Raw genomic sequence first — 72,089 nt, forward strand, 5'->3', positions numbered from 1 at the left:
GTTGACTGATGAATAAAAATTCATCTAAATAAATGTTTGATCTGCAATCTGAAATAAAATTTTGTTCGTCCAGAACTTTTCATTTTAATTTTTTTAAAATAATTTATTATTTCTATAAACTCTTCAGGAGTCCAACGATGTTTAAATCATCAATATAAACTGCAATTATAGCAAATCCAAAATTTATTCTTTTAATGAAAACACATGGACAAATTGAATTGTTAGTATGTCCTTTCTTCAAAAGATATTCACTTAGGCAGTTATACCACATTCGTCCAGATTGTTTTAATCCATACAAAAATTTTTGTAGCTTAAATATATTTCTCGAGGTTTTGAGCTACATTTTTCATGCATTTTTAGTCCTTTATGAACTTTCATAGAAATGTCATTATCAAGTGATCCAGATAAATAAGCTGTAACGACATCCATAAGATGCATATGAAGTCCTTATAAACTGGCCAAGCTAATTTGAAAACCTAAATGTAATTGCATCTACAATTGGAGAATAAGTTTCTTCATAATTAATGACAGGTCTTTGTGAGAACCCTTGTGCTACAAGTTGTGCTTTGTATCTCAGAATTTCATTTTCCTCATTGCGTTTATGCACAAAAATCCATTTATAGCCCACTGGTTTAATATCTTCTGGTATTAAAACAATAGGCCCAAAGACTTAGCATTTTTCTAATGAGTTTAATTCTAACTGAATTGCATCTTTTCATTTTGGCCAATCATTTCTTTATAGATATTCAATGACATACTTAGGTTCAACGTCCTCACTTTCTTTTACAATATCAATTGCCACTGTATATGCAAATACATTATCGATAATAGTTTCACTTCGGTTCTATCTTTTACCTGAAGTGACATAGTTGATTTATATCTCATTATTTTTTATCATCTTCATGCACTTAAACCTCTTTTGGGGTTACTTGTTCATCTATATCTTTTGTTATAGACTCTTCAGTAACATCAATTTTGAGACAGTCACTTGGTTTATTTTGTTTCATTTTCTTTCTTGAATTTTTATCCATTGAACTAAGTGGCCTACCATGCTTCTGGCATGTAATGGACTCATTTGCTAAAATATTAATATATTGTCCTACTAGGACATCAATTCTATCTAGAAAATTTTCAGTTAGTTTAAGAGATTTAGTAACACTTTTTTATCATAGAATGCATCTGGCAATTGGTTTGTCATATTTTGCAAACGAATGATCCTTTGAACTTCTAGTTCACATTGTTTTGAATAAGGATCAAGATGTTTTAATGATAGCTCATTCCAAATAATTTATTTCTCTAATTGCTTGTTCTCTCCTTACAACTTAGGAAACAAAGCCTCATTAAAATGACAATCATTAAATCTCATAGTAAAGACATCCCTTGTAAATGGCTTAAAATATTTAATTATAGATGGAGAATCATATCCAATATACATTCTCAATCTCCTCTAAGGTCTCATTTTTTTGCGATATGGGGGGTCAATTGGGACATAAACACCACATCCAAAAACTCTCAAATGAAAAATATTTGGCTCTTGACCAAAGACCAACTATAATGGTGAAAGTTTATGATAACTAGTTGGCCTAATGCAAATAATAGTTGTTGTATGTAAAATTGCATGTTCCCAAGTAATTATTCGAGAATTTTTTTTTCATAAGTAATAGTCTAGCTATTAATTAGAGACGTTTAATAAAAGATTATGCTAGACCATTTTGAGTATGAATATGAGCTAGTGGATGTTCAACAATTATTCCATAATCATTATAGGCTTTAGATGTAAATTCACATGTTTTATAAAGATAAATTGTCTTAATAACATATTCTGAAAACTGTGCTCTTAATCGAATTATTTGAACAAGTAATCTGGTACATGCTAGATTTCGAGTTGATAATAAACATACATGTGACAATCTTGTTGATGCATCTATAACACCATAAGATATTTAAATGGTCCACATAGTGGATGAATTGATCCACAAATATCACCTTGTATAAGTTCCTGAAATCTAGGTTATTCATTTTGAATTTTGCTCGATGAAGGCCTAATAATCAGTTTTCTTTGAGAGCAAGCTGAACATGAGAATTCATTAGATTAAAGAATCTCCTGGTTCTTCAATGGATGACCATAAGAGCTTTCAATAATTTTTCACATCATTGTTGATCCAAGATGATCTAATAAACAAGAAAAATATTTGGGTCAATAAACTTCGGGTTTACTACCATTTTTGTTTCAATATTATATATATTTATGTAATATAAACCAGAAGAGAAAGCATATAATTTCTCCAATATACATTTTTTTTTCTGTTGTGAGGGTTGTAATATAGAAATATTTTATATTTTCTATTTTTGTAGTTTTAATATGATATACATTTCCCGAGAAATATCTTTAAAGCTCAACAAATTTCTACGAGATTTTGGAAAGAATAATACATTTTTAATAAAGAAATATGTACCTCCAGATAGTAATATATTTGCTTTTTCAGAGCCTTTAATTATCCTTTTACACCATATATTGTATTAACATAAATTTCTCTCATTTTTAAGTGAGAAAAATATTTATATTCTCTTAATATAGTATGTGTGGTAGCACTGTCGCAAAACATAAATCTGCATCATTTATTCTTAATCCTACTAATGATTGAGTAGAATCCATAATATTTTATATTTTTATACAAAAGAAAATAAATAACACGTCAATTAGTATCAATCTTTTAAAAAACAATATATTTAGTTCTTATTGAACATAAAATATTAATTTCTTAATAAATTGGGTTAGTAGATTTCAAGATACTTAGTTCTTTGGAAACTTATGATTAAGATTCTTTAGGAGTTTATACCTTTAATTATTTATTTATTTAGTTCTTCAAGAACGAAAACTAATATTAGTTCTTTAAAAATTAAAATTTATAGTATAAGTTCTTCCGAAACTAAACTTTATGATACAAGTGTTTCAAGAACTAAAATTTATAATATAAGTTCTTAAGGAACTAAAATTTGTAATATAAGTTCTTCAAAAACTATATATAACACTATTCTTCAAGAACAAATATTTATAATACAAGTTTTCAGGAACTAAAATTTATAATACAAGTTTTTCAGGAACTAAATTTTATAATATAAATTCTTTCAGAAACAATAAAAAGTGTTGTAAAATAAAAATCAAGAACAAAGTAAATAAAAGAGAAGAGAGAATAATTTTTCTTGTATTATGTGTATATATATATATGTGTGTGTATGTGTTTATATGTGTCATTCAATGATTATAACACATATTTATGCAAAAAAAATCTATCTATAGACATAACGATAGACATCGAATATAATCTAAACACTTTATGTTTTTCTTTATATAAAAGTTCATTTGTTTTCAAATGAGAACAATGAGTTTTCACTTTATTTATTCCAAGTTTTCTTTTATATTTAAAACATTACTTAAATAGAAAATATATTTTTTATATAATAGCAAATAAACATATATTTTATAAATTTTTAATTTTTTAATAAAATTGACTTATATGTAAAATAAATTCTATTCTTAACAAATTTAGCATATGATAAAAATTCAATTTGTAATTTAACATTAATGATTCATAATATTTTTAAAAAAAATCTTATTTTTGTTAAGATATACTATCTATATATAAAAGTAAATCATTTTCTGCATTTTTATAGATTTTGTTTTACCTTTGATTTTTAGATCTGATTTTCAAAAATCAGTAGAAAAACACTTTAAATTGATATAATGGCATCAATTTATCAAGTTTCACTCCATATTGACAAAATAAATCAAAATTCTGTTGAAATAAAACTCTTTTTCTGTTCAATGAAATATTTTTGAAAGAAATCAAGAAACACCTGTTTGTTTTTTTAACTTTTTTATATATAATGGTTGATTTTATTTGAAAATTAATTGAAAAAGTAATATGAATATGATAAACTACTTTTATCCTATTTTTTGAAAGAAATTATTAAAGAGTTTAAATATAATTTTTGATATAACTTTTGTTTCTACACAGAGCCCAACATAAATGATATTTTAGAAGTTAGATAAAATAGTTTTTAAAGAATTTAAAACATTCAGTAAAAAAATGATATCTTTTATCATTTTATTGGTTATTTTTAAAATTTTCCCTATATTAAAACAAATCCAAGGGGCTAGTTTCAGCTTCCATACACTACAGACAGAATTTCAAGGACTCTCTCATTGCAACAGAAATTAGGCTCTGAACCAGTTTCTTTAATCCAAATTTGTCCTCAAATTCAAGGTCTAATTAAAAAATAAATAACACATTCCTCTGAACTCTGACAGTTCCTTTAATCCAATTAAATTGTCCTCAAAATTCAAGGTCTAGTAGAAAATAATACATTCCACTGAAAGCTCTTAAGATCATTATACCCCACAACACAGATAACTGGAGGTAAAAGAGAAGGGACTCAAAAAAAATGGAGAACAAAATAAAAGACTTGCATCAGAAACAAAAAAGAATAAAAAAAGATTCAGATAAAATGGCAAAAACATTTGAACAAATCCCTATTCTTGAATGGGGGCAGTAATTAATTAAAATCTTAGACATCTCTAGTTCAAGTACTAATCTTCTGTACTTGTTTGAACCACCTAATAAGATGCAAAATTGAATGGATCTTTGAGGTCAAATCAATATGAAAGCAAGAAATGCTGCTGATAGTAGAGATTGAACTTTTGAAGCCTGGAACCTCAAACTTGTACTCCCTCCTTGCGGACTTATAGGTCCGAATGCCACTGGCGGAAAAATTCCCCCGCTTGTGCTCGAGTTTGAACTATTTCAACATATTCACAAGTTTAGAGCCATCAAAATGAATAAAGGAATACAAAAGTAGTCAATCAGATTCAGATGCTCACCTTCCTGTAAAGATGCAGGATCCATAACCTGCAAAAGGGCATCATCAGTGTAAAGATGACATATGAAGAACATTTATTTGAAAATAACAGCCATGGAATTTCCTTTCACTATTTCCCTTCTGGTAAGATAGTGCAGGCAATGGACAAGATGCTAGGTAAAAGTAAATCGAAAGGGAAACAAAATATAAATTACAACTAAAGTGTCGTAATTTGCAGATTTTTGGTGGACTAGCCTTATTCCTTGAGTATACAACTTTGTTCAAGATTTTTGAGCAACATGATTACTAAAAGCAGGAAAACCTGAAGTATACTCATCTGATGTACTGCATTTTCAGATTCATGCCATTTTGGTTCCCTTGCCGCTTAAGAGAGATTTTTTAGGTAACATAATTGTGGGAAACCATTTTATCAAACAACTCTTGGAAAATCCCACTATGCTCCAAGAGTTGTTTTAAAAAATTTTAGATGCTTACATTGTTTCCATAACTAAACATAATCTTGTGAAGTTACTCAGAGAACCAGTACTATCATGTTTTGGAATTAAATGGCACAAGCCACATGAGTTTTCTTTTCATGAAAACTCAGTTGTTTTCGCATGCATTAAGCTGGTCGATACAAAGAGGTCAGACACATTTAAGTACTTTGCTCCGAAAGAGTTGGTTCACAATCAGAGGAAATTGCACACAAGAGTTGCTCAGAAAGAAATGACAAGAAAAGAGTGCAAGAACATACTAGGATCAACTGTAGTCGTTGTGGCACTACCATCAAAGTCGCATGTTCCACCAGCGCTATGCATTTTTTGATAATAATCATTATATGCATAAGAAGCATGATTCTGGATGTTGTTAGGAGCATAACATGGCCGCCCTTCTTGAATAGCGGTGCAGTTAGCCCCACCTTGCCCACAAGCCCAGTTCAGCCCTTCTTGCAACTTTGCGGAATCTGCATTTTGTTTAGCAACACAAAACACAGAAGACGAATTTCCAGTAATTCGATCAGAAGCACTCAAACTAAGACTATAAACTGCAGTGCCATTGGTGAAATATAAACCCCAGTTTCTCTCTGACACAGGCCCTGGCCTCTTGTCTTCATTGAACAACTCATAAATGTATGTGCTAATGGGTATGGTCGGCTGACTAGGCGGGCCTGAATCATTTAGAACACGCCGGATCAAATTGTTATTGAAGGTTTCAGCATTGTTAGCAGTAGCATCAGGTTCATTAGCTCCACCAAGCCAAGGCCAGCCAGTCTCTGTAACAACAATAGGGATCCCAGTACTATTGAAAGCATCTATGGCGTAATAGGTTGCATCCACCATAGCATCAAACATGCTGTTGTAGTGAGAAAGTGTGTTGGGGTCAACAATCTGCTTGACCGAGGGAAGAGGTTGGAAGAGAGCATAATCTAATGGAAAGATGCCATTTCCAGTAGTGTATCCATAATAAGGATATGCATTTAACATGTAATATGAGTTGGTGTTCTTCAAGAATTGAAGGAGCTGGTACATTGTAGAATTCCATGTTGAATTAAAAGTGGCAGTTGACGGGGGGAAAGGTCTGGGGATAACGTCCATGGATTGAGGAGTTGAAACTTTGACCTGAAAATTTAAATTTGAAGCAACTAGGGCTTTATGAAGGTAATTCATGGCAGGAACAAGAACAGGGGCAGCATTTGGGATTGAGGTAAGAACTTCACTCCCAACTGCAATGGCTGTAATGTTGGTTGAAGGTAAGTAAGATGCCACATTTTTATTAATCCATGCTGCAGCTGCTGCTGGAGATTCCCCAATCCCTAGGACTTCCTCATTTGTGAGACCAACCATTACTTCGATTCCACTGTTTGCAAGGGCTTTTAACATGTGAGCGTCAGCATCATAGAGGCGCACATGAGTAATTTGATTGGTTTTAAGGATTGCAACCACATCTGAAGCTGGTGGCATATTAGAAACATCTGTTCCAATGTTTATCCCTATAAATGCACCTACAAGTTCAAGAAAATGATAAGAGGTAAGATAGATAGCATAATCTCTATAAAAATGGTCCCTTTCCTTGCAAATATGCCAATAAAAAGTATTAGATGATAAAGGCCAGTACAGGAACTAAGTCATAAGTCTGGTTTTCTAAGTATCTCCTTCGCTATACAGGAAGATCCTAATGATTATTGCACCATTAGAAGAAAATTATAACCCATTTGTTATATCAGAAGAAGCTTAATGACATTTTGAAAAGAAATTAATAAAATTGGCCAACTTTAGTTTAACTTAATTGTATTAACTAATCATCATCTACCAGTTATGCCTTTCCAATTTGGTCACCAAAAAAGCATGTAGGCTTTTTCTTTTTCCACTGCCAACGATACTCTTCCTTTTTTTGTACGATTACTAATATTCATACTTTCAGATACATTGAGCAAACAGTAATTTTGGCAGTCACATTGCCCTGAAAACGAAAAAGAAGCAGAAACAGAAAGCCAACAGAGAGAACTGAACTGGGAATTGTTTAGAGAATAAATTCTTTTGCATTGATTGCTCTTTTATTACTTTTATTATCCTGACAGTTACAAGAAAAGACTCTAGATGAGGACTCCATGTTTGTAAATTGGTTAATTAGCTAATTTATCATTGACATCAAGTCCTTGAATGAACATAAGAATATAGACAGTGAAGGTAATTATTACTTTTATTATCCTGACAGTTACAAGAAAAGACTCTAGATGAGGACTTCATGTTTGTAAATTGGTTAATTAGTTAATTTATTATTGACATCAAGTCCTTGAATGAACATAAGAATATAGACAGTGAAGGTACCAAAACATAATTTTTAACTCACCTCCTGTGTTGCTGATCATTCCAACTAGAAGTAAAAGAAGACCTCCAAGCCATTTTTTGAGCACCATTCGATCCAACAGACTCTTGCCTTTTCACTCTTGGCTGGAACTGAATTGCCACATATTCAGCAAATACATGCCAAATGGAATAAATAAGGTACCATTTGCCAAAGGCAAAGTCTCGCTGAAGCTGACAATATAAAATAATCTATGTAGAAGTTCCATTTATATATTAAACCCAGAAATTTAAAATCCACAGGCTCCATTACTGGGTTTGAAGTAGCAGACAAATCAGTAGACAACATACAAATCACCAAAGGACTGTCAAGTACAATAGTTAGAACTCAATTAAATGGGTAAATAAATGTGTGCACAGCTCAAATCATCTATACTGGAAAACAGAAAGAGAAAACATTAAAAGGCAAAACAGAATATAAATGAACTGAAGAACCTCTGCAGAAACTCCAGGGAATTCATAAACATATTTTTGTTCATATAATTGCAGTAAAGAATACCTGAAAACATGAAAGCATAAGTCATAACAGTAAGATTGAAAACCAATTTTCATTGTTAAAAAATTGTTATTTCAAAATCACTAGGAAAAACTTGAGTCTTCATTGTTTTTATGTATTCTTTAGAATTTGTAGCATAGAGTTAACAACCCCAGTGTAATGAAATTGCTAAAACTGCAGATCATTCAATAATCAAGCTTATACTGTGTACTGGCTCAAACCTATTTGTGTATATTATGTCAAGTGTTTGTGTCAACAGACTCAATATAACTGCCAATAAGTAGAATGCTAGGACTAATCTCAAGTCTTTCTACAGTCTCAAACTAGTGGTGATTTGTCACACGGATATTCGCTCTTTTGAGCTCTGTTTAATGCCAAAACTTCTAATAGTTGTTGCAACAGCAAATCATTGTTATATTACTTCAAGATATTTGTTGGTGCATACAAAATCCTTGATGTGAACACTAAAGGCCATCATGTAGGGGTCAAGGTTAATAGCTGATTGGTCAGACCCAACAACCAGTAGGGAAACATCTGCTACCAGTATTGGGTAATGTACCCTAAATGCGCCACCACTGACGACAATGATTCACAAATGGACCATTTGAATGGGTAAAGAAGGAATTAACCCAGCTAAGAAAGAATTCAAACATTAGCAATGCTGCTAACACAAACACTGCATGTTCTTTTTTATGATCTTTTGACTAACACCCCCAACAAGAACAACTGCTACAGATGTTGATTCCAGTTCATGCTCTGCTGCTACTGCATCATGCAATGATTCTCACTATGGGAGGTAGCAGCCACAGAGGTTGAGGTCATGGTAACATGGCCCAGGCCAGAAGACTTTCAGCAACTTTACACCCAAGAATAAACAATGGATTAAGGCGCGAAACATGGCAGAGGCAATATCAGGTCCATAATTTTCTTCCTTCTCTCCTACTACTTGAGAGTAGAACCAAACCTACCAAAACATACATTAGCCCATCCTAGGTAAAGTATTCTGACTTGTTCTAAAAGAAAATGGTAAAAATATCCATCAATCTATATATGCGTCACCTTAAGATCCTATGTGGTTCAGTCGTGCATCCTTTCTGAGAATTCATTATTGAGCAGTAATTTGTATTCAAAGGAGGTTATCACTTAAATGTTAAAACTAGTAGAAATAAAAGGTTAGACATGGTCATGGAGTTTTGATGGGCTGCTAAAGTGCAATATGATATTTAATAGAATTATGATGGTGAAAAGCCCTAAGTTGTGACAATTGTCAGCACACCCTCTATTGCCCTATTGATAGACTTAGAAGGCTCTACAGAAATAGACACATTGCATATTTACAACAACTTGTGTAGCTTCTCTTTCTCTCAAATGGCCATGCTTCCCATCTGATTTAATTGTACAAGCAATATCCTCAAAATCCCTCTAACGGATACAGTAGCAGAAAAATCATTGATAATCTCATGACATTCACCAGATGCATTATGCTTCACTTATACTGATATTTGACTCCACCGCCAAACATTTATAATTACTTTATAAAGCCTTCCTTACTTGGGTGACCAGGTCACTTAACATATTCAAATTAGCAACTGTAAACTAGAATGGTAATAGACAAAGGGAAAAAAGAAGCATACCTATGGAATTGTAATCTAAACACAAATATATCCTTCAAATATGTCCTAGCAATAGGCAGTTAAGTAGGCCTATAGAGCCATTTTAAGAAAACATCATGGAAGAGTCATACCCACAGCATTCATCATTTATTTTCGCCTTCAACTTTCAACAGAGGTCAAACCCAGATGACAAGGATGTATTCCGATGACCACAAGGTAATCACCCATCAAAAGAAGCCCAGTTAGTTAAATATGAAAAAGGTGTATAGTAAATTCAAGCAGATAAAACTTCAGCGAGGTGAAACTACAGCTTGCCATCTTAGCGGTTTCACAAATAACCTTAAACACAACAGCAATGTAGCAACTTCCAAATAACCTAACACATTCTAGAGTAAGAAATCAGTATAACAGATCAGCAAACCACTAGACAGATGTACCATGGTGCCTTGTGAAGAAGCCCAATTTTCACAGTGAGGAAAGAACCCAGATAATAAAACTTCAAAAATAAAACCATTAACTATTTATTTGCTTCCATATACAAATTATTTTTTCCCTTGATCATCAGGATCTCGGCAGGCTGATTTGATCTCTAGAATACTTAGAAAAATAGTTAGAGAATCCAGAAATGAGATTCTCCGACTACTTATTTTGATGATTAAATTAATAATTTATGAAATAGTGGTTTAGATATCATGAATGTATAAACTAGTACGTACATGTAGTTATACTAAGAAACGTTATGCTTGTCATTTTGTGACCTAAAAACATTCCCTACAAATTTTCTATGAACTTTCCTTTAATTTGAAGCATGTCAAACTCATGCCTCTAAGTTTTAAACTTGTTTTTATAATTGATTTGAAGCATGGCAAACTTATGCTTCTAACTTTACACTAATATCTATAAATAAATGATCATGTTTACAAGCATCGTCTTCAGAATTAAGTTACTCCATAATTCATCTCTCTCTCTCTCTCTTTCTCTTAAATTCCCTTAGCTCTCTATCTATTTATAGATTGAAAACTTGGCCAACCCAAGATAAAGTTAAGTGGCTTAAAATGGAGAATCAAGGAGAAGTTTGTAATAAGCAAGTCAGAGTTAACATGGATGGCAAGAGTGATGAGAAGAAGAAAACGAGAATGAGAAGAAGGAAGCTGATGATGACTATGGAGGATGATGATATTAATGAAAGAGCAGATGCTTTCATTAAGAACTTCCATAATCAGCTTAGAATTCAGAGAGAGGAGTCCTTTAAACGTTTTCAGGAAATGATCTCTAGAGGTGTTTAAATATTGATTATTCTCTTTACAATTGTAAAATATATTAAAAGTGTAATTTATCATTGGTGATGAATAATATATGTTTTCAATGTTAATATGATTATTCTATTAGCCTTTATTTTTGGATTTAGAAGGACAATTTAAAATATATTTTTACTATTAACTAAGCCGGTAGATACATTTTTCTATATTATTATTATTATTATTATTATTATGATCGTGGATTTATTGTCTGTGAGAAGCATTATTGCTAACTAAAAAATTAAGTTATTAGATTTTGGAGTTTGAAATGCTTGTTCTTTTTTATATTTGAGACCTAACTGAGGTTACAAGAGCAAATGTTCTTATGAGGTGCAGGTCTTGAGTTCAAGTTCTCACCTTTGCACTATGTGAGATTTCGTTTTTATGGTGAATGTAAGAGGATGGCTACTTCCTGTTGTATAGTCCATTGCTCATTCAGTCTTCTATGGATAACAAAACAATACTTGTACTTTTTTGTTTGAACATTGTAAACTCATTAAGGGTATTACTTTTTCAACAAAAAAAATAATGACAGAATTAAAAGTTGTAAGAAATTCATAAAATTTTACTTTTCTTTATATAATTGGAAATTGGAATTAAAATCCATAAGAATTTAAATATGAGAAAGATAAGGTATATAAGAAATATAATTCCTAAAATCTTTTGTCTTAAATTTTTTAAATATTATTCAAAATTCAAAAATAAGATTTAAAATTATATATTTAAATTAAAATTATTAATCTATTCTAATAATAAAACATTCTTATTTAAAAAAATTTTGTTTTTCTATATTAAAATTTTAAATTTTACTCTAGTTGTGATTTTTAAAATTTGATATTTTAAAAATAAAGTTTAATAATTAGAAGGTAAGATAATATTAGTAAGTTTCATAATACTAAAATATGTAAACCATTCTAATTTATTATGAAACTGCTATACAATTTCTACTGTGAAAAAATTTCTTAAATACGAAAAATAGAATTTTTTAAATCTATCTATTAAGAACAATAAATTTTACATTTTTAGAAATCTAAAATTGAAAATCACGAGTCTCATAATTTTAATTCTCAAGAATTTACGTCTCTATGAGAAAAACAAACCCTAATGAAAATTTTCATATAAAAGATTCATGAAGAGAGGATCTGAAAACAAAGAAAACCTTAGCACAAATTACCAAAAAGGGCTTAATGAGCCAATCTATTTTAAATTTTACTCATTTTTATCTATTTTCAAATTAGTAATGATTTTTCATATCAAACTTTGTGGATGGTTAAAGTCTTATTCAATCCTTCGTAAACGTGCCTTTGCTGAATTGTCATTTGGAATTGAAATTATTGACGTGAAAAGATAATTAAATATGTTGTAAAAGCCTTCTAAACTCATCGTTTATTAACATAAAATGCACCATTTTTTTATAAGACAAATCTTTGAGTTTTTCTTGGAGATAGAATATTTTTATAATTTTTTTAAAATGAAAATAGAACACAGATTTTGTGTTTTAAAATTATAATTACACTTTAGAAAACTTGTTTAATGTTGTGAAACAAAGAATAAGAAGAAGAATTTAGAGTGTTGTAAAATAAAAATCAAGAACAAAGTAAATAAAGAGAGAAGGGACAATATTTTGTATATATATATGTATGTGTATTTATGTGTGTTGTTCCATTGATTATAACACTTGTTTATAGGTATAAATGGTTACAGAAATAGAGTTATATTTACACAAGGAAATCTATCCACATACATAATGATAGACATCAAATATAAGTTGACTGATGAATAAAAATTCATCTAAATAAATGTTTGATCTGCAATCTGAAATAAAATTTTGTTCGTCCAGAACTTTTCATTTTAATTTTTTTAAAATAATTTATTATTTCTATAAACTCTTCAGGAGTCCAACGATGTTTAAATCATCAATATAAACTGCAATTATAGCAAATCCAAAATTTATTCTTTTAATGAAAACACATGGACAAATTGAATTGTTAGTATGTCCTTTCTTCAAAAGATATTCACTTAGGCGGTTATACCACATTCGTCCAGGATTGTTTTAATCCATACAAAAATTTTTGTAGCTTAAATATATTTCTCGAGGTTTTGAGCTACATTTTTCATGCATTTTTAGTCCTTTATGAACTTTCATAGAAATGTCATTATCAAGTGATCCAGGATAAATAAGTCAGAACGACATCCATAAGATGCATATGAAGTCCTTATAAACTGGCCAAGCTAATTTGAAAACCTAAATGTAATTGCATCTACAATTGGAGAATAAGTTTCTTCATAATTAATGACAGGTCTTTGTGAGAACCCTTGTGCTACAAGTTGTGCTTTGTATCTCAGAATTTCATTTTCCTCATTGCGTTTATGCACAAAAATCCATTTATAGCCCACTGGTTTAATATCTTCTGGTATTAAAACAATAGGCCCAAAGACTTAGCATTTTTCTAATGAGTTTAATTCTAACTGAATTGCATCTTTTCATTTTGGCCAATCATTTCTTTATAGATATTCAATGACATACTTAGGTTCAACGTCCTCACTTTCTTTTACAATATCAATTGCCACTGTATATGCAAATACATTATCGATAATAGTTTCACTTCGGTTCTATCTTTTACCTGAAGTGACATAGTTGATTTATATCTCATTATTTTTTATCATCTTCATGCACTTAAACCTCTTTTGGGGTTACTTGTTCATCTATATCTTTTGTTATAGACTCTTGATAACATCAATTTTGAGACAGTCACTTGGTTTATTTTGTTTCATTTTCTTTCTTGAATTTTTATCCATTGAACTAAGTGGCCTACCATGCTTCTGGCATGTAATGGACTCATTTGCTAAAATATTAATATATTGTCCTACTAGGACATCAATTCTATCTAGAAAATTTTCAGTTAGTTTAAGAGATTTAGTAACACTTTTTTATCATAGAATGCATCTGGCAATTGGTTTGTCATATTTTGCAAACGAATGATCCTTTGAACTTCTAGTTCACATTGTTTTGAATAAGGATCAAGATGTTTTAATGATAGCTCATTCCAAATAATTTATTTCTCTAATTGCTTGTTCTCTCCTTACAACTTAGGAAACAAAGCCTCATTAAAATGACAATCATTAAATCTCATAGTAAAGACATCCCTTGTAAATGGCTTAAAATATTTAATTATAGATGGAGAATCATATCCAATATACATTCTCAATCTCCTCTAAGGTCTCATTTTTTTGCGATATGGGGGGTCAATTGGGACATAAACACCACATCCAAAAACTCTCAAATGAAAAATATTTGGCTCTTGACCAAAGACCAACTATAATGGTGAAAGTTTATGATAACTAGTTGGCCTAATGCAAATAATAGTTGTTGTATGTAAAATTGCATGTTCCCAAGTAATTATTCGAGAATTTTTTTTTCATAAGTAATAGTCTAGCTATTAATTGAAGACGTTTAATAAAAGATTATGCTAGACCATTTTGAGTATGAATATGAGCTAGTGGATGTTCAACAATTATTCCATAATCATTATAGGCTTTAGATGTAAATTCACATGTTTTATAAAGATAAATTGTCTTAATAACATATTCTGAAAACTGTGCTCTTAATCGAATTATTTGAACAAGTAATCTGGTACATGCTAGATTTCGAGTTGATAATAAACATACATGTGACAATCTTGTTGATGCATCTATAACACCATAAGATATTTAAATGGTCCACATAGTGGATGAATTGATCCACAAATATCACCTTGTATAAGTTCCTGAAATCTAGGTTATTCATTTTGAATTTTGCTCGATGAAGGCCTAATAATCAGTTTTCTTTGAGAGCAAGCTGAACATGAGAATTCATTAGATTAAAGAATCTCCTGGTTCTTCAATGGATGACCATAAGAGCTTTCAATAATTTTTCACATCATTGTTGATCCAAGATGATCTAATAAACAAGAAAAATATTTGGGTCAATAAACTTCGGGTTTACTACCATTTTTGTTTCAATATTATATATATTTATGTAATATAAACCAGAAGAGAAAGCATATAATTTCTCCAATATACATTTTTTTTTCTGTTGTGAGGGTTGTAATATAGAAATATTTTATATTTTCTATTTTTGTAGTTTTAATATGATATACATTTCGAGAAATATCTTTAAAGCTCAACAAATTTCTACGAGATTTTGGAAAGAATAATACATTTTTAATAAAGAAATATGTACCTCCAGATAGTAATATATTTGCTTTTTCAGAGCCTTTAATTATCCTTTTACACCATATATTGTATTAACATAAATTTCTCTCATTTTTAAGTGAGAAAAATATTTATATTCTCTTAATATAGTATGTGTGGTAGCACTGTCTGCAAAACATAAATCTGCATCATTTATTCTTAATCCTACTAATGATTGAGTAGAATCCATAATATTTTATATTTTTATACAAAAGAAAATAAATAACACGTCAATTAGTATCAATCTTTTAAAAAACAATATATTTAGTTCTTATTGAACATAAAATATTAATTTCTTAATAAATTGGGTTAGTAGATTTCAAGATACTTAGTTCTTTGGAAACTTATGATTAAGATTCTTTAGGAGTTTATACCTTTAATTATTTATTTATTTAGTTCTTCAAGAACGAAAACTAATATTAGTTCTTTAAAAATTAAAATTTATAGTATAAGTTCTTCCGAAACTAAACTTTATGATACAAGTGTTTCAAGAACTAAAATTTATAATATAAGTTCTTAAGGAACTAAAATTTGTAATATAAGTTCTTCAAAAACTATATATAACACTATTCTTCAAGAACAAATATTTATAATACAAGTTTTCAGGAACTAAAATTTATAATACAAGTTTTTCAGGAACTAAATTTTATAATATAAATTCTTTCAGAAACAATAAAAAGTGTTGTAAAATAAAAATCAAGAACAAAGTAAATAAAAGAGAAGAGAGAATAATTTTTCTTGTATTATGTGTATATATATATATGTGTGTGTATGTGTTTATATGTGTCATTCAATGATTATAACACATATTTATGCAAAAAAATCTATCTATAGACATAACGATAGACATCGAATATAATCTAAACACTTTATGTTTTTCTTTATATAAAAGTTCATTTGTTTTCAAATGAGAACAATGAGTTTTCACTTTATTTATTCCAAGTTTTCTTTTATATTTAAAACATTACTTAAATAGAAAATATATTTTTTATATAATAGCAAATAAACATATATTTTATAAATTTTTAATTTTTTAATAAAATTGACTTATATGTAAAATAAATTCTATTCTTAACAAATTTAGCATATGATAAAAATTCAATTTGTAATTTAACATTAATGATTCATAATATTTTTAAAAAAAATCTTATTTTTGTTAAGATATACTATCTATATATAAAAGTAAATCATTTTCTGCATTTTTATAGATTTTGTTTTACCTTTGATTTTTAGATCTGATTTTCAAAAATCAGTAGAAAAACACTTTAAATTGATATAATGGCATCAATTTATCAAGTTTCACTCCATATTGACAAAATAAATCAAAATTCTGTTGAAATAAAACTCTTTTTCTGTTCAATGAAATATTTTTGAAAGAAATCAAGAAACACCTGTTTGTTTTTTTAACTTTTTTATATATAATGGTTGATTTTATTTGAAAATTAATTGAAAAAGTAATATGAATATGATAAACTACTTTTATCCTATTTTTTGAAAGAAATTATTAAAGAGTTTAAATATAATTTTTGATATAACTTTTGTTTCTACACAGAGCCCAACATAAATGATATTTTAGAAGTTAGATAAAATAGTTTTTAAAGAATTTAAAACATTCAGTAAAAAAATGATATCTTTTATCATTTTATTGGTTATTTTTAAAATTTTCCCTATATTAAAACAAATCCAAGGGGCTAGTTTCAGCTTCCATACACTACAGACAGAATTTCAAGGACTCTCTCATTGCAACAGAAATTAGGCTCTGAACCAGTTTCTTTAATCCAAATTTGTCCTCAAATTCAAGGTCTAATTAAAAAATAAATAACACATTCCTCTGAACTCTGACAGTTCCTTTAATCCAATTAAATTGTCCTCAAAATTCAAGGTCTAGTAGAAAATAATACATTCCACTGAAAGCTCTTAAGATCATTATACCCCACAACACAGATAACTGGAGGTAAAAGAGAAGGGACTCAAAAAAAATGGAGAACAAAATAAAAGACTTGCATCAGAAACAAAAAGAATAAAAAAGATTCAGATAAAATGGCAAAAACATTTGAACAAATCCCTATTCTTGAATGGGGGCAGTAATTAATTAAAATCTTAGACATCTCTAGTTCAAGTACTAATCTTCTGTACTTGTTTGAACCACCTAATAAGATGCAAAATTGAATGGATCTTTGAGGTCAAATCAATATGAAAGCAAGAAATGCTGCTGATAGTAGAGATTGAACTTTTGAAGCCTGGAACCTCAAACTTGTACTCCCTCCTTGCGGACTTATAGGTCCGAATGCCACTGGCGGAAAAATTCCCCCGCTTGTGCTCGAGTTTGAACTATTTCAACATATTCACAAGTTTAGAGCCATCAAAATGAATAAAGGAATACAAAAGTAGTCAATCAGATTCAGATGCTCACCTTCCTGTAAAGATGCAGGATCCATAACCTGCAAAAGGGCATCATCAGTGTAAAGATGACATATGAAGAACATTTATTTGAAAATAACAGCCATGGAATTTCCTTTCACTATTTCCCTTCTGGTAAGATAGTGCAGGCAATGGACAAGATGCTAGGTAAAAGTAAATCGAAGGGAAATAAAATATAAATTACAACTAAAGTGTCGTGAATTTGCAGATTTTTGGTGGACTAGCCTTATTCCTTGAGTATACAACTTTGTTCAAGATTTTTGAGCAACATGATTACTAAAAGCAGGAAAACCTGAAGTATACTCATCTGATGTACTGCATTTTCAGATTCATGCCATTTTGGTTCCCTTGCCGCTTAAGAGAGATTTTTTAGGTAACATAATTGTGGGAAACCATTTTATCAAACAACTCTTGGAAAATCCCACTATGCTCCAAGAGTTGTTTTAAAAAATTTTAGATGCTTACATTGTTTCCATAACTAAACATAATCTTGTGAAGTTACTCAGAGAACCAGTACTATCATGTTTTGGAATTAAATGGCACAAGCCACATGAGTTTTCTTTTCATGAAAACTCAGTTGTTTTCGCATGCATTAAGCTGGTCGATACAAAGAGGTCAGACACATTTAAGTACTTTGCTCCGAAAGAGTTGGTTCACAATCAGAGGAAATTGCACACAAGAGTTGCTCAGAAAGAAATGACAAGAAAAGAGTGCAAGAACATACTAGGATCAACTGTAGTCGTTGTGGCACTACCATCAAAGTCGCATGTTCCACCAGCGCTATGCATTTTTTGATAATAATCATTATATGCATAAGAAGCATGATTCTGGATGTTGTTAGGAGCATAACATGGCCGCCCTTCTTGAATAGCGGTGCAGTTAGCCCCACCTTGCCCACAAGCCCAGTTCAGCCCTTCTTGCAACTTTACGGAATCTGCATTTTGTTTAGCAACACAAAACACAGAAGACGAATTTCCAGTAATTCGATCAGAAGCACTCAAACTAAGACTATAAACTGCAGTGCCATTGGTGAAATATAAACCCCAGTTTCTCTCTGACACAGGCCCTGGCCTCTTGTCTTCATTGAACAACTCATAAATGTATGTGCTAATGGGTATGGTCGGCTGACTAGGCGGGCCTGAATCATTTAGAACACGCCCGGATCAAATTGTTATTGAAGGTTTCAGCATTGTTAGCAGTAGCATCAGGTTCATTAGCTCCACCAAGCCAAGGCCAGCCAGTCTCTGTAACAACAATAGGGATCCCAGTACTATTGAAAGCATCTATGGCGTAATAGGTTGCATCCACCATAGCATCAAACATGCTGTTGTAGTGAGAAAGTGTGTTGGGGTCAACAATCTGCTTGACCGAGGGAAGAGGTTGGAAGAGAGCATAATCTAATGGAAAGATGCCATTTCCAGTAGTGTATCCATAATAAGGATATGCATTTAACATGTAATATGAGTTGGTGTTCTTCAAGAATTGAAGGAGCTGGTACATTGTAGAATTCCATGTTGAATTAAAAGTGGCAGTTGACGGGGGGAAAGGTCTGGGGATAACGTCCATGGATTGAGGAGTTGAAACTTTGACCTGAAAATTTAAATTTGAAGCAACTAGGGCTTTATGAAGGTAATTCATGGCAGGAACAAGAACAGGGGCAGCATTTGGGATTGAGGTAAGAACTTCACTCCCAACTGCAATGGCTGTAATGTTGGTTGAAGGTAAGTAAGATGCCACATTTTTATTAATCCATGCTGCAGCTGCTGCTGGAGATTCCCCAATCCCTAGGACTTCCTCATTTGTGAGACCAACCATTACTTCGATTCCACTGTTTGCAAGGGCTTTTAACATGTGAGCGTCAGCATCATAGAGGCGCACATGAGTAATTTGATTGGTTTTAAGGATTGCAACCACATCTGAAGCTGGTGGCATATTAGAAACATCTGTTCCAATGTTTATCCCTATAAATGCACCTACAAGTTCAAGAAAATGATAAGAGGTAAGATAGATAGCATAATCTCTATAAAAATGGTCCCTTTCCTTGCAAATATGCCAATAAAAAGTATTAGATGATAAAGGCCAGTACAGGAACTAAGTCATAAGTCTGGTTTTCTAAGTATCTCCTTCGCTATACAGGAAGATCCTAATGATTATTGCACCATTAGAAGAAAATTATAACCCATTTGTTATATCAGAAGAAGCTTAATGACATTTTGAAAAGAAATTAATAAAATTGGCCAACTTTAGTTTAACTTAATTGTATTAACTAATCATCATCTACCAGTTATGCCTTTCCAATTTGGTCACCAAAAAAGCATGTAGGCTTTTTCTTTTTCCACTGCCAACGATACTCTTCCTTTTTTTGTACGATTACTAATATTCATACTTTCAGATACATTGAGCAAACAGTAATTTTGGCAGTCACATTGCCCTGAAAACGAAAAAGAAGCAGAAACAGAAAGCCAACAGAGAGAACTGAACTGGGAATTGTTTAGAGAATAAATTCTTTTTGCATTGATTGCTCTTTTATTACTTTTATTATCCTGACAGTTACAAGAAAAGACTCTAGATGAGGACTCCATGTTTGTAAATTGGTTAATTAGCTAATTTATCATTGACATCAAGTCCTTGAATGAACATAAGAATATAGACAGTGAAGGTAATTATTACTTTTATTATCCTGACAGTTACAAGAAAAGACTCTAGATGAGGACTTCATGTTTGTAAATTGGTTAATTAGTTAATTTATTATTGACATCAAGTCCTTGAATGAACATAAGAATATAGACAGTGAAGGTACCAAAACATAATTTTTAACTCACCTCCTGTGTTGCTGATCATTCCAACTAGAAGTAAAAGAAGACCTCCAAGCCATTTTTTGAGCACCATTCGATCCAACAGACTCTTGCCTTTTCACTCTTGGCTGGAACTGAATTGCCACATATTCAGCAAATACATGCCAAATGGAATAAATAAGGTACCATTTGCCAAAGGCAAAGTCTCGCTGAAGCTGACAATATAAAATAATCTATGTAGAAGTTCCATTTATATATTAAACCCAGAAATTTAAAATCCACAGGCTCCATTACTGGGTTTGAAGTAGCAGACAAATCAGTAGACAACATACAAATCACCAAAGGACTGTCAAGTACAATAGTTAGAACTCAATTAAATGGGTAAATAAATGTGTGCACAGCTCAAATCATCTATACTGGAAAACAGAAAGAGAAAACATTAAAAGGCAAAACAGAATATAAATGAACTGAAGAACCTCTGCAGAAACTCCAGGGAATTCATAAACATATTTTTGTTCATATAATTGCAGTAAAGAATACCTGAAAACATGAAAGCATAAGTCATAACAGTAAGATTGAAAACCAATTTTCATTGTTAAAAAATTGTTATTTCAAAATCACTAGGAAAAACTTGAGTCTTCATTGTTTTTATGTATTCTTTAGAATTTGTAGCATAGAGTTAACAACCCCAGTGTAATGAAATTGCTAAAACTGCAGATCATTCAATAATCAAGCTTATACTGTGTACTGGCTCAAACCTATTTGTGTATATTATGTCAAGTGTTTGTGTCAACAGACTCAATATAACTGCCAATAAGTAGAATGCTAGGACTAATCTCAAGTCTTTCTACAGTCTCAAACTAGTGGTGATTTGTCACACGGATATTCGCTCTTTTGAGCTCTGTTTAATGCCAAAACTTCTAATAGTTGTTGCAACAGCAAATCATTGTTATATTACTTCAAGATATTTGTTGGTGCATACAAAATCCTTGATGTGAACACTAAAGGCCATCATGTAGGGGTCAAGGTTAATAGCTGATTGGTCAGACCCAACAACCAGTAGGGAAACATCTGCTACCAGTATTGGGTAATGTACCCTAAATGCGCCACCACTGACGACAATGATTCACAAATGGACCATTTGAATGGGTAAAGAAGGAATTAACCCAGCTAAGAAAGAATTCAAACATTAGCAATGCTGCTAACACAAACACTGCATGTTCTTTTTATGATCTTTTGACTAACACCCCCAACAAGAACAACTGCTACAGATGTTGATTCCAGTTCATGCTCTGCTGCTACTGCATCATGCAATGATTCTCACTATGGGAGGTAGCAGCCACAGAGGTTGAGGTCATGGTAACATGGCCCAGGCCAGAAGACTTTCAGCAACTTTACACCCAAGAATAAACAATGGATTAAGGCGCGAAACATGGCAGAGGCAATATCAGGTCCATAATTTTCTTCCTTCTCTCCTACTACTTGAGAGTAGAACCAAACCTACCAAAACATACATTAGCCCATCCTAGGTAAAGTATTCTGACTTGTTCTAAAAGAAAATGGTAAAAATATCCATCAATCTATATATGCGTCACCTTAAGATCCTATGTGGTTCAGTCGTGCATCCTTTCTGAGAATTCATTATTGAGCAGTAATTTGTATTCAAAGGAGGTTATCACTTAAATGTTAAAACTAGTAGAAATAAAAGGTTAGACATGGTCATGGAGTTTTGATGGGCTGCTAAAGTGCAATATGATATTTAATAGAATTATGATGGTGAAAAGCCCTAAGTTGTGACAATTGTCAGCACACCCTCTATTGCCCTATTGATAGACTTAGAAGGCTCTACAGAAATAGACACATTGCATATTTACAACAACTTGTGTAGCTTCTCTTTCTCTCAAATGGCCATGCTTCCCATCTGATTTAATTGTACAAGCAATATCCTCAAAATCCCTCTAACGGATACAGTAGCAGAAAAATCATTGATAATCTCATGACATTCACCAGATGCATTATGCTTCACTTATACTGATATTTGACTCCACCGCCAAACATTTATAATTACTTTATAAAGCCTTCCTTACTTGGGTGACCAGGTCACTTAACATATTCAAATTAGCAACTGTAAACTAGAATGGTAATAGACAAAGGGAAAAAAGAAGCATACCTATGGAATTGTAATCTAAACACAAATATATCCTTCAAATATGTCCTAGCAATAGGCAGTTAAGTAGGCCTATAGAGCCATTTTAAGAAAACATCATGGAAGAGTCATACCCACAGCATTCATCATTTATTTTCGCCTTCAACTTTCAACAGAGGTCAAACCCAGATGACAAGGATGTATTCCGATGACCACAAGGTAATCACCCATCAAAAGAAGCCCAGTTAGTTAAATATGAAAAAGGTGTATAGTAAATTCAAGCAGATAAAACTTCAGCGAGGTGAAACTACAGCTTGCCATCTTAGCGGTTTCACAAATAACCTTAAACACAACAGCAATGTAGCAACTTCCAAATAACCTAACACATTCTAGAGTAAGAAATCAGTATAACAGATCAGCAAACCACTAGACAGATGTACCATGGTGCCTTGTGAAGAAGCCCAATTTTCACAGTGAGGAAAGAACCCAGATAATAAAACTTCAAAAATAAAACCCCACATTAAACTACCTTCAAAAAGAAAAAACCAGAACAAAAGAAGCATATTGCAAAGTGGAAAAAATAAACCCAGATAAAGAAACCCCATAAACTAACAAAAAAAAAAAGATACCCAGATTGCTAAAAGAAGGGGAGAAAAGGAGCAAAGAACCCAAATGTGAAAAAGTAAGAATACAAAAGATGATAGTACCTGATCCAACTTTGTTTAGCTGAAAGATACCAAGAAGAAGCAATCAAGTAACCAAGCAGCTTCTAAACAGTTTAGTGTTGAACAAAGCCCTAAATAAACCCCTGTACAGAAGAAACAAGTAGTTAAAACAACAAAGTTTGAGCAGTACTAACTAGAAAAAGCATCCAAGGCACAATCTTTAGACAGATTCCTTAAGACCCACTAAAGTGAAAAAAAAATTAGGTTGTTTCTTTATAAATAGAAAACCACACAACACAAAGAACATACTTGAAGCTAAATATAGAAATCGAAAGAATATAAACTCCTCATTTAATACAACAGCAATTGTACTTGCAAATTATATAGTATATAGTACCCCACTAAAATTCTGTAATTACAATAACATAAATAGATTATTATTAGAAGAGGGTTAAAGAGTTAAGAAACCTCTAATGGCAGCTTTCTATCTTTCCTTTGTAGCAGCGAATAGCCAATATTACTTCTTGTCTGTTGCTGTCCTATTAACAAAAGACTGATGTCTTATTGAAGTTTAGCTTTCTTTTTTCTTTTCAAAGAAGAGGGCTCCTTACTTTAATGAAGTTTATATGTATTTACTGTGAGTGAAGACTATGGTACTTGGAAAAAAAAAAAGTGCAGTTTCAATTTGGTTTAGTGTGTGAAAAGATAATATGAATGCCCGTTTTAAGATATGAAAAATTACAGCTTTGAATCACTAAGCATAGGGAAAAAAACTATGTCTTATTGAATTAAGTACTGTAATTTTAATTTCTTTTAGTATGAAAAAGTATTACTTATATTGTCTTAGTCTAATAGCGCATTGGTTAGTCTCTAAGCGGTTCTTTAATTAAAGATTATAAATTTAAGTTTTTATTTGAATTGTTAGAATCCCATTTATTCAGAAAGTTTCAGGAAAAAAAGGAAACATTATATTGAAAACATCACCACCGTCCATTTAGTTTTCTTTTTTCTTTTGGTGGGTCTGAATTTTTCCCTCCAAAAGTCATGTGTGTGTGTGTTTCTAAGTTTGAGAAGAAAAGAGAAACGGTTTAAGCTTTGAAAACAGGTTTATGATTAAAGAAAAGGGTTATAAAGGTTTTGGTATTTCTTTAGTCATTACTCTGTAATGTCTTAATTGAGTTTTAAATTCCTTTGCTTGTTTGGAGTCCAGCCAAATCATTTTGCAAATTCCAGCTAAATTCAAAAACAATTTTGACTAATAGTGAAGCTAGCGACCCTTCATATATATATATATATATATAATCACCGCGTAAACATAAAAATTATTATATAAATTGTTTAATAATAAAATTAAATAATAAACAATCATTATATGATGAAATATTATAATAATAAAAACATAATATATAATATAATATAATATAATATAATATATAAAATAAAGTTGTAATTTGATTTTTCTCTTATCATTAGTTTTTTTAAGTTTTTAAATTGCGATAAATTTAAAAATTTATATATATATATATATATATATATATGAAAAGAGTGTTTTGATATATAGTTTTTTTTAAGTGATATTACTTAATTGTTTAGAGTTATTTCTTTATATTTTGATATTTTGATTTTTTTATTTTTTTTATATTTTTTATTTGTATATAACATTTAATGTAAACTAGAGAATTTATCTCCCAAAATAAAAGACTTCTTGCAGTTTCTTTTTTTAAAAAAAAAAAAATCAAATGTTAGGCTTAGATCAATACATGCATTAGCCTTTAATACAAAATAAAACAATTATCTTAAAAGAGAGCCCTTTCAGTTTTTTTTTAAAACAAAGACTCTAGCCTCAGCGACTATAAAAGAAAAGCTCGGTTCCTGGGTCAATATAACAGTCCATCCATGGCATAAGAGGAGTGCTATGAGGGAACATCTCTACAGCACGAGCGGCTAATGCTCGGCTTGGTGCTGAGCTCTGACCGGTGCCTAGTCGGCCAACCTATACAAGGGGTTTCCGCCTTTATTTGGTCGTGCCCTGAGACTAGTGAAATCAGTTACTTGTCCTAATTATCAGAAATTATTTTTTTGTATTTTGATATTTTTATTATATTTTTTCTCTTTTTTATATTCTTTCTATTTGTATATAGCATTTAATGTAAAGTAAAACATTTATCTTTCAAATAAACGAGCTTTTTTAATTTTTTTTTATTTTTAAATTATAAATTAAGCTTAAATCAGCATATGCATTAACTTTTAATGCAAAGTAAAATAATTATCTTAAAAAGGTCCTTTCAGTTTTATTTTTTAAATCATAAATTATTTCTTTCCGTTTTGGTATTTTTGTTATTTTTTTCCTTTTTAATGCTTTCTATTTCTGTCTTGCGTTTAGTGTAAAGTAAGACATCAATCTTTCAAAGTAAAATAGCCTTTTTCGTTTCTTTTTTATTTTAAATCAGATATTAGGCTTAGATCAATATATGCATTAGCTTTTAATACAAAGTAAAACAACCTTCATAAAAAAAATCCTTTCAGTTCCTTTTTTTAAAATCAGAATCTTTTTTACATTTTTTGATATTTTTGTTATATTCTTTTCTTTCTAATTTTTTCTATTTGTATCTAGCGTTTAATATAAAGTAAGACATTCACCTTTCGAAGTGAAAAAAACTTTTTCAATTTTTTTTTTTTTTCTAAAATCAGATATTAGGTTTAGATCAACATATGTATTAGCTTTTAATACAAAGTAAAACAACTATCTTAAAAGAGTCTTTTCAATTCCTTTTTCTTTAATCAGAAATTAGACTTAGATCAACACATGCATCACTATACAATTATTTGAAAATAGAAAAAGAAAAATTAATACCAAATGGGTAAGTCATAAGAGTTGACGCGTCTTTGATAAAACTTGTAGAGATGTCAACTTTGATAAAACTTGTAGAGATGATTCTCCTCGATCGTCCTTTTCCTTTTTATTCTCTTTGTTTTACTAATTGAAGAAGAAGAAGAAGCGATAAGCAGAAAATAAAAGCTCTATTTTCTTTGTTCTTTATTCTTTGACGCGATGTTTGATAATTCAAAGAGAGGCTTCATGAAGACGAATTTATATTAGATGTTTCACTTTTCTTCTTATTTACTTTCAGAGTTCTAATACATACATTTGTTGTTCTATACTCTTCTCTTTCTTTCCCTCTATTTTTGGATTTCACTTGTTTATTAACTTTGTATTTGCATCTCAAATCATATTTCTTAATAAGTGAAAGAACACATCCATCTATATATAAAAATAATGTCTTAGCACATATTTTTTTTTTCTTATTTGGCATGTTATATGATTTTTGACACTATTCTCTAAATTGTTAGAGTTTCACTTTCTACAACACTAAATTATTCATTCAAAAATTTGATAATAATTGTTGATTTTTCTTCTCTATAAATCACTAACATTACTCTTTCTTTTTCTTGTCAAATATTGACTCTTTCACTAGGGAATGACAATGAGAGAATACATCATGAACCTCATCTTCGGAGAGACATCTCCTAATCAAACCATCTCCACATCTCTTATAGAGGAGGGGTTCCTCCTAATAATAAAACTTGGCATCCGAAAAGAATTTCTTCTTTTGTTGGTAGGAGAAGTTAGCGAAAGAACTCCACAAACTAGATAATTCACTATATCAACGTACCATGGTGTTAAATTCTTGATTTGCATTAAGTGTTCCCTCTTAAAATAGTTATCAATGGGCAGCTCATTCTCTTTATTTGTCAACTCTAATCTTGAAAGGTGATGGGCTACCATATTTTCAGCTCTGGCCTTATCTTTAATTTCCAAATTGAGTTCTTGAAGGAGAAGAATCAATTTTATAAGGCATGGCTTAACATCTTTTTTTGACATGATCTGTAAAGACAATCACCTTGCTATCTATCAAGTAAGAACAAAACTTATCAATTGTAAGAGTTCTTTTTTAGTTATGGTATAATTTAATTGAGCCTCATCAAGAGCGTGACAAGCATAATATATAGTATAAGCTTGTTTATCTCGTTGTTGCCCCTGAAACGGCTCCTACGACAGAGTTACTTATGTCGCACATGGTTTTGAAAGGGAGGCTCCAATCTGGAGGTTGTAAGATTCGTGCAGAAATTAAGGCATCTTTCAACCTACAAAAAATATTAAGACATTCATTATTAAATATGAATTGAACATCTTTAGACAAAAGATTAATAAGGGGTTTGGCTATTTTAAAGAAATTTTTAATAATCTTTTATAGAAACCGGTATTGCCCCAAAAGCTACGAATTTCTTTCACATTTGTAGGTGGTGGAAGCTTCTCAATGACTTCGACCTTGGCCTTGTTGACTTCTATGCCTTTATCGAACATTAGGTGACCGAAGGCCACTCCTTTTATGAACATAAAGTGGTATTTTTTGCAATTCAAAACTAGATTAGCTTATTTACATCTCTGCAATACTTTTAATATAAACCAATTTAAATTTTCACAAAAGGACTTATTATTATTTTAAAATAAATACAGAAATGCTTACTTTGTAATTGACCATTGAAAAATAAAAAGTAAAATAAAATAAAACCCTAATGACATCTTGAATTTTTATACTTAAACTCATTACACTCTAATTCCTTTAATCTTTTACATTTTAGTGATGTGCAAATATTGAAGGGATAAATATAAAAAATTACTTTGTGATTTTACTGATTTATAATTTTAAATATGTTTTTTTAAACAAAAGAAATATGTGGTACAAATTGTAAAAAAAAATTATTTTAAAAATTTTTGATTTGTAAGAATTTAGTTATTTTCACTTTGATTAATCATCATTATAATATTGTTCTTATTTGATAATGTGAGTTTAGAACTTAATAACTTCTAATTTCATTATTGATTTTCAAATCGATCTTATCAGACAATGATTTCTTAAATTGTGATTTGATGGTAAAATAACAAAATTAATAAACTTCTTAAACCGTGATTATACGATCAAACAATAAAATTAAGAGTTCTTAAGCCCTAAACTCATGTTATCATATACAAACACGATAATAATGGCCAATTGGAGTAAAGACGGTGAAATTCTTGTAAATTGAAACTTTTTAAGGTAAAATACATTTTTTGTCACAATTTATAATTATATATATTTTCTGACTTAAGAAACACATACTGAAAATCATAAGGCCTAATTACAAATTAAATCCTGAATTTTACACTTTCTAACAATTTTTCCAATTGTTTCAAAATCTTAAAACGAATACTTATTCTTTTAATTTATTTTTAAAAATATTTTTCGATAATAGTTTTTTAGTCTCATAGTAAAAAACAATGTATGAAATTGATTGTGCTTACTGTAAGAATATTAGTAATGAATTAGCAAAAATAGTTTATCCTAGACTTAATAATATGATTATTCAAAATCTCATGTACGTACATTCTTATATTCTTTCATATATTTTATATCTCAATGTAACAAGTCTTTTATTAACTCACTAATTTTTATGTTAATAAGGAGAATTACTTGCCACATCATTTTTTTCATTGTAAAATTCTAAAAATTAGTTTCAAAAATATTTTTAAAAATATACATACTTATTTTAAAAATTTAAAATAATTAAATAAAATTATTAAAAAGTATAAAATTTAGAATTTAATTAATAATTAAACCATACATTTTATACTTAGCACTTATCCCAATACTTGAATGAATTCATTACATACTTAAATTTAAATGTCTGTAACATTAAAACTTCTTGTATAATATAATTCTTCACTTCTTCTTTTTCCTTTTTCTATTTTTTTTAGGGTTTTAAAATTAATGAGTGAAAACATAACTTACCAATGTTAAAATCTTTAAGAAATGTACAAAATATAGAAATGTTTAATTAGAAAAACAAAATAAGAAAAGAAAAGGTCAAGACGCCATCAACGTTTGGAAAATATAAACATTTATTAGAAGAAAGAAACAGAAGATCACAGTGGGTACACCTGTAATTAATTGGGTCAGTGACAAGCTGACAAACAGTACAACATTTTAAAAGAGGACAGTGATGGTGACGCTGAGTATTTAGACGAAAAGAAAAAGGGAAAAGTTCCATTTTTGCCCAACGTTTAGGCCAAGGACCAGATTGGCTCCTAAATTATTTTTTTTTGGCGCAAAAAAGGACATTAAACTATCAAAAATTTGTTATTCATGCCCCTGGCAACAAACAGAGTAGACGTCCGTTTATTTTATTGGACTGATAAAAAAAAATGGGTTTACACCTCATATATTACACTCTTGTTTCCTTTATATCTTCTTACTTTCCTTCATCGATGAAATTCTGATGCTATAATGAGATTATAACAACAATCAAAATCATGACCTACGATTTACTAATCAAAATCAAGACTCTATCATGTACGTCTATTCAAGAATACTTTATTTGCTAATTCTCCTTTCTTTTTTGCTTTTGCTTCTCCCTTCATAAGACGACGTCGTTCTTAAAGACGGTAGATTCTTTAACTCAGTGCTTCCAATTTGTAACCGATTTGGTCTTTGTTTTTTTTTTGACTCTGTCCATCATCGAGTCATTGTTGAATAAATTGTTTTTGAAGGTTTTGTTTGTTGATTTAATTTTCTTTATTTTTTAATGGGTTCTCTTTTAAATATTTGTCTGCTGAATCAATTTTTTTTCAGGTTGTTTCGTTCTTTCGCATTCGCGTTTTGCGACTTCCTTACTCTGCTACAAATTGATCTACTCTTAATTACTTATTTTATATTTTGGTAATTTGTGTTTTGATTTGGGACTGCTGAAGCGGCATTTTTTGGAGCAAGAAGATACTAAATGCTGTCAATGTTGTGGTTTATAGGGACTCCCTCTGTTCCTTGAATTTGGTCCTCTTTTTATTACTGCTTTCTACATTTAATTGATTTTGAGCTCTGTTTATCAAATCTTAAACTAGTCTCCAATTCCAAATTTGCCAGTCGAGCTTTAGACCTCAATTTAAAAACCATATTTGTCTTTTTTCCTTCATTGTATTTACAATTCAAATAAAATCCTTTTGATCCCACTAAAAATAACCTATATCCTTTTTATCTTTTCTTAATTTCATAGTGATTTTACGAGATTAGAAAAAGAAAAATAACTTGTAATGTCATTTAAAACTGTTGCTAAAGATATCCTCACTCTACGTGGTTCTACAGCAATTGCCAACGAGTTCTTCGGTTATGCAGCAAACAGTATTCTATAAAATTGTAGGGCTTATCCAGAAGAGAGTTCTGTGAAGGTGAAGAAATATGGGTTACCAATGTTGCTCGCTCAAGATGAAGGTGTTAACTGCTTTATTGCCAACCTAAACGCTCAGTTACCAGAGTGGTTAGAAGCTGGAAAGTTAGAAAGGGTTGTTATTGTGATAACGAGCAAGGCCACCAACATTTTGTTGAGTTGTTTTTGCTGAAATGGGAATGAAGAACACAACATTCCTACCAAAAAGGAAAAGCTAGCCTAATGATCGCTAAGTGTTTGTCCAATATTTCATATTGAAGTAATGTTTGTCCAAGTATGAATAGGCGCAAAATAACCACTGCTTGAATCATATAAGGCTGCCAATAATTTAAGGACCAATCTGCTCTTCACCCTAAACGTTGAGGGCAAAAATGCACCTTTTCCAAAGGAAAAAAAGAAAGAACTTCCAATCAATCACAGTTCCCAAATAGAGAAGACAAATGTGTAAGTCTATGCTTGGTTGTAAAGTGAAACTTTAGAGGCTGCAAGATGTCAAAAGCATATCCAGCTTTTACATTAGTATCATAGCAGGGCCCTCTTTGCTCTCAAGAAATAAATTGAAAATCGTAAAAAAGGTTAATGAATTATATTAGCAACTGAGTCCCTGTTATGGTGGATAAGATCCACAGGCAAAGATAGAAATGTTCATAAAATCAAACAGAGTAAAAAAGTTACACAAGTCCCACAGTAACCAAGGGAATAATATTACCTAATTCTGTGGTAGCTAAAACTATAAGGTAATGAACTCACTAAACCACCAAATCAATACAATCTAGAAATGCATCAGTTGAAAAATTCCCACACATTAAATTTGCTGCAAGAACAAAAAGAAAAAATGTCTAAAACAAACAGTACCTAGATCATCTGCATGGACAAACAAAACATTAGCAAAACAAGTCAGAGCATTACATTCATATCTTCCCTGTGTCTCACTAGCCAGGAGACCTATCTCCAATATGTTCTCTCGGGTATTCATCTCGTGTTGGGCTCTGGCTTCTGCTTCTTCTAGGGCTTCGGCTGCGGTTAGGGGTCCGGCTTCTGCTTCTTGGTGTTTGGCTTTGATCTCTATTTGGAGTTCGGCTGCGGCTCCTTGATCGTGAATATGACCTCTCTTGACTGTATCTCTTCCCTTGGGGTGAAATGGATCTGCCTCACAGCAAACAGCCACGTAAGCATGCAGATAGATAGATAGATCAAGAGGGAGAGTGTTAAGAAAGTCCAGAAGCAAAACTATCAGGTACCCGAGACCTAAATACCGAAGGACGAATGCAAAAAGATGAGTACAAATGGTGAATCAGATAAAAATCATGCATGACAAACAGCTATACATGTCACATTGCCAAGCAGCTTGGACTAAATTCATAACTAGAATTAGCACCGATGGGTTCGGTTCAGATCCAAAACAGCCAAAACCAGAGTTATATAAATGGGAACTAAACCAAAATGAATAAGGGGGTGAGCCTAACCAAACTGAACTGAAAATCATTCAGTTCGGTCGGTCGGTTGGAATTTTGTTAGGCCCGGATTTTTGAGCTCATTTCAGACTTAGTCCCATAGTTATTAAAGGCAGAAGGTGCACAAAGGCCCAAAGGGGTCCTGGAGCCTAGGCGCACACAAGGCGCAAAAATAGAAAAATATATATTAATAAATTAAAAAAAATATTAGTACCCAAAACACAAAGTAATGACAAAAAGCACACTTAGTACTTAACAATTAGAGTTACTAGATAAAAAACACATAAGCTTCCTAATCTTGGTAATACTAAAAGGTTCTTAAAACACTTCATCGAGATCAGTACTTTCCTTCATATCATCATCAACTTCAAGTTGATAACTTCCTATTTCCTTGTCTTCTTCATATTCTCCATACCTTGGATTATGGAAGAGATTGATTATTTGTCTTCAGCAATTAGAGATGGGCTTCTTTATCTTCACTCTTGAGTTGGAAATTGGAAGAAATCGACTTGTCTTGAGCAGTCGGTAGAAGTAGAACTCTTTGTTTTGAACGGCTGCCCTAAGTCTATTGTTATCTTCTTTTCTTTTGATTTTTTCTTTTAATTGAAAGAATTTGGTGTTGCAAGGCCTATTATAAACCCTTTTTAAAACTTAAATAAAAGACCTATTCAATTTTAAAGAAAAAATTAAAAAATAAATGTATATTCAAAAGGGAAAACTTTAATAAACTACTCTGTGGTTTAATATATTTTCACTTTAGGGTCATGGTTTGTTTTTGTCATTTTGATACCCTATGAATAATGACCATTAGCAAATAACGATCCAATTGCATAACATCATTAGCAAGTGCTGACGTGGCAGTTGAAAGAACAGTGTCTATTGCGTGCCACGTCATAATCTCTTAACGATATTGTGCAATTTGGTCATTATTTGCTAACGGTCATATTCACAGGATACTAAAGTGAAGAAAAACAAACTATATATCTTAAAATGAAAATACACTAGACCACAATAGTTTAATGAAATTTCCCTATTAAAAATATTTCAAAGGCATGCCTTAAGAGTGCCTCACCTGCAAGTCAAGGAGCACCAAGGGGCACGCCTTTGTGACATCGCCTGCCTTTAGCAGACTAAGGCACAAGGGCATGAGCCTGGTGTGCCTTACTATGCTCAGTCCTGAACTTTTAAAAGAAAAAATCAAGGCAATTCATTTCTTTCAATTTTAACTATCACAACCTGTTTCCAATTTAAAATCTTAGTCGAATTAGTTTACAATCACCAATCTGAATTCATTTAATCTAACTTGGCAAAGAAATAGAGTTTTTACTACAGCCTGGCACAAGCTCAGTATGATCCAGCGGAATTGACTGAATTGCAGCCGGATGCTAGATTTGGCATAAATTCATTTTACACAACAAAAAATTGAGAAAAGGAAAAGAATTGGCTATAAGTGAAAAAAGGTAGAAAATTGAAGATTCTTTTGGTATGTAAGCCATATTAAAAAATATAAAAAACAAAAAATAAAATCTATATTTCAGTTTTCGATAAAGTTCGATGAAAAAGAAAACTGAAAATTTCTCAAGAATATCAAGCAAAATTTCAGAGTTTGGCAGTTCCATTTGGTTTTTCTTTTGGTTCTACCTCAAATAGTGTTCACCTCTAGTATACAAATATATATATATATATATATATATATATATATATATACTAGTACTGCTTGTCGCGCGCGTAAGTTATTATTATAAAAATTTTAACATAAATTATTTAATAAATTAGTATAAAATATAATAGTAAATAGTACATAATCCCACCAATAAATTATTATAATAATAAAAATACATGAATTAATGTCAATAAAATAATAAATTAAAATTAAAAGTATCATACCTTTTCTTCTGACTTATTTTTAATTTTTGTAAAAATTTGTATTGAATTATTTGAACTCTCTCTCTCTCTCTCTCTCTCTCTCTACATATATATATATATATATATATATATATATTGTGTGATATATAGTAATTCGTCAATTTCTTATAGGATTAAAAATATATATGAAATTATTATAGGATTAGGACTGAATTAGATTAATTCTATTAGCATGAGAAGAGTAATTACTAATTAATTTTATTAGGACTAGGATTAGGAAATTAAATTAATTACATATAAAATTAAACGAGAATGGGATAATGTTGGTAATTACTGATTAATAATAAGGATATTTTAGTCAGTTCAAAAATTTCCCCTACCTTTCGTGCTTATATATATATATATATATATATATATATATAATTCTAAGAAAATCCCTCTAAAGCTATTTATATTTAAAACAATTCTTCGAAGAACTAATGGCAGTCAATGAAGGTATCACTATTCGCAACCCTTATGCTTCAGAACCAAACTCCCAAGTAGATTAGTACAATGAGAAAAAATCTTCAGTGCCCATAAAAGAGATTATGCACAACAAAACAAAGTAACTAGAAAGCAATAAAAACATACTTTGAATATCGTCTTTTGGGAGGAGGGGAACCATAATCATGACTGCGGGATCTTGCATAACGAGGAGGTGGGGAACGAGAATAGCGAGGCGGGGATCGTCTTCGATCACGAAACCGACCCCTATAACAGAGTGAAAACATTTAAATTGATCATACATGTTACATAAAGTATTTAGTCTTATAATGACATGTACAGACCATAACAATTCATTTAATCATAAAATATTATTTTGTTACGCTTCGTGGGAACAAGCAAAATCTTTGATTTTGAATGTGTCGGTATCTCTCTCTTTTCAAAAAGTATAAACCCATTAACTGAGAAGGCTTAACTAAGAAGAATTACTGAAGATAACTTCTAGCAAATCTAAGTTTCACACTATCTCCACCTTCTCATAGATTCTACATTCTTAGAATAAATATCAAGAAAATGATTGGCCTATATATGAATCAACATTGTGGTCTACAATTTCTGAGGACCAGCCCATTCCAACAGGATATCTGATTGTTGTTTTAATTGTCATTCTAATGGCATCATTAAAATTTGTATGAATCAATTAGATACACATTAGAAGTTTCTCAACTCTCTTAACAAAGTAACAAGAAGAAGAGGAAGAGAAAAGAAGAATGCTTCAATGAGACAAGACACTCGAGCAATTCATCAGTCACCTAAACAGCGAAAGCCAAAACAAAAAAATAAAAGGGAATGTCTACCTCCCTGCTCGCTCCCTTGCCCTCATATCAACTGGCTTCTTCCTGTTCTCCTCTGCAAATACAACCGTCAACTCCCTACCAAGAAGAACCCTACCATCCATATGATGTTTGGCCTCCGCAGCATCCTGAGGATCTGCATATTGGACAAAACCAAAACCACGGGGTTCCCTGTAACAAGTAGATGCAAAAAGAAACAAGGAAAATATAAGCATCTTGGTTTAACTAGAGGCAGGGACAGCGCACGCCATAAACCTTTTGCCAATGAAATTTACCAACATAATCCCAAGGTCATGATAAGCATGAGAAAGCAAGCACTTGGCTGCTGACCTTGCAAGTGTCAGTTTAAAGATGACTTGAAATTCTTCAAGACTTGGAACAATCTTCACAATGTATTCAAACACAACTTCCTTCCAATCTTCATTACCATTAACATCATCTTCAAAAGAACTCTAATTACTTGATTGATGTCTTCAAAACATTAAGTTCACTGTTAAATCTCAAGAACTTCAATTAACAGACCCAACTTTGATTGCAATACAGTAAATCATGAAGAAAATGCCCCAACATAATAGTATAAGTTTGAAGGGACAAGTGAGCCTGGTGGATAGCTTAAAACTCCAAAACACACTTTTAAATAATGTCTGAATTTCCAAAACACTATGAAAACAATAATAATGAAATGTTGCAAGAAACTGATGCTTCAAACCTACGGTTTCTCAAGTAGTGGAGAATGAAAAGGGAAATATTAACGGGGTCATAATCAAAATATTAAGAGAAGAATTTAACACTAGTTCTATCCTTTTTTCCTCTAAAAAGAAAGAAAAAAAAAAAAGAAGTGTTTGCAAACTGTAACCAGACAAGGCTACTGACTTCATGATGCTCCCAAGATAATAATAAAAAAAATTAAATAAAAATAAAACATATTTCATTGAATGACAGAGAATAGAAAAAGATTATAGAAATCATATAATTGAATAGTTGTACACATCTATAGTTGGCGAGGACATGCTCACCCGGTATAATAATCCCTAGGCAAGTAGATGTCCTTGAGAGCACCAAATTGCTCAAAAGGCCTTCTTAGGTCTTCTGGCCTGCAAATGGCACCAAAAAATAAAAATTAGTAAATATTAAAATTTTGCTCCCAAAAAGAACATAGTACAACGAATAGGTAAAACATTGGCTCCTTAAATGTTTTATTAGAAATATACAACTGAAAGTTAATTACTCCATTTAGATATAACAGAATATGGTCCAGAAACTGCTCAAACATACAACTTCAAATTCACTTAATTGATTTACCGACCAATCATCATATATTAACCACAGGATACATTGTTCTCTCTCTTTCTCTCTACCCTCTGAATTTCTTCTACAATAGCATATAGGAGGAGAAATCAATTCCTCATACATCAATCACAGCATACAGTTTGTGCAGTTAAAACAATTGTTCCAAAACACATTCAATGAAAATAAGAGCAACATACCATAAGTTCAAACAATTATATACAGCAGGGGCCAATCCGGTTATAAAGCACTAGAATATATATTCCAAATTCTCTCTCTCTCTCTCTCAAAAACTATTCAAGTGCCTGCCTCATAGCGCCCGCCTATGCTGAGTGTCTACCTCATAGTGTAGGAAGTTAGGAGATCGATTATTGGCAGCCCTATTCCCCTTCAAAAATTTCCAAAGTACCAAACAAAAAAATACACTTACATGATTTCTTTATTTACGCAACAGCAAAACAATTCTATTCCATTACTTACCACAATTTACTTCACATGCTGCTACTGGTAGAGCATATTTATAAATTAAGCATTTCGAAAACATCATATATGCAATTGATTATGAAATGACTATACTATAGCTAATAGAGAGCTCATCTATATTGTCATCATTTGGATTTTTATACATCATTCACATGAACTGAAGGACTCATCTACTTCTCATTACACTTAAATCTCAGCTGCATTCACTGATGGAGACAGACAAAAAGAAAATATTCTTCATAAGATTAGTCTAGCCAAGAAAAAACTGAATTATCAAAGGTAAATAATTATCAAAATTCCACTGTTATCGACAAGGTATTTATTTAACAATCAAATAGTGAAACATAATAAGTATCAATTTTGACAAGCAAGCTACTATATCTCCAGTAATTTAAAAAAAAAAAAACAAAGTAATCATTGTAACTGGCTTTAACCTAAAATAAAATTTCAAAAACAAAATAAATAAAACCCAAGATCCACAATATTATATTACAGAAAATGATAACAAACAGCCTCACCCTCAGCTTCATTTAAATACAATAACAAAATCAACCCAATTTTCATATGTTTTCACATTAAAACATTAGAAAAAGAAGTAAAAGAAACCTGCAGTCATGGCGAAGATTACGGACTAAAAGGCTAGTAGGAAGATCTCTACCGCCGCCACGACCGCCGCCGCCGTGACGACCTCTAGGGCTACGACTACGACCCCCTCTTCTACCATAACCACGTGGTGGTGGAGATGGACTGTAACTTCTTCCCCTCATTTTCTTTAAAAAGGAAAGAAGAAAAAGAAAATAGTTGTATCTGTGAAGCGAAAGAAATTATTAAACATTATCAGTATTAAATCAGATTCTAAAAAGAGAGAGAGAGAGAGAGATGAGAATGTGGATTAAAAATGCGACGGAGAGAGATAGAGAGACCTGAAGAGAAATTGGGGAATTAGGGTTTTAATGAGTAGCAGCAGCGCTGTAGCTCCTTTCTTCTTCTTCTTGTTATTGTTGTGTACAGCGAAGGTTTTGTTTACAGTGGTGTAGGCAGATTCTGCTTTAATTTGTTGTCTGAGATCGACGCGCCAGCTACGGGCGTGGAATTTAATTTGAGGTTCTTAAAACTGTTTTATATTTTAATAATATTTGGACAAACAGTTTTACTCAAACTTTTTCATGGCAAAATTTAAATTTATGCAAATATTATTTATGCGACCTAATTATGTACTTACTAAGAAATGAAAGGAAATTGAGTTTTTTAATTTTTATTTTTCTAGAAATGAATAATAATAAAACTCCCTTTAAATAAATCTAAAAATGCTTTAAATAATAAAATTTAATGATCCATACGGATAACCACATGGCCATATCACCCTTCTAGGTCATGCGGGAGGGTCATACGGGCGAATAGGCTTCTCGTGTGAATCCTGTAGAGCTTCAACCAATGTTGAAATTTATTATTTTATTATTTCATCCAAAATGTAATACGGGCAAGTGGTTTCCCATTTCATGCCTGTATGGAGTTCCAAATCTGGATAAAAGTGTATTTTTTTGCCCGATTTTCATGCTTTTCGATCTCGATCACCTCCTTAACATGTATTATTCTTAAGATGTCTAAAAGTACTAAAAATCAAGTTTTAAATAAATAAATTAAACTCAATTAAAAATAAATTCAATATAGAATAGAACTCAATAGTAAGTGCTTTTAACACTTATCAAATTCCCTCACACTTGAGCAATTATTTATCCTCAAGCAAATTGAATAACATCAAAAAGTTGAACTGATAAACTCTCTCCCCCAACAAATAGACATCAAATAATTCAAAAGTTAATCATCGTGTTACTATAACCTAGGATCATTGGTCAAAAATCGATCGTCAAACAAAAAACCACAAACTAAGATAATCTCACAATAGGAAGCAAAAAAAAATAAAAAAAATTTGACATCTAAAGTTAGAAAAATGAGTGTTGTTTCCAAATAACTCAAAACTTTAAAGAGATAAGAATAAGGATTTTTCCTCTAAGCACAAAACAAATTCTCCATGAAGCATAAGTACTTATGTTTTTTTTTTTATTATTATTTCATAGAAAAGTTTGAGCATCTTTGAAATTGTCATTCCAGCCTTTTGATGCGAGTATAGATATTGGTGATGTTGACACCCGGTTACTCAATCACAGTCACAAATCCAAAGCACTATTCATATTCTCGGATTTTCTTTTGATTTGTCTTTTTTTTTTTGGACCTATTTTGAGAATAGAGGAATAGAGTGCAAACTACTTGATGTTGTATTTTTTTTTTTAATATACTTCTTAGATAACACAAAAGAATAAGAAAGTACAAAGGGGTAATAAAAGTGTCTACTCAATAAAATTAAGAGAAACTTGAAAAATAAAGCAAGGCCAATTCAACTAAATTGCAACCAATGAATGGTTACCCATACTATTTTGAACCTATGCATTCGAGAGAGAATAAATCATAATAAAATATTAAAAAAAATTGATAGGCTTGCAAAGAAAACCTTCACCCAGTCTTATTGGACATATTGTTCCCAATGTGTTTACATATTACCACAAAAATAAAAGTAAAATAGGAGAAAAGCTTCCTTGATTTCGAATGATTTGCATAATTCTGAGTCCAAAGAAATCCATGAGGCATCTATTTAATTATCACAAAGCAAAAATATGGGCAAGGAAAAAGCATATATAGTCATCCAGTCATTACAAAGAAATAAAATAAAAACATTCAAAACAAAACCAAATAATGTACTTAAAAACAAAGAATTTAGAAATTAAATAACTAAAAAAAAATCAAATAAAATTGTTCAAAAGATTATAAAAGTAAAGTGAATGCTTAGCCCTCCATGCCACTATCATCCTCATCAATATCATCATCCTCCTCATCGCTATCCTCAGAATCAACACCGTGTGCCCAGCTCCATTATTTGACTGCACTTGATGCGCTTGATAAAAGCTCAGTGGAGGCCTCAATAGTGTGTATCTTTGTGATTGTCAATAATGCATAATTAAGTTTTAGAGCCAATCCATGCTCATTTACTGATGATGATCATTTCTTGTTGGTTCTGGAGCAAACCCATCATTTAAGTCTGATTATGGAGAAGCTTGCTATCTTGACATTGAAGCCCATGCATTTACATTTTAAGCCTGCAAATCTGCTGCTCAAACTCGGTAGGCTTCCTATCTTCATTCGTCCGAACATAGTTGTAAGCCATCCATTCCTTGTATGGTTCACTTCCAGTAGGTGGAGGATGAAAAGATGAAAAGGAAGGTCGATCTGTCGAGAGGTAAGGCAATGCACCTGAAGTACCCATGGTGAAAGCCGGTGGTTTGGTTGGCAAGTCAAATTGGAAATCACCATGCGGAGGAGGTATGAGATGCAATATCTGCTTGTCTTTGCCCATTTGTTGCAAAGTCTCTAGGCCCATCAATTTAGGCAAGCCATCCAAGGTCATTGCGAATAGTCCATCAAAAATACCTAAATTCTTCGCTAGCCTCATAAAGTACGTGCATCCGCACAAATATCCCTTATCCAACTTCTTGGCCTGTTCAGTCAATTATACTAACAAACACAATGCAACATTGCACCAAACTCCCTCTTCAAAATACATTAAATAAAATAAATCTTATTGGGTTCAATGTCTACCACTTTCACCTCTATCCGATATAGTTGTAGTTAACAAGAAGTGCAAAAATCACAAAGGAAAAGACTCAAAAGTAGATGCCTTAGACTTAGAAGTAATATCCCCAGGTGCATTAGGTGCTAATTTCGCCTAACCACCCATAGAAGTAGGATTACTAAAGAATTTAAAAGGGGCATAGGAATAGTCATCGAATATTACCTCCTCCGTCGTGTAGATGTCCATTGCAACAGCAAACTCATTAGTGGACATATCATAGTACTTCCTCGCTAGACGAAATTTGATCGTCTTTTCGTACAATCCACTTTAGAACTCATTTCAGACCTCAAAGTGTAAAAGAATTCGAGTGTGATTTCTCTAAAGACAGGTTTCGAGATTTCAAAAACTTTCTTCCATGCCGATTGATTAACCCATCCCCTCAATCGCTATTTGAAGCTAATAGAGCACATGAAATCCCAATCGAAGTGACGCATAAGTGAGGACTTCTTATTTGCTAAATTTTCAAAGCGAGCACTTGATATGTTGTCACTAAATTGGATCGAAGGACGATTCTAGTCAAAGGATATCAAGGGAGCAGCCGCAGATGGTGCTTGAATGGAAGAACTTCCACTCCTTAAGTGTTTGGAAGGAATTTGAGAGAAAGGAAGCACTTTTCTTAGAATCCATGTTCAACATTCTTTTTTTTGCTATTTAGACGGGTATTCATGATTCTTCCAAATTCCAATCCACCCGAAGACTAGGAGAAAACTACTTTTACTTGCCCCTAAATAACATTTTAAATTATATTCTCAATATCTTTATTAACTAAAAATAAATTTTTTAACTTAAACAATAGTTCTAATTCTAAAAAATAATATTTTAAATTATATCCTCAATATTTTTATTAACTAATAAATTAGTTTTCTAATTATATAAAAATTATTAATTCTATAAAATAATAATATTAATTAAATTTATAGTATCAATTTACATAATACTAAAAATCAATTAATAAGTATTTTTAAAATAATTTTTATGTTCTTACACTAATAAAATCTTATTTAAAATCAATAATCTTAAAATATTAAAAGACATTTAAGAAAAATAAAATATTTAATTTATCATTACTTTTTATAATATTATAAATAATTATAAAAATATAATTTGTTAAAAAATTTATCCATAAATTTAATTTATATTATTAATTATAATCAAAATAATTATAATAACCATCGGTTACTAATTAATAGTAATTACGATTCAAACTCAAGAGAAAAACAGTAGTTTGCTCCAAAACATTTCCACCAAAAATGTCAATATGCTGTCAACTGCATCTGTGGTTAGGCATCTTAATACTGTAGCTAATCTCTCACTGTATGTTTGGGAGTTTTCTTAGAGAAGAAAGAAAATAAGAAGAAAAAATAAGTTTAGGTTTTAAATATTAGAATTTTGTTTGCATTTCTCATAAATTTTATTCATAATTATGCTTATTTTTTATATGGATTTCGGTTCAAGAATTATCTTTTTTTTTTCTTTTAGAAAATAGAAACTTCATTATCCAAATTAAAATGAACAAGGGAAGAAGAACCTCGCCCAAGAAAACAATCTCTCTAGACCACAGATGAAAAGCAATGCTTGCCAAATGATGAGCCCAAATGGAGACAGGTCTTCTACAGAGGCTTGAGAAAAGAATTAATTTATTTGCTTTCTGCAAAAGCAATGCCAAACAACCCCTGCAAGTATAATTCTGCATCTGCTAGAAGCAAAAGTAATTTTCCATTTCAATCTGCATGATTATGGAAAGCAGTCAATTTTCCATGCATATTCTGCATCCTTCTTTTTCATTTTTTCCTTTTGTGTGCTTCTTGCCTTACAGGCAGCAAGTGGCATTAAAACTTGGTTATGTGTAGTTAAGACCAAGTGCTCATCTTTCTTATTATTTTGGCCTAGCATCACCTTTATTTCATTCCCATCTGAGAACAGAGTTCTCTTATCAGAATGGGAAACTTCACTTGTAGCTCTTCTGTATTCTTATAGTTCTGGTAAATTTTTGTCTCTTTGCTTCCCTTAGTTAATTACTTAATGTCTTTTGCATAGTAGGTGTATGTTTTCCACTTGCTGTCATTTCCCTATAGTAACTTGCTAGTGTCCTGATATAGACTCACTGGAGCTCAAACAATCTCTGAACATAGGAACTTCATCAGGTTAACTGGGAATTTTCTTGGAGACAGATTTGTGCTCTTAAGCTCGACTTCAGAGCTTTGACTGAGCAAGAAATCTCCTGAATTTCAGTATATTCACCTTCATCTAAATGTTTCATTCTCAGCTGGTAAATAAGGCGAAAAGCCTCTTCTGGGGTATTTTTGGATAGGTTAATTGATACAGAAATGAAATTCAATCACTCAATGAACTACTCAAACCCAAATAGAATTTATGCAGTTAGTTAAATTCACTGCTCGGATACCTTAAATACAATGATTTTACTGCATTATCATTTCTATAAAATCAAAAGAATTTCATTCGTATAAAAGGGTTTTAAAACCCCCCAACATTTTACAAATTTCACCTATGTGAATGAAGAGTGGCAAAGAAATGAAGGAAAAAAGAAAATGTATAAATGATTCAACAAGGTAGAAAAGAAAAAGAATGACGAATAATCCCTATATCATCTTTTCTATTCACATGAAAGAATAAATTAGTTAGAAACTAATTCTCCCTAAGGACGCATCATCTACTGCTGTCATTGATGTCCTTCCAACACTGTAAGGACTGTGTTATAGAATGTGGAAGGCTTCTTTGCATCAAAATCCCCTTTTCGGGCTTTGCTGAAGCCACAGTTGCAGCTGTTTCCCCACTAAAACCCGTCGGTGTGCACATCTTTTGGCTGAATGTATTAATGCTTCTTGAATGAGCAATCCTTCTTGGAGACAAGTTCACTTGCTCCAAAGCTCGAAATTGGAGCTCTGAGGGATAGTCTCTAACACAGCCAATCCGAGGTCCTGCCCCAGTTGTCCATTTGCAAGACAACTGCCTACCCAATTGATATGATTCCATTCCCTTCTTCGAATTAATCCTTTGAAGAATTGCCTCTTCAGGAATGTCTTCAACTTCATTGTCTTCCTGATTTTCAAACAAATTCTTCTGAAGCTTTTCATCTGCAGGTTTATAACCATCTGCTACGAGAGGGTCTGCAGACACATTATTTCCATTTGGATCAGCAGTCAGACTTTCACTCTCTAAACTCTTAAGCAGTTCTTCTCTTTCTGGTATTTCAAGACTGGTCAGTTTCCTACTAAAGTTGTGGAGTCGTCCCGGCTTCTGTTCTTCCAATGCCGCATCAGAGTTATCTTTAATTAAATCACTGCTCTCTTCAATCTCCAAATCATTTACTGTTTGAATCAAGTCCTCTTCAGATGAATGGCTCCTCAGATGTCTGCTGCTTCTTGGCTTATCAGATCCATCTTCCTCATCAATTGGGTTTGTCTGAAATAGCACAAAAGAGAATACTGTCAGGTATGATCTTCCCATTTTTATCTCATTTATTAGTCCTGAAAAGATTAACACAGAATAAAAGTGTTCATATTCAGTTACCTTTACATCTGTCAAATCTACATTGTTTTCTCGGAGGAATGAAAGGAAATCCTTGAAGTTTTCTTCTGTAGGGCGATAATGTCCACTGTGAGGCCACACTGCCTGTTCAAAGCGAGAAGGAATCATCATTAATAGACCATATTAAGATATGACTGATAAGAACAATAGAAAGTGGCCAAAACAGAAATGCAATCAGCTATTATCTTAGATCTATACCTTAAGAATGCCGCTCTCAACAATTAATCTACCAGCAGCAGTTGTGACTCCTCCAGCCAAGAAGCTTGAATGCTGGAATGTTCCTTTCTTCTTCTTGCCAACATACAAAGTCTTAGATGTACTAAGAACAAAAATCCACTTGGCATCTGAAGTGGTGTGAAGGATTTCCCCTGTCTGCTTGTAAATGAACTTCCCCTCATCCACAACAACTTCATAGCACTTCCTTTCCATCTGTAAAAGTAAGTTTTCCTTCAGTTAAAATTCAACTTAAAATGAGAGAAAGGATTGTTCTATGAAGTTCATGAAAGCTCACCGGACCAAGATACTTGATGCACTGCTGTTGAAGCTTTAGTCGAGGGCATTTTTCAAGGTTTACTTCCTTGCCTTCTCCTATATCTAGCCTGTGGTTTTAGAGGTAGAATGTGTGAGTTCAATTTCAGACCTACGATGTCTACAATCAAATTTTAGATTGAGGAAGCAAAATGGTTTAAATCAAAGGAACTTACCAGTAAAAGAAAGGTTCTCTACTCTTGGAATGAAGCCAATTTACATAATAGAAGTGTAAATTATGTCCATAGCGATGCCGTGGATCAATCTGTGATTTTCACAAAATACATAGTAGATATCTGAGTTAGCAAGAGTGAATTAAGAATTTCCACTATATGCAGAGATTTATAGAAGTTGAAATGTTACATACCGCTTCAAGCCAGTGTTGTAAAGCAAGTTTTTGAGCTTTGTCATTCTTTGATAAGCCTTTCCCAACCTTGGCAGCTCTCGTTCTTGCTCTAGACCAACGTGAAATGGCAGTTTCATGTTTTTCAATATCAAAGAATGATATGGAACTGTGCTTGAGTTCAGCAAAATCTAAGAGTTTCCACCTGTAACATCCAATAACTGAATTAGAACATTTTACATCATCAATTTATTTTCATTTAAAAAGAAAGGATTTTCATTTCAAAAGATAGATACCAGCTCTGCTCAACAAGAACTGCACAATCTGCAAGCTTTCTTCTGGTTCTGAAGCTTTTGTACACTTTCTGCAATTTTACTGCCGCCTGGTGTTTGGGGTTGGAGGGGTCAAAAATTTGCGATTTTTGGATCATTTGTATATCACTATTTAAGTTCTGAGATTCACTATCGCTCTCTGTGGTATATTCACTAACTGATGTAGCATCCTTTTCTTTGTCTGATGCAGGATCTCTCCTTGACATCATTTTTTCTAATTCTCCCCCCTTAAAGCTAACAGATCTTTCGACTATCATCTTTCCAGAACCTAAAGATTTCAATATCAAAGGTTCCAAGTCCTGACTACCAAAACTAATGGATCGCGCAGGAGTTTTCGCTTCATGATCTCCAAAGCTAATAGATTTTACAGTAACAGATTCTAAGGCATTCTCAAAATCACCATATTCAGCAAACGGGCAGGAAAAAAGTATTCCCATTCGACAGGGTATCGTATTAAGCTAAATGGTCCGGATTCCTGCCAAAACCAAGATAGAGAACAGAAGTTAATAACATGTCTCAATGCAATGCATGGTAAAGTTTTCCATTGAACACACTAAGCAAACTCTTGTAACAAATGTGAAAATTTTATAAGAAAGTGGCAGAAACCCAGTAACACTTATTTTCTCTGGGAAGCATCATCATTATGATATAAGTTTATCTACAAAGCACATTATTTACATGAATATAAAATCAATATTTTTCTCCAGAAGAAAAAAAAAAGCCATAAATCTGAAAAAAAAGAAGAAGAAGAAGAAGAAAAACCCATAGACATTTATATTTTCTAATTCTGTGATGACAAATCAAATGCAATCAAACCCATTACTAAAAGAAAATGGATCTACAAAACCCATATTCTCAAAGATATACAATAGCATTTCAAATGCAACCAAGAACCCGTTAGCAAAAGAAAAAATGAAAAAGAAGAAGCATTTACCATATTGCAGCTAGTTTCTCAAAGTCGAGATTACAAGAAACACCCAAGACAACAAAAAAAAAAAAAAAACAAGAAAGATGAATTAAAACAAACAAAAGAAAAGGCAATAGCTTACCTTGAATTGTGGATTGAAAACCCAATAATGGGAAGATAAAAATCCGGGCTTAAAGGGCAGACTTTGGATTATGATTTTCACCTTTTCTCTCTCTAAAAAGTTTCTCTCTTTTTCTTTTTTGTGCGTGTGTATGTCTCTATGTGATCTCTCTAGCAAAGTTTGAGGCTGTCAAAGGCTAAAACTACCGTTCCATACCTAGTCTTTTTGATTGAGCTTATATTTATATACAGACTGAAGAAAGAAAAGAGACTGTTTTTAGTGAGAGAAACAAAGAGAGAGAAAGTATGTGTTTTCCAACCACGTGGAGTGGACTATTGGTGGGAGGCTTCGTCCTCTTAAAACTGTAATTTGAAAATCCCTTTTCTTCTCTAAGAACAACAAAGAAAAAAAAAAAAACCCTCACTCAAAATATAATCTCATTTTATTATTAAATTACAACATTAAACTCTTTAAATTTAATTTTAATATTAACTTACATGAAATAAATAAAAATTAATTATTATTTGATGCGATTATAAAATAATTTTTAAAAGGTTATCGCTTTATATTGTTCGAATTGATTAGAAATTAGAAAAAAATATAACAAGAAAATGAAAAAATTGTGATAATTTGCTGTCAATAATAATTTGAATATTATCAATTATTGTTGTTTCTTTTTTTTTTTTAAGAAAAATCAATTGTTATTGTTAGTAGTTAGTAGTTACAAATGAGTGTGTTTATATTTAAGTAGAAGTAAGCTTTATTGTTTATACATTTATATGGGTAATATTATTGTGTGCTTCTTACAATACTAATTCAAAGTGGTTTCTTTTTACTAACTAATTCAAAGAGTCACTCCTTATATAGGGAGTTTTAGCTTAAAACTATTCTAAAAAATATATAATTATATTATGCCATCTAATTTAATATATTAACTGGTTATATATAGCTTCTATTTTTATATTCAACCTAAATATTTATTAAAGTTTTGACGCTTCAAAATATGATAGTGTGAAAGTGTTTTTACTGAAAGAATAAATAATTTAAATATTATTCGTTACACAATTAATGTCATGAACTAATAATCATTTTCTATTACCATCGATGGTTATAAATATAATAAATTCTCACAAATATTAATAATAGTAGATGAAAAAATTCGAATTTAAATATTATTTTTTAAAAAGAATTATCATTAGTACTATTTAGACAAGTAATATTGGTAGTGGGAGTCTATATATATATATATATAAAAGATCATTTCATGGAAATTGTTATAAATGGTTAGCCAATTGTTCAAGGAGAAGTCATAATCCATGACAAAATAAGTCAAAATTGCTTATTAGTTAAAAAGCAAATTCTCATAGGAGAATTGAATTGACTAGTTCTTGTTCATATATAATCGCCATCACTTATGTCATTACTCTCTTATCCAAGCCCCAAGTAATTTGTTAACGTACCTTAGCTTGCAAGCTTTTCCTTTAACAATATTTATTAATTATCATACTTAGATAATTTATTTTTTAAAGTAAATAATAATTTATATATTTGGTATTATTTTGATTTCTGATTTTAAAAATGAATTTGACATAGTAAATTAAATATATTATTACAATTAAAGAATATCAGGGCAAATTATTATTATTTTAATATATAGAAGGAAGATTTCATATTTGAATATAAAATAAAAAAATTATAAAGTCTTAATAGAAGTAGCGATATAAAATACTAAGTATACAAAATAACGGGTTTTATAGTTTAATTGGATAAAAAGAATAAAGGTTTAATTATAGTAGAATTTAAAACTAAATTATAATTAAAAAGTAATTTCTACATAATTTTTTGAAAAAAATCTGTCCCGTTAATTTAATTATATTTTTATTAATATTAATAAAATAATCAAAATTAATTAAAAAACGAGCGTCAAAATTTATTAATTTTAAACAATAATTGATAAGCAATTCTCATCTTAGCTAATTGGTATGGTTTTGGTGGGGAGATGATGTATTTGCACACGTGGAATATTATTGGATGATATGAGTTGTTGAAACTTCTTAAATTATTTTTTTTTTAAATTACATTTTAATTTTCAATGGAAAATGAAAGCTCAAGAAGTGAGTGAAACTTCCTTGCCTTCTTCCCCAATGACCCATAAGTTGACTTGATAATCCCACAAAAAAGAAGAAGAGATTTTGATGGGTTAATAACAACAAAAAGGTCCTTATAAAGGTCTAATGCTTGTCTCTAGTTTAATCTTATTTTATTTTATGTATTTATATTTTTTATTTCTCTTTTTGTGTATTTCTTTTTATTTATTTTTTAAAGCATGCAAAGCTTAGCTAGAGTGGGACTTAAAATACATACATATTATCTGTCCAAAAGATTATATTATATGTACAAGTAGTGATGTTGTTCAATATATTTAGGAGGATTGTTCATGCATTTTGGTATGAGACAATTTTTGCTATACTTTCTCATGCCCCCACTTAATAAATACCCATTTATTAGTGGTCTATAATAATTTCCACCAATTAATTTTTAGCCTATCATTTGCATAATGTTGCTATTGAACTACATGATCAAAATGTTCCATTATTTATTGGAACATTCTTATGTTATTTTAAGTTATTCATTTGAGGTCGAATAAATTGAATTTCACGGAGTTACAAAATTATTATTTCTGTATTCGATTGTTTTAAATTCTTAAGTGATTGTCGATATTTTTATATTTTATTAATTTACGAGTATATAAGGTATATTATTTTTTTATTTGTATTATTTTTTATAAATAGTAAAATATTTTGGGAAAAAAAAAAAAGAACTAACCCATTATGTATAGCTTTGTAGCTCATGACTCTTTTAGTTTATACCTAAAATAATTTAACCTTTATATTATTTTCTCATTTCCAGGAAAATCTTTCCTTTCTGATGGATTTGTAATACATTCTGCTGTATAGGCATTTAATTGGGCAAAGCCTTTCAATTTTTAATAAAATTGGACTCGCATTCATAAATTCAGACAAGTTTGAGGGTCACAAGAGAATAAATATTCTATTCTATTCGCTACTTCAATAATATATACATAAAAAAGACTTAATTTTAAAATATATTTAGATTATATGTATTTAATTGAAACATGACATAACTAAATTTATGAAATTAATTATATATAAACTAAATTCTGATAAAATTGATAGAATTTTTAAATAAATTTAAGATTTATCATTTTATACTATTTTCTTTTATATCTTCTTTTATTTTTTTATTATAATTATTTTCTAACACAATATTAATGTCATTTGTATAGTTACTATAGTAACCTATCAAATATAAAATATATTTTCAAAAAACTCTATTTATATTCATTTATAAATTAAATTTTTTTTAATAAATTTCGACCAAACACGTCGTAATAAGAAATTAGGATATTTTTTGTAAAAATATTTGAATACAAAAACAATTTGAAACTTGTAATACAGAATAATATAATATTCAAATTAATGTTCCAACCTAGTAGTAAAATTATATTATTTTAAGAGTAGGTTAGAATTTAAAATTTATTAATTCTCGAATTATAGCTCTAAGAAATTGAGAATATAAAACAATTTTTTTTTTTTTAAAAAAAGGTGCGACAAACTGACATAAAATTGACATAAAAAGAATAATAAAATTAAAAAGCCACACCAAAAACTAGATATAATATTGATTTTAATGGTTAAAATAATAATATTTATAAGTTATGTGTCGGAAAGTAGTGTTACAGCAAATTAGCAAAAGCAATTAAGCATTTAATAATTAAATAAAACATTATTATTTTATATTAAACAAAATTTCGATTTTGGTAAATTGACAGCTATACACACAGATTCTCCATGCAATAGCTACAAGAGATTGCCAACAAAATATTTTACTTTAATTTGTTTTGTACTAAACAAGAAAAATTTCATTATATTAAGAAATAGTTTCACTTATACAATTGCTACCTACACTACTGAGCCACCTCAAAGTCTCAACTTTAATTCTGCAATGACTGTCACATGGGTTCATGAAAAAACAAAATTAAATTATATAATAATTTGAGAAAATTATACTCTAAATTAGAACAATTAAGTAAAAATATTAATTAATTATTTTCTATTAGCCATTAAACATTAACTCACACTACTAACCTATAATTTAATTTAACAAAAACATATATCTAAAAAAAGCTTGATATTTAATGATAAATTTAATTATCAAGCTTAGTCATTTGAACAAATGGGTAATACTTAGTACCCTAATTGAAAATTAAACCTTCTGATTAGTATACTAGACTTAATTTCAGAAAACTAATAATTGTTATATTATTTATATGAAATATATGATTTTTTTTTTTTTCAAACAACGTATTTTCATATTAAGTTTATTCATTTAAAAAAAAGTAAATAATTAACGGTTATTTTAAATATTTTCAAGCGATGAATATCGAATTTGAGACCCATCACTTTATTTCTCGAATTGTAATAATAATTAAAAAAATAATAAAAAATACCACTCTAAGAGTGCCTAACTATCATCTAAAAGAGTGTTGAGTTAAGGTTTTGAAGAGAGTGTTTGATAGTTTGAACACAATCTAGATGCCAACACATATGTTTGAATACTAGTTGTCTAATAAATGGGGAGGTAAAGATCTTAGACTGAAGATACATAATGACCTGTAAAATACACAAAACACTTTTCTTTCTAAGCTTTTTCCATCTTCTACTCTTTTAGACCAAAAGTGTACCATAATTATTATTATAGCCCATAAAACAACTATTCACTAGAAATACATCACAAACCCCAAACCCTATTACAAGTCAAACCCAAAACCCACTTTTTCTCTCTCTTTCTTTTTTAATTTTAAAATATTAATATAATATCTTTAACCCATAAGAATTTTAAAATTTGTTAAAAATTTCAAAATATTTATATATAATGTAAATATTTAAAATAATATTTTTAAGAGATAATATAAAAAAATTTCAAGAAAAGGATATTATATTAATATAATACAAATAATAAAAAATATAATTTCAGTTAATCATTATTTTTTAAATTAGAAATAAAAAATAAAAAAATTGGACCAATAAATTAAATTATTTAAAAATCATCAATTTTATCAATTTGCTCAATTCTTTTCACACACCCCCAGCAAAAACACTCTTGCCTCTTTGTTCTTCTTTCATGCATATATATTTAATTAATATATTAGTGGAAAGATTAGAACTAAAATCATAGCAATCAACAAGAGATCAGACAATGGGCTGTCACTTACAACTGTCATTTTCAGATCTCCATGCATATTTTTCCATATACATAAGATGGGTACTTAGTACCGTACAATCTGGTGTGAGTTTTTAGTTGAAATTAAAAATCCATTTGTCAACTGGGTATTCAGCCACGTCGTTCTGTTTGATGTTTGGGATACAAAATACACTAACTCACCAACACTTATTAGACACCCGTATCCCTTGACAGAAGCCGGTTTAAGGATAATTTTTCTTTTAGTTATAAATTATCATTTAATATGTATAAACCCGATCTGAAATGACTTCGGATAATTGTAGAATAAATAAATTATTTTTATATATTTTATTTTTTATTTTTATTTTTATATATGATTTTAGTTTAAACTAATTGGATGTATATTCTTACAATTTAAATTTTTTTATATGTATGTTTATAGTGTTTTATTAATTTATTGATTAATATATATAGACTAAGTATTAATTTAATTTTATAATCAAAATAATAATAATAAAAATCTTATAATACACAGATAAATAACTAGTTAGTCTAGTAATAATTTTTTTTTATTAAAAACTCCAAACCATCTACACACCGAAGAAGAAATAACTCTTAAATTCTATAAAACCTGAATACTAATTAAGTTATATTTTTATAATATATTAATACTCAAATCTTATTAATAATAAAAATAGATCTTATAGTTCGAACTATATAATTAACTTTCTCAAAAAATGGTGTGGTGCATCTCTGATATGATTGAAGAGTTAATATGAACCAATCTGGACATTAATGGAATATATATAAATTATGAAAAATAATTAAATTATAAGAAAAGATTATTATTTTATTTAAAAGAGAACACTGTTTTATACAACCAACACTGTGATCCATAGAAACTTAATGCATAAATTAATAAATGTGCCATTTCATGCCACTATTATTTGAATCATCTGAGTCCACATAAATATTATAAATTCATATTTTAAACTAAGATCATGAGATTTGAATCCTACCATCTGCAATAGTATTATTTTTATTAATATCTTAAGTAAATAAAGAGAAGAAAATATAGACAATGGAGATCTCACTTATGAATAAATATGAGAGAAAGATAATTAACTGAGCAAATGGTTCATTTAATTTAAAATTGGACTAAATATAAAAATTGAAAAACTATAATTTTTTGCCAGTCCAAACTAAAACAAATTAAACTTATAATTTTAATTAATCGGGTTCGATTTTGTTTAATTTTACATATACAGTTATTTATATATTTAATTTTAAAATGTACTCATATTTTATGTAAATACCAATATAAATATCTATAAATATTTATAAATTATTATAAATTCAGTCAAAATCAAACCCAACAAAATGTACTTTTGATTTTCAACTTTTAGACCCAACCCATTATTTTAATTCAGTCAGTTTAGACTCAATTTCATTCACCCCTAAAACAGACAGCAACAGAAAGCAAATAAGGGAAAAAAGAAGAAAAAAGAAATGAATACAGAAGAAGAAAACAAACTACAAGTCGTATTAAAGAGGTGGACGACGGGGTGACGAAAAGGATAGTGTAACCGTCAAAAGCACAGTTGGAAAGCACTGGAGACTATAAATAAATAAATAAACTAAAATAAAATAATGCCAGCTGTGTTATTATTATTATTAACGTATAAAAATAATTGCCTGTGTGCGGCACTTTTCTTTCACAGGGAAGCCTAGCGTGGCGTCGCCCGCAACAAACCATACCCATAAACGCGCTCACCGGTGGCACCGACGACTGATGCTTTCCATTTTTCTTTTTCTTTGTTCTTTATTTATTTTTTTTATCTTTTTTTTTTGCTTTAACGCACTACCGATATGGATAATGGGTCAAATACCCCTGAACTTGTATTGTTGAACCAAATTAGTCTAATATTATTTCTTTTTAACAATTAGGCCACAACTTCTATTTACAAACTAAATCAATTCAAATTTTTAGTAGTTCATCTCCATTTGTGCATCTCACCTTCCATTGACACATTAAAACAATATTAAAATATTTTATTTTTATTTTCTTTTTTATTTTATGAATAACAAAATATAAAACTTTTTAATTTATTTTTAAATAATTATTTTTGTCTCACAATACTGTCATTACTGTCACCGTGTTGCATTTTTATATTCATCACCGATGTTCTATTTTTTTATTTAACACATAATTAATTAATTAATTTTATTAATAAACACTCAATTTTTGCTATTTAACAAACGTGTGTATAAACATTGAATATACGCATTAAATATGATTAAGATTTAAATTTATTGGCATTAAATAGAAGGCGTGAGCTTAATTATCAAAAAGAAAAAATAAAATTACACCTATTTGATCCCTTCACACAAGTTTATGTGGCAAATTGGCCCTTTATCTCGACAAATATTAACTGCTGCTAAAAGTCAGCTTCACAGCAAGCAGCGCCAACCATATTATCATAAGATCTTTTATGTTGACGTTTGCCATTTTTCTTTTTTCTTCCTCACTTTTACTGATCTTCTTTTGTTTAATTTTGGTCGGTCAAAGGGAGGCGGAGGGGACCAATTCACGGGTTCGGTATCCGCCCGGTTTGACTAAATATTGGAGCGTAGACGTGTGGTTGGTTTTTCCTTTTAGGACCCACTAGAGTACAAACTTCGAAAAAGCTTAAAGTGTATTTATTTATTTAAGTTTTAAAATTTTATAATATATAAGACATAAATTTTATGTCCGATAAAATCTTATTTTAAGAATTATAATGTAATTGTATGTTTAAGATTTAAATTTTAGATATTAATTAAATTAGTTGTGGCCTTTACCATCTTATTTGTACACTATTGAATTTAATAAATTTGATAAAATATAGAAATAAATATTGTATTATTTTCTTATTTATTATTTTTATTATTTTATTTTTTTAAATAATATAAATACGGTTATAAATTATAATAGAATATAGATTTTTCATAATTAAAAAATTTCAATTTATAAGAATTTACTCATTTTTCTTCCGATAGATTATTATTATTATTTTATTTGTATATGATAACAAGAATTTTAAATTTAATAATTTTTAATTTTGTTATTTGATCTTAAATCAATCGTATCATATTAATTATTTTTTAAACCGTGATATAACAGTTAAATAATAAAATTATTAGTTATTAAATTTTAAACTCACGTTATCAGATACGTATAACATATGATAATAATGATTGACTGGAGTGAAAATGAATAAATTTTATAAAATTAAAACTTTTTAATAAAAATATTATTATTTTATCACGATTTATAATTATATATCTTTTTTTATCTAAAATAAATAATATATTAAAATTATAATACAGAACCACATAATATATTCTTACAATTATTCCTAAGATATAATATATATAAAAGGTATTATTAATTTAAAGCCAAACTTAATTAAAAATCTTATACTCAAAGTATTAAATTAGGTCGAGCTCCAATTTAAATTTGAAAAATTTAAGTATCTCCAAGTCTTAGTGGGTGATGAAGATTGTTGCCTTTTCTTTTTCTTCCGTAATTAGTATTATTTGAAAATACCTTAATCAATATTTATATTTATTGAAATTAAAAAATTAAAAATTGAGTATATATCATTTCGTTTGACGTTTTTACATTTAAGGAACAAATATTTTTATTTTATCAAATGAGTACTATATATTTTGTTTTCTTAAGATTTTTTAGATATATATTTTATAACTTTATTCATTTTTATAAAATATTGTATGTATATTACTTCAATTATGACTAAGTTATGATTTTATAAGTAACATGATATATAAAATTTATAAACGCGTTAAAATTTTATTTTAAAAAATTATTTTTAAATTTGATTAAAATCTGAAAGTTATATATTTTAATAATATATTATGATCACAAAATATCGAATTGAATGTTAAATTATTTAAAAATATTTATTTAATCAAAATTTAATGTTTCTATTAATATTTACAATCTAAAAATATGTTATGACTTAAAAATTCTAAAAAATAAAATATAATACTTCTTAATATAAAAAATATCATTATTCTTTAAGTGTAAAAATCATAAAATAATTTTTTAAGATTTACTTTTACTCTTTTTTATTATGTTTTGACTTAAATTTTATTAGAGTTTTCAACATTGAAATCTTTTAAGAGCTAAAATCTTCAAATTATTAATCATTACATTGAATAAATTTGTACATACACACCAAATGAACACTTTCTGTTCATTTTCTCATCATTCAATGATAACATCAACTTTTGATTGATTGAAAAACTTCAGCTTAATAGTATTGAAATGTTTGAAAAAAATATAAAAATATATTTTATAATTACTTTTACATTTAGAGAATTATGATTTTTTTAGTAATAAAAAAATACTTTACGTTTTATTTTCTTCGCATTCTAATACCCCATTACCTAATATTATTGTTTTTATAATAAGATATTAAATTTTAATTAAAATTTATTTTATAAATGATTTGTCATTAAATTAAATTATCAGTATACTTCTAAGAATATTATAATTTTATTCTAAAATTATTTATTTAATTTTAATAAAACTAAAAAATCTAATATTAATTTTAAAATTATTTAATTTAATTTAATATAGTTAGTTCTCGATTAATATGTTTAAAACTTTCTAATTAAATATAATGACTTTCTAGAAATTAAATCACTATGCGAGCTTATTTAAATATTTGTAGAAATACTTATTTAAATTGGGATCCAGCAAATATTAACAGAAGTTAGAAATAAATTAATGGAAGAGTTTGTATATATGTTATTTTAAAAGAATTTTTTTTATTGAGAATAAGAAAATAGGAGTAATTAGTATTTGCTCTATATATATTTTTCATATTATATTAATTATCGCCTATCATTTCAAATTTATATTTTTTTCATCATTTTATTTTGTAATTTTATGCTAAAAATCTCTCCGGTTAGAATTTTCAATAGAAAATTATTAGTTAGGTTAATTTTATACTATCTATTCCATAGTATTTTGTGTAATATACAGACTGCCCTTTATATTTTAATTATTCCATTAACAACTCTTGTATTTTAAAAGTTAATTCAATTAAAGAACTAAATAATAAAAAAATTAATTCTCAAACTTCTTATAAAAGTCACAATTTGAGTATAAAAAAATTAATAATAAGAATAATATCTATTTTATTTTAATAATTTAAAATTAAATTATATAAATTTTTAATATTTGATAAATATAAGTGCTTTAAAATATTTAAATTTTACTAAAATTTAATTATGCTAGATATTAAACTAATTGAAGAACACTAGTTTATTATTTTTGTACAGACATTAAATTGATTTTTGTAGAAAAAACAAACAAAAAGGCTATAAGGAGCAATTTATACATTACATCAAATATTAAGGGATAAACAGTATTAAATAAAATTTAGTAAACAATTGTTTAATAAAAATTATGACGAAATATATTTTTAGTACAAAAAATACAAAATACAAGAATAGAAAAAATATAATTTCTAAATATTAAAAAGTAACTAATATAATACAAAAAAAAAATACAAAAGCAAATAGCAATTACCTAAAAGAATACAAGGGGCTTAGGTGTTCTATATACTATGATTCAAAGGTCTAGTTGTACCTTTATTCTATTATTTTTAGTTTTTAACATAGAATAAAATTTAAATTGGCCCATCAATTGATTATTCGAATTCAATTTGTCATTTCAACTTATTATCCAGACTTAATTTAGTAATCTTTTCGCACTTTTATTATAGCACATCGAGTTGAGTCACCTAAATAAGGACTAAATTGAATCTTACTACAAAATTTCAGACTCAAATCAAACCATATTGGCATATAGGATATTATAAGCCATGAAAAAACAAAGAAGTGTACATACACAAGGGCTTCTTGAAATGCATTTTGTCTTTGATGGTAGCTTATGTTCTCTATTATAGGCAAAAATCATTTTTGCCCATGCATATGTTAACAACTCAATGTGTAAGAAGATCACAACTAAAAGAAAAAAAAATATTATAAATTAAATATTAAATTTATTAGAATTATATTTTGAAAGATAAGATAGTTTACGATTATATTAATAAATGACTCACAATTAAAAAAGTTTAAGTTTTTTTGATTTAAACTTAGCTCATTTATTAAATATTTTTTTAAATTGAACTTCCAATAATCTACGAGAAATTTAGTATTTTCACAAGAGCAGTTTGGTATTTTGTCTTTCCATTATTTATTTATATTATTTTTTGAAAAATAATTTAATTTAATTTTTAAAAAATTAAATTTTCAAAAGTAACTCTAAAAAAAAAAAATACTCAGTCTAATTATTTTTAATTATTAAAAATAGAACAAAAATTGATATATTTTCTAATTTCTTAGACTAATTAATCAATAATGCCGAAATATAAAAAGAGCATCAGGCACCCATTACTATTTGCAGAATGGCATGTATCGGGCAACCCACAGAATCCAAAAAAAGATAGAGAAAAGGTCAAAAGACTACTGAAAAAAGATAGAGCAAGTATGAAACTCAAACGAAGAACAGCACCATCACCGTCCATCTTGCTTACCCAATGTCATATTTGACGGTGGACAAAAAAAAGAAAAAAGAAAAAAGAAAAGAAAAGAACCTAGTAACTTACAAATAAAAAATAAATAACACAACGCCAATCCAATCATTGACTGATGATCATAAATAATGTCGGTTTGGTTGTATATAAACCACTACATACTATATTTTCTTTTTCTTTTACTCTCCATGTGTGTTCCACGTAATTTAAATTATAATTAAATATATTGATTTTTTATTTATTTTTATTTATAGTTTTAGAAGAATTATAACTTTTTATCCTATTTGGGTTTATTATATGTACAAAATTTACTTTTATATATATATATATATATAATTTTTAAAATTTAAAATTTATTTGATATGTGTACTTAATTTTTGACGTAAAATTATAATTTATGTGTAATTTTATAATTTTTTATTAATTTATTAATTAATAAGTTATATTTTTAATTAAACACTGATTCTAATTTTAAAAAATAATATATTTATTATATTTTAATATTATATTAACTAATAAGTAGTTTTCTAATACAGACTTGACGCCATTCCCACCTTCCTCCAGTATATCAGTGGCAGTTCGATTCTCATTTTTGGATCAACTTAAATTACGATAATAATACTAATCTCACTCTAAAAAATAATAAATTAATTATATTTTAATATTTATATTAATTAATAAAATAATTTAAAAATTAGACTTCAACAAATTTGAAATTTAAATAGTGGAATCGATTTAAATATACACATTAAATTTGATAAAATCCGACTTAAATATTTGGAAAATAATTTAAATAGTAAGAGTAATTATTTTTAGATTCAAACTTTTTTTTTTTTGAAAATACTCAAAAGCTAAATCAACTGAATGGTTCCCAGCATTTCGAAAAGCTTAGCTTTCGCCAGCACTGTTCTAGCCAAGTTGAAATCCCATTATGGGTGGGCAACCAGTGAACAGTGGCAGGGGGAAGTATTTTATACTTCTTCCTACTAAACTAATCTTGTGGGAGTTTAAGAAAAAAAACTATTTTTTTTTTTAAATATGACAAAATTTAACTTAAATATTTGAGGACTAATTTAAATAATAAAAATAGTTAATTTTAAATTTAATTTTTTTTTGCACTAAATGAGCCTTTATTTTGATAGCGAGTATAATTTTAAAAAAGGAGTTAAAACTATGATTTTTCTAATAAGGGTTTCCACCATTTCGAAAAGCTTAACTTTCCCATTATAGGGGGCAACTAGTGAGCAGTGGTAGGAGGAAGTATTTTATACTTCTTCCTACTAAACTAATCTTGTGAGAGTTTAAAAAAATATACTATTTTTTTTAATACGACAAAATCTTAGTTAAATATTTGAGGACTGATTCAAGTAATAAAAATAATTATTTTTAGATTTAATTTTTTTTTTTGTATTAAATGAGCCTTTAATTTTATAGCGAGTATAATTTTAAGAAAAACTGAAAGCGACAGCATCCTAAAAGGGTTTCACCATTCCGAAAAGCTTAACTTTCCGATTATGGAGGGCAACTAGTGAGCAGTGGCAGGAGGAAGTATCTTATACTTCTTCCTCGTATAATCTTGTGGGAATTTAGAAAAATAAGTTATTCTTTTTGTGTTGATCTTCTCATGCAGAAATAGAAAAAAATGGAAATTAAGCCCAATGAATGGATATATCAAACATTAGGTTAAGAGATTGAGAGCTTGGAGAAGAAGAACGTGTCAAGCAAGATTAGCATGTAGAAATGTCAAGCAACAGATTTGAGTCAAAATCTGAAAATATATAATTGACATAAAAAAAGAAAGAAAGAGTATTTGCAAACTTAAAAGAGAAGGAAAGAAAAGGTCAACTCACAAATTCGATAATTTGACATCTCTTTCAACTCTGTCCTGGAAAATGGTAACATAGCAAATCCACAATCCTTTCCATTTTCTCCTCACATTCAAACTCGAAATTAATAGTCAATTCATTTCTAGAAAACATTAATTTTAATTTTTTTAATTTTTTTAATTTGAATCTTTCAATAAATATATATTTCAATTTAAATAAAATTTCGAATTTCGAATTTTCTTTATTCATAAATAAAAAAATCATATGTTTTAAAAAAAGTATTTACTTATTCTAATGCCATATATTAGTATTAAATAATCAAAACATATAATAGGTTAAAGATTTAATACCCTAAAGCATAAAAAAAGAATTTGCTAATCTTTTTAATTGACAAAACCTACCGTGAGCCGCAAGTTACGTAAATATATATATATATATATATATATATATATATATATATATATATATATATATATATATATATTTCTGCTATAACCTTTTATCAAGTATTGACTTTCTTTACTTGTAAAATGGTTGTGACATTTTGCATGAAACATGACAACAAAAGAGAAGAAGTCACGAAATTTAGTAAACTTCGAGTTGAGTTTCTAAAGTTAAGTAATAACTTGACTTTCGAAATGATTTATGTTATGTAAATGGTCAATAAAGTCAATTGGAAAATATATAAGAAATTTTCACAAGTCAACTAACATGTTTTATTTTTATTTTTTTTTAAATAATTAGAGAGGTTTGAATCCTGAGGATTACTTTAAGCAAGTTGGGTTTTTATTTTTCAAATGAAATTATTAATATCATATATTATTGTTCTGAAATAAAAAGAAATGGGAATATAATTTAATAAGGATTTAATTTGTTGGTGACATTTTCATTAGAGATGAATATAATGTAAGACAATTTTATAGACAGTACTTTGCAGGAGGAAAACATGTCAAGTGGTTGAAGTGGTCATTAAATTAGGAAATTATGTGTCTTTTTTATATTAAAATTTGTGGAAATATTATATGAATTCATGTGAGTTTGTTAAATGTTTGTGGGAAACATATAGTTAATTATCTATAAAATCAGTGGGATGAGAGAACATGCAACTTAAAAAAGACTCAACAAAACAGAAACATGTTTATAGTAGGTACTCTATTGTTTTTGTGCTAGTCATAATATTAATCATGTTGCATAATATATTTATAACCTAATTTTAAGGGTTTGGGAAAACCCCTAACATTTTTATCAAACAAACAATGCACAAGAATATGCTCCATTATTTTTCAGGTCAATAATAATAATAATAATAATAATAATAATAATAAGATTTGAATTTAATAAAATCTTGCTTTCCCTTTTTTCTTGGATCACACTATTTTCTTTTAAATAATTGGCGGACAGTGAATGAAAAGATTCAAACTCGATGTTTTTTAATTTTTATAAAATAATAATACCGACTTGATCAATTTCTCTTGCTAAACAGCAAATTTTCACGTTCACGCTTGATTTTACGGTTCTTGAGTGAGAATCTAACACATGATGATAGAGTAGGAGCATCACTCAAAGTAAATTAGCTTTGTTTAGCATCATAACAAAATGCATGGTCCATGCCAATTGCCTAACCAAAATAATGCAAAACCATTGTTGACTTAATACAATAGTTTTTAAATCCACAAGCACCAACAAGGGTTTTGCTCTTCAATTGCAATTTGGTAGGAAATCAGATTGGAAGTTAGAGTCAATCACTGAAAGACCATACCTGCTAAGCAAAGCTGGCATCTTATGTATAAAACCCAACAACCATACCCTAATGGATAGGATTTTTGCATTAATAATTTTTTCCATTTTGTAGTTGAATTATTATAAGTGTGATATGTATAATACATCACGAGCTAAAGGGTATGTGTTTTGGAGGATCAAGTTTTCAAAATAATTGTTGGGGGATACTTAATAAAGGCCATGTGAGCATTCATGTTTTTGCATTATTCATCAAAAATTTCAAAAAATATTAAATGAAATTAAATTTCTAGAGTTCGAACCAGCACATAATGATCTTATGAACTAGCCAAGACAGGCAGCATATGGTACTACGGAAGATCAGATCTGGCATTTATTACATTAATCCCTTCAACTCACATGGGTTTTATAACATTGTTGCTGACAAGTTCTAAGATTATCCAGCATGTATGTTAGAGCATTAGCTGTCTCTGCAAAACTCTATAGGAAAAAAAAAAATTAATAATTCAAATAAAATTGTACATTTCCTATCTATTTAAGCATCGCCTACGATGAACCATTAGGGTTATAAAGTATCGAGCCGAACATAGCCATTGAAACGGGTAATTCAGAAATCGAGTGCATATTTTGTAATGTAGAAAATTCAGTGAATAAGCATATATGATTAATATAAAAATAATTTAATTTATTTAGCTCTGGTATGTTCATTGATCTAGTAATTTGATGATTGAATGTATGTTTACTAAAAAAAAAATCAAGTAAAATAAGCATATGATGCAAGAATAAGTGAACTTATCTAGGTCTAACCTATTTATATAGATTTTTCAACCTAATCAAGAACTAATGTGGAAAAGAAGAGTTGCTACTCTGATAAATTTTCGGGACACTTTTATTGATTGAGTGGCGTAATAGATTTCGTATAGAAGCTTTGCCATATTTAGAAAAGAATTTGAAAGTCAACTTTCTTATCTGTATATCCATATTTTTAATTTTAATAGTTAATAGTCTATTCCCTATAAATGCAACATAGTAATTTATATATATCAAATACTACAACACGTGAGGTTCAGCTGAGTCTAGTCTATTTTAGATTTATCCTAATTTTCTATCTATGTGATTGTCCTAAATTTTATTCAATTATGTACAAAGAAACCCACTTAGCCTAAGTCCGATTACAAATTATACTTAAATTACTATATATCTATCATAAATGGACTACATCTTACATGCCAAGGCACGATTCAGTTTTTCTAATATAAGTGGGTTAATTAATTAATTAAATATGGCAAAAGCTCGCCTAAATCTAAATAGATTTTATATTTATGCCTAGTTTACCATCTTGCTAAATCTAATTGGCTACCAGTTACATGCCAAAATACAATTACAAGTCCTACGTCTAGATGTCCATTTTTAATTATCAATCACATAACATGCATTTATTCATCCATTTATAGAAACATAAAGCAAAATAAAAAATAATAAAGAAAAGCGATAAAAATTAAATTATTACAACTCTTCTACAACTAGTTAACTTGAAAATAACTGAAAATAGGCTCAAATTGGCAAAAAGTGGTAAAACCCCTCGAAATTAGCAAAAACGAGTGATTATCAAACAATTGTTTGGCTGTACCACAGAGCCGATTAGCTCTACATACAGCCGATCGGCTCTAGGATTTTTTTAGGTTGAATTTTGCAATCTTTGGTGCTCAAACTCCCTAATATGTGAGACACATGCATAAAAACATGTATACTATGATTAGAATACATACAAAACACCAAATAATATGTAAATAAACTATTTTTTTAAAGACAAAATCAAATTGTTGAAACAGAACTTACAGTGAAGAAACATGACAATTTCCTAAAACATGCATATCAAACTAATTATGTATAACTTGAATCTAATCATTCAAATACATGAATTATCATTAAAGAAAGGAAATCTAACATATTAACCTACTCATATGATCTAACAAGTTCAAAATCCAAGAAAATGAAGTTATCCATTTTAAAATCCAAAAATATCAACATGATGAAAAATTCTCAAAATCATATTAATCCTAAATCTAAGCACATAGATCATATAAAATAATTATTAAAGAACAAAATCCAAAAATATTATTAATTGTACAATAATTAATTATACAATAATTCTAACAGATTACTAATTATAAAGAATAAGAAAAAAAGAGAAAAATGATGATATGAGTGTTTTGAAACCCTCAAGCTGCCATTGCATTATGCAGATCTTTGAGTCTCAAGAGTAGAGGAAGTTGAATCAAATATTGGGTATGGATCTAGAGTATTTTGATTATGTGTTTAGTTTTTGGGTGTCTGCGTGTGCTGCCTCAAAAATATTATGTCATTCTCTACTGACGATTAGTGATGATTGCCAACCCCATAGCTTAGGATTTCTTTTTCTATTTATAAAGAAGGACGAAGGAAATCCTAGAGGCCCGGGTATACATCTCTTTAATTATTTGATAATTACTAAAAATTATTAATAATTATTTAGACTTATCAAAATATATTGAATGATAAATATTGATAAATATTACATAAATCATGAGAAATATTAAAAACTTAAATAATTATTAATAAAAGTTTTTATATGACTTTTATTATTATTACTTTTGACATTTTAAAGTGAAAAACACTTCAAAACGACAATTAAAATTCAAAATCAGAGCCAATCGGAACTTTTTAGAGTAAATAGAAATAGTTGAATAATGTATTTATTATCGAAAGCTTATTTTATGATGCAAAAAATCAAGCAAAATAAGCATAAAATATAAGAATGATTAAACTTGTTTAGCTCTGATGTATCTGTTGAACTAATAACTCTGTGATCAAACATTTATTTTTATAATGCAGAAAATCTTGACAACGCTCTTCACTTCATAAATTCTTTGAAGTCTGATAGACTAAGACTATTGATCAGTTATTGGCAATTATAATTGAAATCTCAAGCCCAAAGCCTCAGGTTTTACATTGTGGACATGGACAGCTAGAAAGGATTCCTCCTTCATTTGTGGCCCATGGACTCCATCAATGAAGATTCTGAATACATAAAAAATTTATCAATTTTTTATATGATTAAGAATATATATAAAATTATTATTTAATTAGATTAATTATATTAGGATTATATAATTAAATTAGTTATATATAGATGGAATTAGGATATGATATGATAAAGTTAATAATTACTGATTAATTATAAGGATATTTTAGTCGGTTTAAAATTTTTTCTTCCTCTTGATGTTTTTACATATAATTATAGATTATAGACATAGATTATTGAATATACCCTGACTTTTTTTTATTTTCCATTAAAAATAATTATTTTATTTTTCTTATTTCTTAATACATCACATTGAAGATGATTATTTGTAAATTGGCTGAGAATTGGATTTTAGATTGAGATTCAATCTTATGAATAGTAAGTATGTCATGCCAATTCTAATATGCTGGATAGATCTTAAGAGTTCTAATTTAATTTTTATAAATATTTATTATCATATAATAAAAACTTATTTTTTCTAAAAATATACTTTACAAACTTAATGAATAATTAGACTTTAAATAAATTTATATAAAATTATAAAATATTTTAATCTTTTATTTACTTTAATTTAATTACTCATTATCAATATTAAATTTTATATGTTTATTTTAAATGAGTTTGTTTTATCTAAACTCATTTAAAATAAATTTTTTATTTTTATTTTTTAAAATTTATCAATAATCCATCGCTAAAATTTAATTTAATTTGTAAAAATTAAATATTGTTAATTAAATTTTTATGTATAATTTTATCTTAATATCTAATTATTTTATAAATTAATTTTTATATTTTTAAATTTTAATGTTCAACTAATAATAATAATAATAATAATAATAATAATAACATAAACGAAGAAGAAAAAAAAATTAAAAAGAGACGAATGAGAGAAAAAGGAATTATTAAATATGAAAGTAAGAATCAAAATAATGGTGAATGAAAGAAAAATTAAATGAAAATGTGAATCAATATAAAAGATAGAAAAAAACCAATAAAGAAAGAAAAAATAGTAAAAAATATAATAAAAAGAAAATAGAAGATTATTATTATAGTACACCAAATTGAATTTTACTGCATGTATTCCATATATTATATTGAAAAGGATTCAATTTCTCTTCTCCATTGTTTCCTTTTGTGCTCTTGACCTCAAATGGTTGTGCACTTTCATCAATCTATCAAATTCATTTAACCAAAGCCAATTCAAGAAAACTGTTTATATGAAATCAAAACACAACATGCATAACCAAAATTAAAATTGAAAATGTAATTATGAAATGCTTGAATCGATAAAGCTAAAATTAAAACTACCACTAAAAATAAACAATAAAGTAGCAAATGTATTTGAAATTAATTACTTAATGAGTGCCGGAGAGATCGGATTGGACAAGTAAGAGAAGATCGACACAATCTTCTTTTTTCTTCTTCTATTGCTTTTTGATCGTCTTTATAGATTTTAAAAACTTTTTACAATTGTTATTGTTGTTTGTATGAGTATTATTATTATTATTATTATTATTTTTTAAATTTCTAAGTGCTCTCCTCGCCGATTTAACTTTCATTTCCTTTCTCGCTATTTTTTTTTCTCTCTGCAAACCGTAATCAAGCTTATATACTACATATTAGCTAAAGCCAGGTAGATAAAAAGAATTAGTGTTATAATTAATATGATAATATCTTACACCAAACTTGAAAATGGATTTTTAAGAATTATCAAAAAGGAATTCAAAAGATTACCTTAAATTTTCCAATGTATACACGATTAAAAGCTATTGTTTTGTGTTTATGTCACCATTATAGGTTTAATTGAAGAAATCTCAAGTTGCACTTTTTGAAGAAATGTCAATTTTGAATACTCCTAATATGACTAGTAAGAAAAGAAGAAGAATTAAACAAGAAGAAAACAAAAGGAAAAAAAGAAAAAGAAGAAAAGAAGAAGAAAGTGATCAGTCAAAAACGAAAGAACGAAGAAGCCATCTTAGGAAAAAGACAAGATGACCTATACTATAGGTTACAAGTTTTCTTCTTTGCTTTTAGTTACCTACTACAGCAAGTTGCTGGTAACAAATTTGAATGGCCAAGATTAACAGTTTCAAATCTAATGGCTATTATTTCATAGGTCTAAAATAGACAAAGTCCATACTAGAAAGAGTCTAAAAATAAATATGGAGAAAAAGGATGTCCTTGTCTAATACCATGAGTAGGTCGAATATTACCTACAACCTGCCTACTAATGAGGAAAGAATAAAAAACCGACCGAATATATCTTGTTAATAAGATTAATTTATCTCCAATAATAGCTTTACTGAAACATAATCTTTTTTTAAAAGAATCCACGCCATTCTATCATAAGCCTTGCTCAAATCAAATTTTATAAAAAGAAAATGGTGCTTATCCCTGTAGTATCTGAGCCAATGAATACTCTCAAAGTCTAACTAGACAATAACAGTAATAAACCGGCCTTCACACAAAAGCAAACATCATATCATCAATGGTATATCGATTCTATCCGAGATCTTGGAATTGACGATATTTAAAGTACCTCCCAATCTATTAGTAATATCTAGAAAACAATGTTAATGAGGCAAAATTCCCTTCACAAAACGAGGACTTAGTAAACTTACTGAAGGTTGATTTTAATTTTTGACTTTTTTTCTTTTACAGTTTCTACTACATTCTATTACTATTAAAGCTATAAATTCGTTCCTTGACAACTATGCCATGTAAAAGGCAACAAGGCCACAAGTTACTGTAATTCAAACTTTAATTGATGAATTATGACATATACTGATTTCTTTTGGAGAGATCAAATAGTAAGATTTGCAAACCAAATATAACTGCTAAAGGAATAACATTAATTGACATGATGCTAACATAATTTGTGAATTACTGGAGCTTTGTTTCTAATGATTTTGGAGGATAATGATGACTACCCAAAGAAATCAAGGTGATTGTGCTGAATCTCCTGATTCTTCTTGTTGATAGCAAACAAAGTGTAGAAAATTGAGATGATGAATTGTTTGATTATGAAATTCTGATCTTTTACAATTGATTGTGTTGGTATTTATATGTACATACACAACGGTAGCCTATTCTACTTGGTTGCCTTGGTATCTCTGTCCAACGTCCTTTTCTTTTCTGGGAAAGGTTGGAGTGGCCTTACCCTGTCACAGGGATGGTTGCTCCCTTTCTCAGGGCCTGTGATGAACTGCCCTGCACATGCTTTTTTGCCTGTGCAGTGTCTGAGGCCACTCTTTCTTCATTTCTTCTTTCAACACTCCCCCTCAAATTGGGTTTGTAGAGGTTAATCGAACCCATCTTGCTGAGAATGATCTGGTGACTAAGCTTATTTAGGGCTTTTGTAAATATATCGGCCAACTGATCATGACTCCTGACAAATGGAGTTTTTATTTCGCCTGACTGTACCTTCTCCCTGATGAAGTGACAGTCTACCTCAATGTGTTTAGTACGTTCATGGAATACTGGATTGGATGCAATATGTCGGGCAGCTTGATTATCACAGTACATTAACATAGGTTCTTTATGATCAATCCTCATGTCGAAGAGTACTTGTTTGATCCGAGTAAGATCGCTTGCTGTGTAAGCTATAGCTCTATATTCTGCCTCTGCACTTGACCTTGCCACTACACTTTGCTTTTTACTTTTCCATGTTACCAGGTTGCCTTCTACAAATGTGCAAAAACCCGTTGTTGATTTTCTATCGCTGCTTCCTGCCCAATCTGCATCAGAGAAACCAATTATAGTGTTAGAGTGATTATTTTTCATCCAAATACCTTGACCTGGAGTGCCTTTGAGGTATCTAAGGACTCTATCAACAACATCCAAGTGGCTGGTACGGGGAGCATGCATAAATTGGCTTATCATACTTACAGCATATGAGATATAAGGTCTAGTAACAGCTAGATAAATTAACTTCCCTACTAGCCGTTGATAGTGCCCTATGATATCTAATGGATTACCATCTTCTAAGTTGAGTTTGACATTAGTTTCCATTGGAGTGGACGTAGGCTTAGCTCCTAGTTTTCTTGTTTCTTTTAGGAGGTCGAGTACATACTTTCTTTGAGATAGAAATAGACCTTTTTGTGATTTGGCTATTTATATTCCAAGAAAGTATGAGAGCTGACCAAGGTCCTTGATGTCGAATTCCCTTTTTAACCTTTCCTTAACTTTTTCAATTTCTTCATTGTTGTTCCCGGTTATGATGATGTCATCAACATAAACTAAGATGATAATGGTGCATAAGTGACTGTGTTTAACAAACATTGAGGAATCTGAGGTACATTTATTGAAATTAATATTAAGGAGAAAAAGGCTTAGCTTGGCATACCATGCTCTTAGAGACTGCTTTAGACCATAAATTGCTTTGTTTAGCTTACATACCAATGATGAGTCTGAAGTGGACTTATGACTTGGAGAAAGAGTCATGTAAACTTCTTCTTCTAAATTTCCTTGGAGGAAGGCATTCTTTACATCCATTTGAAATAGACTCCAACCTGAGTTAGTGGTAACAGATAATAAAATACAAACTGTGTTCATTTTTGCTACAGGAGCGAAGGTTTCCTGATAATCAACGCCATAAGTTTGAGTAAACCCTTTGGCAACTAATCTGGCTTTATATCGCTCGATTGATCCGTCATAGTTGAATTTTATCTTGTAAACCCATTTACATCTTACAGGTTTTTTATTTGATGGTAAGGGGACAATTTTCCAAGTGTTATTTTTTTCTAAGGTAGATAGCTCTTCCTCCATGGCCTTACACCATTTTGGGTTAGTGTTGGCCTCATAGAATGAGTTGGGTTCTTTGTATGCCATGAGATTCCCTAGATAGGCTCGATAGTTATGAGACATGTGATCATAAGAGATGAAGTTGCAAATTGGATATGATACCTTATGGGATACGTAATCCCTTAACCTGACAGACGGTCTAGTTGTTCGAGTGGAGCGTCTTAAGGCAATCGCTTCTTGTGGAGTTGTAATTTCCTCACTTCTAGCAATAGTGTCTCCCCCTGAAGGGATTGGCCTTAAGTCGGAAGAAGGAGGCTCCCCCTCGTATTGAGGGTCCGGACTGGAACTGCTGAGATCTGAAAAAGAAAAAATATGCGAAAATAATGTGGATGGCCCATGAGAATGCTGCGGGTTAGTACTATAAATATCATGAGATTTGTAATATGGTTCGTGTTCCAAAAAGGTGACATCCCTGGAAACATAGACTTTGTGAGTGAGGGGATCATAACATTTGTATCCCTTCTTGCCAATGGAGTAGCGTAAAAAGATGGTTTTGGCAGAATTTTTGTCAAATTTGTGAAGGCGCTTAATATGAACAAAGGCAGTACATCCAAAAACATGAATGTGCCCTAGCTCAATTTTTCGACTTTTGAGGAGTTCTAAAGGGTTGAGATTGCGGAGTTTAGCAGTTGGAAGACGATTAATAAGATAAGTAGCAGTAAGGAGAGCATCGGACCAAAAAATAGAGGGAACGTTATTTTGAAAGAGTAGGGTACGGGTGACATTAAGCAGATGCCGATTTTTCCTTTCAGCGATCCCGTTTTGTTCATGGATATTAATGCATGTAGTCTGATGAAGAATGCCCTCCTTTTTAAAGAAGTTTTTAAAGTGATGATTGATATATTCTGTACCATTGTCAGATCGAAATTTTTTAATACTGGCAGTGTATTGAGTTGTAACAAAGTGAAAGAATTCTTGAAAACATGAGAAAACTTCATTTCTGCCTTTTAATAAATAGACCCATGTCATGCGGGTGTAATCATCAATAAAGGTGACAAAATACCTAAAATGATTGTAAGCAGTGACGGGGGCCGGGCCCCAAACGTCAGAGTGAATTAATTCAAACGGTTTTTCAGAAGTGCGAGATGAGAGAGGAAAAGTAAGACGAGTGTGTTTGAAAAATTTGCAAATCTCACAATGACTGGAATTTAAATTATAACAGAATAATGTATTCAAGACAGAGTCGGACGGATGTCCAAAACGTAAATGCATTAACATGCCCTGATTGTCCCTTTGTGCAGACACAAAACATTGACTGATGGAGTTCTTAAGATAGTATAGACCATTGTCATAATATCCTTCACCAATCATCGTCCCTATAGTGCGATCCTGAAACATAACAAAAGAAGGTGAAAAAATAACATTGCAGTTGAATTCATTAGTGATCCGGCCGACATATAAAAGATTAGATTTAAAGGCAAGAATAAATAAGACATTGTTGAGAGTTTGATTGAGTAATGCAGTATTGCCGCTACCTTGGATTGGAATATTGTGTCCGTTAGCGACTGTCACATGCTGAAGGGTTTTCCCGGGAGAGAAATTTTACAATTTTATTAAATTCCAAGTCATGTGATCAGAGGCACCAGAGTCAATAATCCAATCAGTAGAGCAGTGAGTTAATTTTGTTGGAACAGAATTAAATGAGTTAGATACCAAACCTGACCCACTGGGTTGTTGATTCTGAACCAGAGCTTGGATTTGAGACAGTAATTGGTTCAGTTAAAAGGAGACTGTTGGGTCGGATTCATGAGGGCGGGTCATGTCAGAATTAGAGGCAGCAGACAGGTGGGTCGGGTCGGGTTGCTCGCTGCCGGGTCGGGTCGTAGAGTCAGGTCGGGTTGCAGTGAGGACGAGTCGGATCATGGAGTCGGGTCGGGTTTGTGTATTTGACCCAGTATGTACACCCGACTCCCTTAACCCTAAAAAAATACTCCCGCTGCTCCCACTCTCACTCTCGACATATAACCTTTCTCTATGGTCTCTTCGGCCGCTGCCACCCCGTTTCTCTCCTTTGCCCCCTTTCTTCACTCCCTTAGGTCCTTCCTACCCTCGAGATGGTCGTAGGTGGGGGTAGAGGTGCCAGCAACCATCGCGGGAGTGACCCTGCCTTTGGCAGCGGTCACAGCGTGCGATGGCGCTCGGTCCTCCCCTCGCCGAGGCTGATTCTCGACGGATGGTGAAGGCGTGGCTATCTGTGAGGTCGGGGGCAGGGTTCACAGTGCTCCTTCGAGTCTCCTCGT

General features: G+C 29.9%; 4 protein-coding genes across 5 annotated transcripts; all 4 read right to left on the reverse strand.

Moving 5' to 3' along the window:
- Window positions 1-4,486: 4,486 nt before the first annotated feature.
- LOC125371091 (glucan endo-1,3-beta-glucosidase 4-like) lies at window positions 4,487-10,338 on the reverse strand. Of its 2 annotated transcripts, none has more exons than XM_048379075.1 (5): window positions 9,965-10,338; window positions 7,711-7,817; window positions 5,615-6,862; window positions 4,883-4,910; window positions 4,487-4,800 (listed from the first exon to the last, which is right to left on the reverse strand). In XM_048379075.1, exons 2-5 carry the CDS (start codon window positions 7,775-7,777, stop codon window positions 4,653-4,655), a joined length of 1,491 nt encoding a protein of 496 aa, XP_048235032.1. In that variant the 5' UTR covers window positions 7,778-7,817; window positions 9,965-10,338; the 3' UTR covers window positions 4,487-4,652. The 2 variants fall into 2 exon arrangements, with proteins under 2 accessions (XP_048235032.1, XP_048235033.1); XM_048379076.1 differs by having other exon boundaries at window positions 9,855-10,338.
- Window positions 10,339-17,400: 7,062 nt separating this feature from the next.
- On the reverse strand, window positions 17,401-23,675 carry LOC8286288 (glucan endo-1,3-beta-glucosidase 4-like). The gene is given in 6 exon segments (XM_025159604.2): window positions 17,401-17,695; window positions 17,778-17,805; window positions 18,510-18,942; window positions 18,944-19,758; window positions 20,608-20,714; window positions 23,434-23,675. Coding segments are annotated over 5 exon segments (1,491 nt in total). The 5' UTR covers window positions 20,675-20,714; window positions 23,434-23,675; the 3' UTR covers window positions 17,401-17,547.
- Window positions 23,676-31,258: 7,583 nt separating this feature from the next.
- LOC8286289 (serine/arginine-rich SC35-like splicing factor SCL33) lies at window positions 31,259-38,160 on the reverse strand. The gene is made up of 6 exons (XM_002532014.4): window positions 38,002-38,160; window positions 37,685-37,885; window positions 36,325-36,402; window positions 35,312-35,479; window positions 34,602-34,721; window positions 31,259-31,797 (listed from the first exon to the last, which is right to left on the reverse strand). The coding sequence occupies exons 2-6, from the start codon at window positions 37,843-37,845 to the stop codon at window positions 31,584-31,586; spliced, it is 741 nt and encodes a 246-aa protein (XP_002532060.1). The 5' UTR covers window positions 37,846-37,885; window positions 38,002-38,160; the 3' UTR covers window positions 31,259-31,583.
- Window positions 38,161-43,296: 5,136 nt separating this feature from the next.
- LOC8286297 (IQ domain-containing protein IQM2) lies at window positions 43,297-46,876 on the reverse strand. The gene is made up of 8 exons (XM_002532013.4): window positions 46,565-46,876; window positions 45,480-45,990; window positions 45,208-45,388; window positions 45,017-45,105; window positions 44,824-44,911; window positions 44,511-44,741; window positions 44,295-44,396; window positions 43,297-44,186 (listed from the first exon to the last, which is right to left on the reverse strand). The coding sequence occupies exons 2-8, from the start codon at window positions 45,950-45,952 to the stop codon at window positions 43,431-43,433; spliced, it is 1,920 nt and encodes a 639-aa protein (XP_002532059.2). The 5' UTR covers window positions 45,953-45,990; window positions 46,565-46,876; the 3' UTR covers window positions 43,297-43,430.
- Between the last annotated feature and the right edge of the window lie 25,213 nt (window positions 46,877-72,089).

This window comes from Ricinus communis, chromosome 9 (genome assembly GCF_019578655.1).
Source record: "Ricinus communis isolate WT05 ecotype wild-type chromosome 9, ASM1957865v1, whole genome shotgun sequence".
Lineage (NCBI taxonomy): Eukaryota > Viridiplantae > Streptophyta > Magnoliopsida > Malpighiales > Euphorbiaceae > Ricinus > Ricinus communis.

Excerpts from the sequence above, each read along its gene's own strand:
- LOC125371091 (XM_048379075.1), bottom strand. The coding sequence starts at position 7,777 with ATGGTGCTCAAAAAATGGCTTGGAGGTCTTCTTTTACTTCTAGTTGGA. Across the intron at positions 4,911-5,614 it reads AACGACTACAGTTGATCCTA|GTTATGGATCCTGCATCTTT; the intron begins GTATGTTCTTGC and ends GCCCTTTTGCAG. Across the intron at positions 4,801-4,882 it reads TCCTGCATCTTTACAGGAAG|TTCAAACTCGAGCACAAGCG; the intron begins GTGAGCATCTGA and ends ATGTTGAAATAG.
- LOC8286289 (XM_002532014.4), bottom strand. The coding sequence starts at position 37,845 with ATGAGGGGAAGAAGTTACAGTCCATCTCCACCACCACGTGGTTATGGT. Across the intron at positions 35,480-36,324 it reads CCTAGGGATTATTATACCGG|GGAACCCCGTGGTTTTGGTT; the intron begins GTGAGCATGTCC and ends TACTTGTTACAG. Across the intron at positions 34,722-35,311 it reads GCAAGGGAGCGAGCAGGGAG|GGGTCGGTTTCGTGATCGAA; the intron begins GTAGACATTCCC and ends ACTCTGTTATAG.
- LOC8286297 (XM_002532013.4), bottom strand. The coding sequence starts at position 45,952 with ATGGGAATACTTTTTTCCTGCCCGTTTGCTGAATATGGTGATTTTGAG. Across the intron at positions 45,389-45,479 it reads GTTCTTGTTGAGCAGAGCTG|GTGGAAACTCTTAGATTTTG; the intron begins GTATCTATCTTT and ends TGGATGTTACAG. Across the intron at positions 44,742-44,823 it reads GCATCAAGTATCTTGGTCCG|ATGGAAAGGAAGTGCTATGA; the intron begins GTGAGCTTTCAT and ends TTACTTTTACAG.